At 50.8% G+C, this 61,251-nt stretch overlaps 2 protein-coding genes and 1 non-coding gene across 11 annotated transcripts; 2 read left to right on the forward strand and 1 right to left on the reverse strand.

The window, feature by feature from the left end:
* Positions 1 to 24,790: 24,790 nt before the first annotated feature.
* IKBKG (inhibitor of nuclear factor kappa B kinase regulatory subunit gamma) lies at positions 24,791 to 46,430 on the reverse strand. 7 transcript variants are annotated; one of them, XM_043895513.1, is made up of 10 exons: positions 46,410 to 46,430; positions 38,033 to 38,234; positions 36,054 to 36,265; positions 30,861 to 30,979; positions 28,610 to 28,762; positions 27,711 to 27,807; positions 26,541 to 26,684; positions 26,141 to 26,283; positions 25,905 to 25,966; positions 24,791 to 25,661 (listed from the first exon to the last, which is right to left on the reverse strand). In XM_043895513.1, the coding sequence occupies exons 2-10, from the start codon at positions 38,217 to 38,219 to the stop codon at positions 25,519 to 25,521; spliced, it is 1,260 nt and encodes a 419-aa protein (XP_043751448.1). In that variant the 5' UTR covers positions 38,220 to 38,234; positions 46,410 to 46,430; the 3' UTR covers positions 24,791 to 25,518. The 7 variants fall into 7 exon arrangements, with proteins under 7 accessions (XP_043751448.1, XP_043751446.1, XP_043751444.1 ...); XM_043895511.1 differs by lacking the exon at positions 46,410 to 46,430 and adding an exon at positions 45,634 to 45,721; XM_043895509.1 differs by lacking the exon at positions 46,410 to 46,430 and adding an exon at positions 41,586 to 42,108 and having other exon boundaries at positions 30,861 to 30,976.
* On the forward strand, positions 42,113 to 55,640 carry G6PD (glucose-6-phosphate dehydrogenase). 3 transcript variants are annotated; one of them, XM_043895505.1, is made up of 14 exons: positions 42,235 to 42,448; positions 43,348 to 43,475; positions 49,966 to 50,055; positions 50,643 to 50,680; positions 50,755 to 50,863; positions 51,307 to 51,524; positions 52,755 to 52,913; positions 52,999 to 53,124; positions 53,445 to 53,538; positions 53,889 to 54,075; positions 54,174 to 54,409; positions 54,500 to 54,576; positions 54,757 to 54,849; positions 54,978 to 55,640. In XM_043895505.1, the coding sequence occupies exons 1-14, from the start codon at positions 42,337 to 42,339 to the stop codon at positions 55,066 to 55,068; spliced, it is 1,758 nt and encodes a 585-aa protein (XP_043751440.1). In that variant the 5' UTR covers positions 42,235 to 42,336; the 3' UTR covers positions 55,069 to 55,640. The 3 variants fall into 3 exon arrangements, with proteins under 3 accessions (XP_043751441.1, XP_043751440.1, XP_043751442.1); XM_043895507.1 differs by lacking the exon at positions 42,235 to 42,448 and adding an exon at positions 42,594 to 42,748; XM_043895506.1 differs by lacking the exon at positions 49,966 to 50,055 and having other exon boundaries at positions 42,113 to 42,448.
* On the forward strand, positions 52,159 to 52,230 carry TRNAC-GCA. The gene has a single exon. It is a non-coding gene; the product is annotated as a tRNA-Cys (tRNA).
* Positions 55,641 to 61,251: the final 5,611 nt, after the last annotated feature.

Here is a 61,251-nt window from a genome sequence, read left to right on the forward strand (position 1 = left end):
CATTTTCTCTTTCAAAAATTTCTTCAAAAACATGTACTTGAATGCATATAAGAAGTAGCATAATGTAAGTGTTCAGTCAGTTCAGCTCAGTCGCTCACTCAGTCGTGTCCAATTCTTTGCAAGCCCATGGACTGCAGCATGCCAGGCATCCCTGTCCATCACCAACTCCCGGAGTTTACTCAAACTCATATCCATTGAGTCCATGATGCCATCCAACTATCTCATCTTCTGTCGTCCCCTTCTCCTCCCACCTTCAATCTTTCCCAGCATCAGGGTCTTTTCAAATGAGTCAGTTCTTCTCATCAGGTGGCCAAAATATTGGAGTTTCAGCTTCAACATTAGTCCTTCCAATGAACATTCAGGAATGATCTCCTTTAGGATGGACTGGTTGGATCTCCTTGCAGTCCAATGGACTCTCAAGAGTCTTCTCCAACACCACAGTTCAAAAGCATCAATTCTTCAGCACTCAGCTTTATAGTCCAACTCTCACATCTTTACATGACTAGTGGAAAAACCATAGTCTTGACTATATGGACCTTTGTTGGGAAAGCAATGTCTCTGCTTTTTAATGTGCTGTCTAGGTTGGTCATAACTTTCCTTCCGAGGAGTAAGCGTCTTTTAATTTCATGGCTACAGTCACCATCTGCAGTGATTTGGGGGCCCAAAAAATAAAGTCAGCCACTGTTTCACTGTTTATCCATCTATTTGCCATGAAGTGATGGGACTGGATGCCATGATCTTAGTTTTCTAAATGTTGAGCTTTAAACCAACTTTTTCACTCTCCTTTCACTTTCATCAAGAGACTCTAGTTCTTCTTCACTTTCTGCCATAAGGGTGGTCTCATCTGCATATCTGAGGTTATTGATATTTCTCCCAGCAATCTTGATTCCAGCTTGTGCTTCTTCCAGCCCAGCATTTCTCATGATGTACTCTGCATCAAAGTTATAAAAGCAGGGTGACAATATACAGCCTTGACATACTCCTTTCCCTATTGGAACCAGTCTGTTGTTCCATGCCCAGTTCTAACTGTTGCTTCCTGACATGCATACAGATTTCTCAAGAGGAAGTTCAGGTGGTCTAGTATTCCCATCTCTTGTTAAACATTTAATATGTTTACATTTGTCCCTAATAATGCTTCGGTGGAATTCTTCTGTATAAGTCTTTGCCTGACTGGTTATGTCCTCAAGATAGATTCCAAAGGGTAGAAGTACTGAGTTAAAAATTTACTTTTCTATTGATTTTTTAAGGTTATTTGCCTAGAGTAGGTAGTTGCTACTCAAAAGTGTGCCTCCCCCCCCCCCAGTATTCTAGTTTGCCGACCACCTTTTATCAGTAGGTCTGATTCCTCCCAAAGTAAAAAGCTTAGCTTGCAGATCAAACAACTCAGAAACACTAGAACTCTAAATTTATGGCCTATTGACCTTGTTTCAGATCAATGTAGAAAAGTTTGGGGACAATTAGTTAAGTCTTTAGGGGAGCAGTTAGCTTCCTCCAATGTCTAGTATTTCCTGCAACCTCACCAAATTTGCTGATAGTTTTAGTAGTTCTGTGAATTACACTGCATTTTCTACATGTATGATCAGGTTATCTGCAGATAAGGTGTGCTCAATCACTCAGTTGTGTCTGACTCTTTGCAACCGCATGGATTATAGCCTGCCAGGTTCCTCTGTCCATGGAATTTTCCAGGTAAGAACACTCGAGTGGGTTGTCATCCTCCAGGGGATCTTCCTGACCTAGGAATCGAGCCCACATCTGCATTGGCAGGCAGATTCTTTACCACTGTGCCATCTGGGAAGTGGCACAGTGTTAAAACAGAAAGAAAGTAAATGCGCATCTTCACTGAATAAAGATTCAGTAAATCAGAATAAGCCCATCCCTTGGTGGCTCAGTGGTAAAGAACCCACCTTCCAATGCAAGAGACTAAGATTCCATCCCTGATTCAGGAAGATCCCCTGGAGTAGGAAAGGACAACTGATCCAGTATTCTTCCCTGGGAAATCCCATGGACAGAGGATTCTGGTGGGCTGCAATCCATAGGGTTGTGGAATAGAATACAATTGAGCAACTAAACAACAAAACAATAAAGAAATCAGAAGAAGGTGAGAATCTGTGTGAGGAGATGATACGTTCCTGTTTTAAGAGTATGCTCCCACTATGTGACTGGGTATTACTTTTGACCTTTTTTTAATTTGTGTGGGTCTCAGTTGCAGCATGCAGGATCTTCAATGCATCATGTGGGCTCTTATTTAATAGTTGCAGCATGTGGGATCTAGTCAGCTCACAAGGAATTGAACCTGGGCCACCTGCATTGGAATTGTGGAGTCTTAGCCAATGGACCACCAGGGAAGTCCCTGACATAAGTATTTTCTTTATTTCGGATAATAATCATCTGCTCTGTTAGATTAACGGGCTTCCCAGGTGGCACAGTGGTAAAGAATCCGCCTGCTAATGCAGGAGATGCAAAAGATGCAGTTTCAAACCCTGGATGGAGAAGATCCCTTTAGAAGGAAATGGCAACCCAATCCAGTATTCTTGCCTGGAAAATTCCAGGGACAGAGGAGACTGGTGGTCTACAGTCTATGGGGTTGCAAAGAGTTGAACATGACTGAGTGACTGAGCATGCACGCTCTATTAGATTAAGAAATAATCTTTCCCAGTCTTTCCTTTAGAACATTGGAAATTGATTTTGAACTTGATGTAAAGTGTATACCACTGTCAAGGACATGTATGAGTTTTGTAACCCAGCAACCATTTTCCTTCTCTTGGTACTGGTATGCTGTCACCCTGGAAAATTGCCCCTTTCCTTTTCTCTCAGCCATTGTGACTGTGATAGAGTTGACTTCACCTCTGATTCCAGGGGTGGGCATGTGGCCCAGGCCTGCCCAATTGGAGCACTGCTTTCCTCCAGCTGTGGTGATATCATCCAACCAGTGACACTTTGGGTCTCTAGGAGAGACAGGCTGGCAAAAGACAGAGGGGGAGTTGGAGCAAGAAGGCAAATCTCAGGGAACAAAATGCTGGATCCAGCCATGCCTAAAGACAAACTACTTTTGTACCTTGTAATTACACAGACCCAGAAATTCTCCCTTTGGCTTAAAAACCAATGTGGATATTCTTGGTCATTTTTGTTCTACTTGTTTTTCACTTGCAATAGCAAAGTCTTGACTATTAGTGAATTGAAGAATCATAATTTTCTTTCTTACTTAATTAACGTGGTCTGAAGACTTGGTCCTTCATTATTACTTCAAGGGAGAAATAGGTCTATTTTGTTACTAAGGGATTAGTTCCTTGCTAATCAACCCATATCATGGTAGAAAAGGAGCCCAATGAGTCAAAGGAGGGGAGGGACACTGCAAGGGGCAGCTGGATTAAGGGGAGAAGGAGGGTGACCATCCCTTTCCAGACAGGGCACCCAGAATTGACCCAAAATTGGGCCATATAGTAGATACGGCAAAGCCTGTGTCATCCACAGTACTTTAAGAGCTGTATAATATTCCTCAGAATGCATAATCCATAGTTATTTTAACCAATCTCTTGTATATAGGTCTTTAGGCTGTTTGAAATTTGTTAGTATTATAAACAAACCTGAAATGGATATCCCATACATTTGCTTTTGTGTAACATATTATGTGGAGAAGGAAATGGCAACCCACTCCAGTATTCTAGCCTGGGAAATCCCATGGACAGAGGAGCCTGGTGGGCTACAGTCCATGGGTTTTAAGAGTCAGACATGCCTGAGTGACTAAACTACTACCACCAACACATGATGTACAATAATTCTGATTTAAGAAGGATTGTTGTGTCAAAAAGTAATTTCTTTTTAAAATGTTTTATACATGTTACCAAATTGCCCTCCAAAAAGTTTGCATGAATTTGATTACAACCAGTTGGGTATGAAAGTGTCCAGTTTCTGACTTACTACCCTGATGTTGTCAGCTTGTTGTTTAGTCGCTAAGTTGTGCCCACCTCTTTTGCAACCCCATGAACTGTAGCATAGCAGGCTCCTCTGTCTATGTCCATGGGGTTTTCCAGACAAGATAATGGAGTGGGTTGCCATTTCTTTCTTCAGGGGATATTCCCGAACCAGGGATTGAATTCATGTCTCGTGCTTGGCAGGTAGATTCTTTATTTTACCACCAAGCCACCTGGGAAGCCCATTTGTCAGCTTAGCCTGGCATAATAAAATAATAATAAAATACCACAGACCAGCGGTTTAAGGGCTTCCCTGGTAGTTCAGCTGGTAAAGAATCCTCCTGCAATGCAGGAGACCCTGGTTCGATTCCTGGGTTGGGAAGATCCCCTGAAGAAGGGATAGGCCACCCACTTCAGTGTTCTTGGGCTTCCCTGGTGGCTCAGATGGTAAAGAATCTTCCTGCAATTTGGGAGACCTGGGTTCAATCCCTGGGTTGGGAAGATCCCCTGTAGGAGGGCAAGGCAACCCACTCCAGTATTCTTGCCTGGAGAATCCCTGTGGACAGAGGAGCTTGGCAGGCTACAGTCCATGGGGTTGCAAAGAGTTGGACACGACTGAGCGACTAAGCATAGCACATTAGGAACAATGTTTATGAAAAAATTTGCCAATTTAGGGGCGGTCCTATGATGGCAGAGGAATAGGACAGGGAGACCACTTTCTCCCCCACAAATTCATCAAAAGATCATTTGAATGCTGAGCAACTTACACAAAACAACTTCTGAACACTGGCAGAGGACACCAGGCACCCAGAAAGGCAGCCCATTCTCTTCAAAAGGAGGTAGGACAAAATACAAAAGACATAAAGAGAGACAAAAGAGTTAGGGATGGAGACCCATCCTGGGTAAGGAGTCATGAAGGAGGAGAAGTTTCCAAACAGCAGGAAACCCTCTCACAAGCATGTTTGTGGGGAGTTTTGGAATCTCAGAGGGCAACAAAACTGAGATAAAGAAAACAAAAAGAAAACCCACAGAATACGCACCTAACCACCACTCCCAGCAGAGAAGTACCCCAGATGCTTGCGTCCGCAACCAGCAAGTGGCGGCTGGACAGGGAGGCGCGGGTTGCATGCCTAGGGTAAGGCCCAGGCCTGAATGCCCTGAGGACAACCTGAGGGAGCTAACATGAGATAGCAACCCAGCCCCAGAGATGGCACCCTCCACCAAACTGTGAGCAGGCCTCCAGTTGCTAATCACGTCTTCCTGGGATCCTGGACAGTTGACATCTGCCAGGAGTGTCGCAGCCTGACATCAGCTCCCCAGAGGAGATACACCAGGGACGGCGCTCTCATGGTGCACCTGGGACACCGAGCAGCTGGGACTATGGAGGAGACTAAGACGCACGGCCCACCTGGGACAGTGCACTTGCCAAGCACCTGGTCGCATGAGCTGCTTGGACCTGGGAAGGGCAAAAAACGCACGCCCAACCAAGTCCGTGCCCTTGCAGAATGCCTGAGAACCTGAATCTGAGCAGCTCAGACCTGGGAAGTGAACAAAACACAGGGCCCGCATTAGACAGTTCCCATGCAGAGCAACCTGGAGCCTTAGCAGTGTAGACCGGGAAAATACACGCCACCGTGAGCTGGGGCAAACCCCATGTGGTCCATACACTATGAACACTCCCCACACATGCCAGTGATATTTGTTTGCAGTGTTCTTAAAGAGATGGGAATACCAGACCACCTCACTGCCCTCTTGAGAAATCTCCATGCAGGTCAGGAAGCAAGAGTTAGAACTGGACATGGAACAACAGACTGGTTCCAAATAGAAAAGGAGTATAACAAGGCTGTATATTGTCACCCTGCTTATTTAATTTACATGCAGAGTACATCCTGTGAAATGCCAGGCTGGATGAAGTACAAGCTGGAATCAAGACTTCTGAGAAAAATATCAATAACCTCAGATATGCAAATGAAAGTGAAGAGAGAGTGAAAAAGTTGGCTTAAAGCTCAAAATTCAGAAAACTAAGAGCATGGCATCTGGTCCCTTCAATTCATGGCAAATAGATGGGTAAACAGTGGAAACAGTGACAGGCTTTATTTTTGGTGGCTCCAAAATCACTGCAGATAGTGACTTCAGTCATGAAATTAAAACACGCTTACTCCTTGGAAGAAAAGTTATGACCAACCAAGACAGCATATTAAAAATCAGACATTACTTTGCCAACAAAGGTCTGTCTAGTCAAGGCTATGGTTTTTCCACTAGTCATGTATGGATGTGACAGTTGGACTATACAGAAAGCTGAGCACCGAAGAATTGATGCTTTTGAACTGTGGTGTTGGAGAAGACTCTTGAGAGTCCCCTGGACTGCAAAGAGATCCAACCAGTTCATCCCAAAGGAGATCAGTCCTGAATATTCATTGGAAGAACTGATGTTGAAGCTGAAACTCCAATACTTTGGCCACCTGATGTGAAGAGCTGACTCATTTGAAAAGACCCTGATGCTGGGAAAGACTGAAGGCAGGAGAAGGGGATGACAGAGGATGAGATGGTTGGATGGCATCACCGACTCAATGGACATGAGTTTGAGTAAACTCTGGGAGTTGGTGATGGACAGGGAGGCCTGGCATGCTACAGTCCATGGGGTCGCAAAGAGTCGGACATGACTGAGTGACTGAACTGAACTGAACTCCCTCCCCACAACTGAACAAGTGAGCCTAAATAAGTGACCACTTTCGCCCCCTTGTGTCAAGGTGAAAATTAGAAACTAAAGAGACGTGCAAACAGAGAAAGCCAAAATAAACAAAGAAGAGGGAACTGCTCTGGAAGTGACAGGTGCAACAGATTAAAACCCTGTAGTTAAAATTGACTAAGCATTGGAGGGGCCTGAAGACCTTGAGAAGAAGTGTAAGCTGGAACAAGGAACTATCTGAAACTAAACTGACCCCACACTGCCCTCAACAGCTCCAGAGAAATACCTAGATACATTTTTACTATTACCATTTTTTAATCTTTTTTAGTTTTTTTTTAGTTCTTTATTACTCCTTTTTCATTTTTATAACCTACTATTACCTTTCAAAAAAGACCCTACTATTAAAGCAAATTTCATAGATAAAGATAGATAGATTTTATTTTGTGTTTTTAATATTGTATTTTTGAGAATCTAACCTGAAAATAGACACTAGAGTTTCAATCTTTGCTCTTTGGTATTGTTATTCATTTTGTACCTTTTAGAATACAATCTTCAGTGAGTGTTTTTGCTTAGGGGTATGATTACTGGCTAGATTGCTCTCTCCCCTTTTGACTCTTCCTCTTCTCCTCCTGATCACCTCTATCTCCCTCCTCCCTCTTCTCTTCTCCATGTAACTCTGTGAACCTCTTTGGGTGCTGCTCACTGTGGAGAATCTTTTCACCATTAACCTAGATTTTTTATCATCTGTGCTACATGGATGGAGAAGTCTTGAGGCTACTGTAAGAATAAGACTGCATGCCAGAGGTAGGAGGCTTAAATCCAAAACTTGAGAACACCAGAAAACTCCTGACTCCAGGGAACATGAATCGACAAGAGCTCATCCAAAAGCCTCCATACCTACACTGAAACCAAGCTCCACCCAAGAGCCAACAAGTTCCAGAGCAAGACATACTGTGCTGATTCTCCAGCAACACAGGAACACAGCCCTGAGCATTAACTGCCCAAAGTCACGCCAAACTCATAGATACCCCAAAAATCACACTGGAAACTTCACTGCAATCCAGAGAGAAGAGATCCAGCTCCACCCACCAGAACACAGACACAAGTTTCCCTAACCAGGAAATCTTGACAAGCCACTCATCCAACCCACCCACAGGGAGCAACCTCCACAATAAAGAGGAGCCACAAACTTCCAGCCTAGAGAAAGACCACCCCAAACACAGCAATCTAAACAAATGAAAAGGCAGAGAAATAGTCAGCAGGTAAAGGAACATGATAAATGCCCACCAAACCAAACCAAAGATGAGGAGATAGGGAGTCTACCTGAAAAAGAATTCAGAATAATTATAGTAAAGATGATCCAAAATCTTGAAAACAAAATGGAGTTACAAATAAATAGACTAGAGACAAGGACTGAGAAGATGCAAGAAATGTTTAACAAGGACCTAGCAGAAATAGAAAAGAGTCAATCCATAATGAATAATGCAATAACTGAGATCAAAACCACTATGGAGGGAACCAACAGTAGAATAACTGAGGCAAAGGATAGGATAAGTGAGGTGGAAGATGGAATGGTGGAAATAAATGAGGCAGAGAGGAAAAAAGAATTAAAAGAAATGAGGACAGCCTCAGAGACCTCTGGGACAATGTTAAATGACCCAACATTCGAATCATAGGAGTCCCAGAAGAAGAATACAAAAAAAAGGGGGGGCATGAGAAAACACTTGAGGAGATAATAGTTGAAAACTTCCCTAAAATGGGGAAGGAAATAGCCACCCAAGTCCAAGAAACCCAGCAAGGATCTCATTCAAATATGAAGGAGAAATCAAAAGTTTTACAGACTAGCAAAAGCTGAGAGAATTCAGCACCACCAAACCAGCTCTTCAACAAATGCTAAAGGATCTTGTCTAGACAGGAAACACAGAAAAGGTTTATAAACTCGAACCCAAAATAACAAAGTAAATGGCAATGGGATCATGCTGCTGCTAAGTCGCTTCATGCCGGGGTCCAGCCTCGGCAGGATCCAGGGGGTACCCTCAGGATGAACGGCGTAGGCGAGAGAGAGAGAGAAGACACGTGAGACCAGCCTTGATAGGGCCAAGTCTCAGGATGACCAGAGAGAGAGAAAGAGCAGATGGGGGTATTTGCAGGGTCTGGCAATGGTTTATTTTTTACCATAGCTTTTATACCCTTACTCAGAACATTTTCAAGGTACAAGATGCTTACTCATGCTTACACAGGATTAGTATTATATCATTTTGTTTTTTAGGAAAAGCAGGATGTTTTTTGCTTTCTAATTCTATAGTAAATCTTAGCACATGATCTTCTGGCCTTGGGGCTTATTAACATTTTATGCAGGTCAGGTGACTGTAAACCTATTTTCTGTTTCTATGGTGACCTTAACTGAAAGGTAGCAGTCTCATAGGGCAACAGTACAGAGTAGAAGTATAACCTTGTTAATATAAAAATGAATCCTTCTGCAGAAGTTGTCAGTTGCATTTATCTAAGAAGTTTACCCCACACTGACTCTGCAACTTTGGTGAGGCAGCCCCTGCCTAGCACTCTTGACTAATAATTAACAACCATTTCATTGTTACCACACTAGGGCTAAGCTCTTATTTTTCTAGATCTATATTAACAATGGTTTCTATAACACAACCTTAGCACATTAAAAGCAAAAACACAGCAAGCAAAACACAGCAAGCAAACGTCAACCCAATAACCACCTTTAGAATAATTTTTCTTATGGTTTCTAATAGGACTCCTTCACCCCTCAAAAAGGCTCTATGTCTATTAGGGCTTTTATATAATCAGGTTCTTTATGCTATTTTATGATTAGGATATTATAAGCAATCATGCATATTAGTACCAAGGGCATAAACGCATTTGGCAAACAAACTACCAGCAAAGGACTTTAAATTAAAACACTCCTTTCACCCTGGATAATCTCATAAAATACCACCACCTGGGAAACTTATTGATTAAAGTTCTAAATTGATTCTTATTTGGGAAGAGATCAGGGAAGGCCTTCTGCCTGTGCCACAGAAATTAGGGAGTAGTCTATTGAAGCAAGCATCAGAAAGACAGATATTATCTTTAAGGTGAGCACCGGGGGCAACTTTTCAGAATCCCTGAAAACCTGATCTGCCTTGCCTGTCAGGCTTTCTCCTCGTGACCTGTCATGGGTGGGATCTCATGAGCTGGCCTTTTCAAAACCCCTGAAAACCTGATCCGCCTTGCCTGTCAGGTTTTCTCCCTCATGACCTTGTCATGGGTAGGGTCTCATGTGTTGGCTCCCGGCAGCTTGAGTCGTGTCCGACTCTGTGTGACCCCATAGATGGCAGCCCACCAGGCCCCCCTGTCCCTGGGATTCTCCAGGCAAGAACATTGGAGTGGGTTGCCATTTCCTTCTCCAATGCATGAAAGGAAAAGTGAAAGTGAAGTCGCTCAGTCGTGTCCGACTCTTAGCGACCCCATGGACTACAGCCTATCAGGCTCCTCCGTCCACGGAATTGTCCAGGCAAGAGAACTGGAGTGGGTTGCCATTGCCTTCTCTGCAATGGGCTCATACTTATCAATAATTACCTTAAATGTAAATAGGTTGAATACCCCAACCAAAAGACAAAGACTGGCTGAATGGATACAAAACCAAGACCCCTATATATGCTGTCAACAAGAGACCCACCTCAAACCTAGGGACACATACAGACTGAAAGTGAAGGGCTGGAAAAAGATATTCCATGCAAATAGAGACCAAAAGAAAGCAGGAGTAGCAATACTCATATCAGATAAAATAGACTTTGAAATAAAGGCCGTGAAAAGAGACAAAGAAGGACACTAACGTATTGATCAAAGGATCAATCCAAGAAGAAGATATAACAATTATATAAGCACCCAACATAGGAGAAGCACAATATGTAAGGGAAATGGTAACAAGTATGAAAAGGGAAATTAACAGTAACAAAATAATAGTGGGAGACTTTAATACCCCACTCACACCTATGGATAGATCAACCAAACAGAAAATTAGCAAGGAAACACAAACTTTAAATGGACCAGTTAGACCTAATTGATATCTGTGGGACATTTCACCCCAAAACAATGAATTTCACCTTTTTCTCAAGTGTACATGGAACATTCTCCAGGATAGATCACATCCTGGGCCATAAATCTAGCCTTGGTAAATTTTTTAAAAATGTAATCATTTCAAGCATCTTTTCTGATCACAATGCAGTAAGATTAGATGTCAACTACAGGAAAAAAAACTATTAAAAATATAAACATATGGAGGCTAAAGAACATGCTTCAGAATAACCAACAAATCACAGAAGAAATCAAAAAAGAAATCAAAGTATGCATAGAAACAAATGAAAATGAAAACACAACCCAAAACCTATGGGATTCAGTAAAAGCAGTGCTAAAGGGAAGTTTCATAGCAATACAAGCTTACCTCAAGAAACAAGAGAAAAATCAAATGCATAACCTAACTTTACACCTAAAGCAACAAGAAAAAGAATAAATTAAAAACTCCAGGGTTAGTAGAAGGAAAGAAATCATTAAAATTAGGGTAGAAATAAGTGAAAAAGAAACAAAGGAGATTATTGCAAAACTCACCAAAACTAAAAGCTGGTTCTTTCAGAAGATAAATAAAATAGACAAACCAGTAGCCAGACATATCACGAAAAAAAGGGAGATGAATCAAATCAACAAAATTAGAAATGAAAATGGAGAAATCACAATAGACAACACAGAAATACAAAGGATTGTAAGAAACTACTATCAGCAACTATATGCCAATAAAATGGACAACTTGGAAGAAATTGATGAATTCTTAGAAAAGTATAACTTTCCAAAACTGAACCAGGAAGAAATAGAAAATCTTAACAGACCCATCACAAGCACAGAAATTGAAACAGGAATCAAAAATCTTTCAACAAACAAAAGCACAGGACCAGATGGCTTCACAGCTGAATTCCACCAAAAATTTAGAGAAGAGCTAACATCTATCCTACTCAAACTCTTCCAGAAAATTGCAGAGGAAGGTAAACTGCCAAACTCATTCTATGAGGCATCCAACACCCTAATACCAAAACCAGACAAAGATGCCAAAAAAGGAAACTACAGGCCAATATCACTGATGAACACAGGAGCAAAAATCCTCAACAAAATTCTAGCAAACAGAATCCAACAACATATTAAAATGATCATACATCGTGACCAAGTGGGTTTATCACAGGGATGCAAGGATTCTTCAGTATTCACAAATCAATCCATGTGATACACCACATTAACAAATTGAAAGATAAAAACCATATGATTGTCTCAATAGATGCAGAGAAAGCCTTTGACAAAATTCAACACCCATTTATGATAAAAACCCTCCAGAAAGCAGGCATGGAAGGAACATACTTCAACATGATAAAAGCCATATATGATAAACCCACAGCAAACATTATCCTCAATGGTGAAAAACTGACAGCATTTCCCCTAAAGTCAGGGTTCCCAATCTCAGCACTACTATTAACATAGTTTTGGAAATTTTGGCCATAGCAATCAGAGCAGAAAAAGAAATAAAAGGACTCCAGATTGGAAAAGAAGTAAAACTCTCACTGTTTGCAAATGAGATGATCCTCTACATAGAAAACCCTAAAGACTCCACCAGAAAATTACTAGAGGTAATCAACGAATATAGTAAAGTTGCAGGATATAAAATTAACACACAGAAATCCCTTGCATTCCTATAAACTAACAATGAGAAAACAGAAAGAGAAATTAAGGAAACAATTCCATTCACCATTGCGAGGAAAAGAATAAAATACTTAGGAATATATCTACCTAAAGAAACAATGACCTATATAAAAAATTATTAAACACTGATGAAAGAAATCAAAGAGGATACAAATAGATGGGGAAATAGACCATCTTCATGGATCAGAAGAATCAATATAGTGAAAATGAGTACACTTTCTAACACCATACACAAAAATAAACACAAAATGAACTAAAGATCTAAATTTAAGACCAGAAACTATAAAACTCCTAGAGGAAAACATAGGCAAAACACTCTCCGACATAAATCATAGAAGGATCCTCCATGACCCACCTCCCAGAGTAATGGAAATAGAAGCAAAAAGAAACAAATGGGACCTAACTAAACTGAAAAGCTTTTGCACAACGAAGGAAACTATAAGAAAGATGAAAAGACAGCCTTCAGAATGGGAGAAAATAATAGCAAATGAAGCAACTGACAAAGAATTCATCTCAAATATATACAAGCAGCTCATGCACCTCAATTCCAGAAAAATAAATGACCCAATCAAAAAATGGGCCAAAGAACTAAACAGACATTTCTCCAAAGAAGACATACAGATGGCTAACAAACACATGAAAAGATGCTGAACATCACTCATTACCGGAGAAATTCAAATCAAAACCACAATGAGATACCATCTCACACCGGTCAGAATGGCTGCTATCAAAAAGTCTACAAACAATAAATGCTGGAGAGGGTGCAGAGAAAAGAGAACCCTCTTAAACTGTTGGTGGGAATGCAAACTAGTACAGCCACTATGGAGAACAGTGTGGAGATTCCTTAAAAAACTGGGAATAGAACTCCCATATGACGCAGCAATCCCACTGCTGGGCATACGCACTGAGGAAACCAGAACTGAAAGAGACAAGTGTACCCCAGTGTTCATTGCAGCACTGTTTACAATAACTAGGACATGCAAGCAACCTAGATATCCATTGGCAGACAAATGGATAAGAAAGCTGTGGTACATATACACAATGTAATATTACTCAGCTATTAAAAAGAATGCATTTAAATCAGTTCTAATGAGGTGGATGAAACTGGAGCCTATTATACAGAGTGAAGTAAGTCAGAAAGAAAAACACCAATACAGTATATTAGTGCATATATATGGAGTTTAGAAAGATGGTATATGCTATATGACCCAGCAACCCCACGCCTGGGCATACACACCGAGGAAACCAGATCTGAAAGAGACACGTGCACCCCAATGTTCATCGCAGCACTGTTTATAATAGCCAGGACATGGAAGCAACCTAGATGCCCATCAGCAGATGAAAGTATAAGGAAGCTGTGGTACATATACACAATGGAATATTACTCAGCCATTAAAAAGAATTCATTTGAATCAGTTCTAATGAGATGGATGAAACTGGAGCCCATTATACAGAGTGAAGTAAGCCAGAAAGATAAAGACCTACACAGTATACTAACACATATATATGGAATTAATAAGATGGTAATGATAACCCTATATGCAAAACAGAAAAAGAGACACAGACATACAGAACAGACTTTTGGACTCTGTGGGAGAAGGCGAGGGTGGGATGTTCTGAGAGAATAGCATTGAAACAAGTATACCATCAAGGGTGAAACAGATCACCAGCCCAGGTTGGATACATGAGACAAGTGCTCAGGGCTGGTGCAATGGGAAGACCCAGAGGGATGGGATGGGGAGGGAGGTGGGAGGGGGGATCGGGATGGGGAACACATGTAAATCCATGGCTGATTCATGTCAATGTATGGCAAAAACCACTACAATATTGTAAAGTAATTAGCCTCCAACTAATAAAAATAAATGGAGAAAAAAAAAGAAAGATGGTAACCATGACCCTATGTGCGAGACAGCAAAAGAACACAGATGTATAGAACAGACTTTTGGACTCTGTGGGAGAAGGCGAGGGTGGGATGATTTGAGAGGATAGCCTTGAAACATGTATATTACCATATGTGAAATAGATCACCAGTCCAGGTTCAATGCATGAGACAGGGTGCTCAAGGCCAGCAAACTGGGACCACCCTGAGGGGAGGGATAGGGAGGGGGGTGGGAGGGAGGTTCAGGATGGGGGATACATGTACACCCATGGCTGATTCTTGTCAATATATGGCAAAAATCACTACAATGTTGCAAAGTAATTAGCCTCCAATTAAAACAAATAAATTAAAAAAACTAAAAACAGAACTACCACATGACCCAGCCATCCCACTACTGAGCATATACCCAGAAAAAAACATAATTCAAAAATATATATGCACTCCAGTGTTCACAGCAGCACTTTTTATATCCAAGACAGGGAAGCAATCTAAATGTCCATCAATAGACAAATGGATTTAAAAAGATGTGGTATATATATACAGTGAAATATCAGCCATAAAAGAGAAAAGAAAACAACCCATTTGCAGCAATATAGATGGACATAAAGATTGTGATACTGAGTGAAGTCAGTCAGGGAAAGCAATATCATATGATATTGCTTATATGTGAAATCTAAAAAAATGGTAGAAATGAACTTATTTACAAAACAGAAATAGAGTCAGAGATGTAGAAAACAAACTTATGGTAACCAGGGAGACAGCAGGGGGTGGGTGGGAACAAATTGGGAGATTGGGATTGACATATACACTCTACTATATATAAAATAGATAACTAATAAGCACCTACTGTATAGCACAGGGAACACTACTCAGTACTCTGTAACGGCCTATATGGAAAAGAATCTAAAAAAGAGTGGATATATGTATAAGTGAATCATTTTGTTGTACACCTGAAACTAACACAGAATTGTAAATCAACTATTGTTGTTCAGTCGCCTGGTTGTGTTCGACTCTTTGCGACCCCATAGACTTCAGCACCCCAGGTCTCTCTATCCCTCACCATCTCCTGGAGTTTGCCCAAGTTCATTTCTGATGCTGTCCAGCCATCTCATCCTCTGACTCCCTATTCTCCTTCTGCCCTCAATCTTTCCCAGCATCAGGGACTTTTCCAATGAGTCGTCTGTTCACATCAGATGACCAAAATACTGGAGCTTCAGCTTCAGCATCTGTCCTTCCAGTGAATATTCAGGGTTTTCCTTTAGGATTGACTTATTTCATCTCCTTTCTGTCCAAGGCACTTTCAGGAGTCTTCTCTAGCACCACTGCTCGAAGGCATCAATTCTTTGGCACTCAGCTTTCTTAACTGTCTAGCTCTCACAACCATACGTGACCACTGGGAAGACCTTAGCCTTGACTACAGGGACCTTTGTCGGCAGAGTAATGTCTCTGATTTCAACAGCCTGTCTAGGTTTGTCATCCTTTTCTTGCCAATCATCTTCTGATTTCATGGCTGCAGTCACCATCTGTGGTGATTTTGAAGCCCAAGAAGAGGAAATCTACAACTACTTGTACCTTTCCCCCTTCTATTTGCCATGCAGTAATGGGGCTGGATCATGATTTTTTTAAATATTTAGTCTTAAGCCAGATTTTTCATTCTCCTCCTTCACCCTCATCAAGAGGCTCTTTAGTTCCTCTTTGCTTTCTGCCGTTAAGAGTGGTATCATCTGCGTATCTGAGGTTGTTGATGTTTCTCCCGCCTATCTTGATTTTGGCTTGTAACTCATCCAGCTTGGCATTTCATGATGTGCTCACCATATAGATCAAACAGACAGCATTTAGATTAAGCAGACAGCCCTGTAGTTTTCCTTTCTCAATCTTGAACCAATCAGTTGTTCCATATAGGGTTCTAACTGTTGCTTTTTGACCTACATACAGGTTTCTCAGCAGACAGGTAAGATGGTCTGGAATTCCCATCTCTCTAAAAGCTTTCCACAGTTTGTCATGATCCACATAGTCAAAGGCCTTAGCACAGTCAATGAAAGAGAGGTAGATGTTTTTCTGAAACTACCTTGCTTTCTCTATGATCCAGCAAATGTTGAAAATTTGACCTCTAGTTCCTCTTCCTTTTCTAAAATGGACTTCTCTGGTGGCTCAGACGGTAAAGCATCTGCCTACAATGCAGGAGATCCGGGTTTGATCCCTGGGTCAGGAAGATCCTCTGGAGAAGAAAATGGAAACCCACTCCAGTACTCTTGCCTGGAAAATCCCATGGATGGAGGAGTGTGATAGGCTACAGTCCATGGGGTCACAAAGAGTTGGACATGACTGAGAGACTTCACTTTCACTTTCTTTCTTGTGGACATCTGGAAGCTCTTGGTTGGCATAATGCTGAAGCCTAGCATGCAAGATTTTAAGCATGGCCTTACTAGCATGGGACATGATTTGGCCCCTTTCATGCATCATAGCCTTGTTGTGGCAAAGGGGCTTGCATAACTCAATGAAGCTATGAGCCATGACGTACAGAGCCACCCAAGACAGATGGGTCATAGCAGAAGAGTTCTGACAAAACGTGATCCACTGGAGGAGGGAATGGCAAACCACCCCAGTATACTTGCCGTGAGAACCTCATGAACTGTAAAAAAAAAAAAAAAGGCCAAATCAATGATACTGCAATATAAATTAAAAAAAAAACATGTCATTTGCAAATATTTTCTCCCATTCAGTAGGTGACCTTTTTGTTTTTATCAATAGTTTCCTTCACTGTGGAAAATTTCCTGTTTGAATAGGTCCCATTTGTGTATTTCTGCTTGTATTTCTGTTTCCTGGGATGTCCTATGCAACCTGTCCTGTTCAGGGTGCCTTGTGGCATTGAGTGCTTGGTGGTTTAACTGTATACTGTTCACTGTCCTTAAGAAGTTGTTTTGTGGGGATTCTTTGGCACCTCCTTTTGCTAGGCATTTAATGGTACTATTATGGGATGGATTGTGCCTCAGACTGAATGTTTGTGTCCTCTCAAAATTCATGTGTTGAAATCCTGACCTGAAAAATGATGGACTTTGGAGGTGGGCCTTTGGGAGATGATCTGGGTCATGAGAGTAGAGCCCTCATGAATGGGATTAGTGCCCTGACAAAAGAGACCCCAAAGAGCTCGCTCACCCATTCTGCCATGTGAGGACACAAGAAGGTGGTTGTTTATGAAGCACAAGTAGGCCATCTCCAGACACAAGTTCTGTTGGTATCATGACCTTGGACTTCCAGCCTGTCTGTAGTAGACTGTGCTAGTCTGCGATAGCAGCCCAACCTGACTAGCCAGTGTCCCCCAAAAGATGTTTAAGACCTAAGCTCCACTGCCTGTAAATGTGACCATATTTGGAAATGGGGTCTCTTTAGATGTAATCAAGTTAAGATGTAGTCATACATCTTGGGGTGTATTAGGCTTAGGGTGGCCCTAATCCAATGATTGGTGCCCTTATAAGAAAAGAAAATGAGACATAGAGACACACAGGGAGAAGGCCATATAAAAACAAGGCAGAGACTGAAGTGACACGTCTAAGAGTCAAAGAACACCAAGGACCACAGGCCACCAATGTGAGGCTGGGAGCAAGGTGTGGAACAGGATTGCCCTCAGAGTCTGAAGCATGAGGTGCCCCTGCTCCCAACTGGATTTCAGAAAGAGAATAAATCTTTGTTAAGCCGTCCAGTTTGTGGTCATGGGTTACAGCAGCCCTGAGAAAGTCACATGGGTGCCAGCAGCCCAGGAACTCTTGGAACCAAATTTAGGCCTTGAAGTCCCTAAAGCACCCCAGCTATTCAAACCCAGACAGCACAGAGCCAGGCCCACAGCCCCAAATTCATGGTTTGCTCTCCTGTGTCTGTGAGCACCTCATCAACACTCCCTGCAGCCCCAGCACCGGGGTGAGTTGGGTTGACTTTCGGCCTCCCTTGTGTTCAGTTCCAGAACCAACATCCTTGGGGCACAGAAGCCTCAGTGGCCTCCTTCTCAGACTCTCATTTCCTCTCAGCTTTCACTCACTTGTTGGTTCTCAACTGCTTTAACAGATTTGAAGAATACTTCATCTGTCATCTGTAGTTATTTTCAGCAGAAAAATCTGACTACTACTGCCCATGGTTAGAGAAGCCCAGGCTTGTTCTGTCACACTCCTGGATGCTGACAGAATCCTCATTCTGGTACAGCAGACATCTACGTGAGTCTGAGAGATCAATCCCCACCTTGCCCCAGACCCACAACGCTCAGACGCAATGGAACCCGCAGAATTCACAGAACAGCCCCATCCCTGGGTCTCCCCGCTTCCAGACGCCCAGTCCTACCACACGCCCTGTGCTCTGCTCCACCCAGGATGCGGTAGTATCGGCTGTGCCTGCACCCCGCCCCTGACACGCACACCCCTGTCTGTGGGGGGTTCTCCTCTAAGGAAAGGACAGACCGGGGGCACCTGCATTGAGAGACCAAGGCAGACAGTCTCCTGTTCTCTTCTGACTTGCGGTTGAGTGCACACGGGGCTTCTCAGCAAGCTCATTGCCTATCCTCGCGCTGGTCCAGGGGTTCCGCCCTCTAGTGGACAGAGATGTAAAACAAATCAGAAATGATTGGAGACTCCAACAGGGCAATGGATTTAGGATGGAGACTTTAAATGAAGGTGATGTTTCAACTCCAAGCTGAACAACAGAAAGAAACCAGTCACGCAAAGATTTGGGAAAGGGCATTCCCTGCCATACGTAGGGCTGGGGAGGAGGGGGGCAACAGGGGCAAAAGCCTAAAGATACCATCAAGGAAGGGGAAGAGGGTGACATTGACTCTTGGTAGGAACATGCCATTCAACCTCTGGCACTCAGGGATGGCCAAATGTGGCTGACTTCTTGCAGCCTAAGGTCGGGACCCTGGGCTGATCCAGCTCCCTTTTGAGTCCCTGTCTGAGAAAACAGGGCTGGCAAGAGAATGTAGTTTGTTCCAGCTAACATTTGACTGAGCAACCCCCCTTTCTCCGAGTCTTTCCTAAGAAGGCTCCCCACATGTGAACCCCTGCTCTGTCCCTTTGAGATGTCCGTGTACCTCCAACAACCCAGAAGAGGCCTTCTCGGGGACCTGAGAGCCATTCCTTTGAAATGGAATCCTCAGGAAGGACAGGGCCTGAGTCTCCCCATCTCTGAGTAGGATGGAATCATAACATCCAAGAACTGACCCCAGGGACGGATGCTGTTGACCTCACCACATTGACCCTGACCAACCCGCCGTGAGTTTTCACTTGAGACCCTGCTCGCTGACCCCACCTCACTCTCCCTTCAAATCACCGGGACCCCTGTTCCTATCAGAAGGGTGCCTGGCGCTTTCACCTGCTGACAGTGACCAAATAAAACCGGTTCCTACCCCTTTACCTGAAGGCCGGCTGAGCTGCTCCTCGACTGCATATCCTAATGCTGCTGACACGAGACAGACGAGGACTGGGAGGGCAGAGATGTGGAGTTAGTATCTATTGGGGACCAGGTTTCCATTAGGGAAGACGAAAAGGTTCTGGGAATGGATGGTGGGGTGGTTGCCCAACCATGTGAAGGTGCTTCTTGCCACTGAACTGAACTGCACTGAACTGTGCACTTAAAATGGTTAAAATGGTAAATCTTATGTGTATTTTACTACCAAAAAAAAAAAAAACACCTGCACCATGAAGTGTTTGGGGAACACCTTTGAAAATAAACTTTTAACAATCAGCTTTTAAAAACATAATTTGCAGCTTGGAATTACATGCTTTTAGGTTTAAAGAGTGAGTCACATTATCTTTGAAGTTGCAGGAATTAACGAGCAGTTAGTTAGCAGTCAGTGTGTGTGTGTGTGTGTGTGTGTGTGTGTATCTGTGTTTTGTTGTGAGCACCCAATGCAGTCCCTGGGGATGTGCTCAGAGAAGTGCAACTGTTAGGAAGTCAGTGCTCACCAATGACTGGGTTAACACAAGCACAAAAGCCAGGGGTGGCCATCCCTGTGGTTAGCAGAGCAGTTAATGCAACTGAGAACATGGGCACCTCTGCCATAGAGCACTGTTTATGATGCTTGTGGCAGCCCCACACCACCACTAGACTCTTAGGAAATCACTTTTGCTTCTCACTCTATGTTCAGTTGGTTGCACTTAACTGCTCTCAGAGTCAGCAGGGAAGGTCACAGCACAGGTCAGTGTGTGGTCAGCACATTTTCTCATTCCATTTCTGAGTATCCACACAATGGTAACCTCGATGGGGCTAAAGAAGTCTTTGCAAAGAAATGAAGAAATGCAACAAAGGCTCATGATGGTTCGCCACAAGCAAAACAAATGCAGATGGACTGCAACTGAGTCCCATCGGCTGCAGCAGGGCCACCTGGCCCACCCCATGGATGCAGTGGCAATGTGCTCCAAGTTGTACCCACCTGGATTTGGGGGGCCGCCCCCCACACACACACAGTGTAGTGTGCAGTTTGACCCTAGGTTGAGATGTCTGCCTTGGAGTCTTGTGGTTTCTATCTTGACTCCAGTTCTAGCTCTGCCCTGGCCAAGGCTGTTCAAGCGGCCCCCTTGCCATAGCTTCACCACCATGAAGGAAGGAGACACTCGGCTACATCAGGGCAGAGGTGGCAGAAACCATGAAGCAGCCACACTGCACACCACCCGCCTGCAAAACACGGCTGCTGCAGTCCTATTTCCTTTCCTCTGATTCTCCATCCACCCCGGGGGAACAGCATGCAAACAACAGTCTGCTCTCAGCAGCGACTGAAATGGAAGTCAAACCTTGGATGGTCTCATTTTATGGATGAGGAGCCTGAGACTCAGAAAGGTAGTCACCAGTGCAAGCCTCACAACGCAGACGGGCCTAGGGAACACACTGCTGGGCTCCAGCTCCTCTCCAAGGAGCCACTGCTGCTCTCTGCACCTCAGCAAAGCCTGCCGAGGGACGTGTCAGGCCTGGCCCTTCCAATGATGTCCTTTTGCGGCCAAGGAAGCCACTCAGCCCTGACGCCTTTCTGACCCATCAGCGGGTGGGGGACCACGGAAGGCCTCCAATTCACCACAGAGGTGGAGCAGCAGCTGTTTTCTAACAGCAGACTCCTATATGCTGTCACCTAAATGCTCTCTTCGGCCTCCTATCAAATAGAGCTAGGGACTTCTCTGGTGGTCCAGTGGGTAAGAATCCACCTGCCAGTGTGGGGAGCCCTGGGCCAGGAAGACCCCACATGCCAATGAGCAACTACTGAGCCTGCTCACCTAGAGCCCAGGCTCTGCAACAAGAGAAGACACTGTAGGGAGAAGCCGGCGCACAGCAACTAGAAAAAGCCCTCGGAACAACAAAGACCCAGCAGAGCCGAAAAGAAAGAAGTAAGACATTTTTGAAAAAAAGACAGCTAGGCATCCCACATTATGGGTGGAAATGTGTTCCCTCCAAGAAGACACCGGGAAGTCCTCACCTGCTGGCCCTGAGGATGCCACCACATGTGGAGACTAGGTCTTCTCAGGGGTGACTGAGTTAAAGGGAGGTCACGAGGGTGGCCCTAATCCAATGGGACTGTGTCCTTATAAAAGTGGACACTTAGAGACTCAGACACGCATGGAGGGAAGACGACATGAAGACACAGGGCACAGACGGCCTCTCCCATCCCAGGAGAGAGGCCTGGAACACACCCTCCCTCACGGCCATCAGGAGAAACTGACCCTGCCCAGGCCTGGATCGTGGACTTCCGGCCTCCACGACTGGGAGACAATACGTCTCTGTTGTTTGCAGCACAACCCTCCCAAGTGTGCACACACAGCTCGGAAGCAAGGAGTCTGCCCTCGTACCATCTGCTGCCAGCCACTCGCAGGCAAACCCCTTGGCTGCACCCACCCCAGACCAAGTTCACAGGAACATACACTCTCTATCTATCAAAGTAATACATACAAATGAGGGGCATCTGGAAAATACATAAACACGTAAGGCAAACTTAAATCACTGGTAATCCTACCACCACAGCTATCCAAATGGTAGCAGGGCGCACACAACAGCTCTCCCTCTTTTATTGGGGTCACACTTCATACATCGCTGCATCTGCTGGCTTTTTCACACCCACGTGATCGAGTGGGTTCCAGGTGACGAGGTATCCACCACTCCAGAAGTGCTGCCTCCTACTCCACAGCCTTTGGTGCCTACAGATGCTGCTGCAGCCAGCACCCTGACAGTGCCGAAGTCACCGGGTTAAGGAGGCTGGGACACTCCCTATGTGCTTGTCCATCCCGCCCGACCAGCCCCATGGCAATGGGTCCCCACGCCTTGTCAACAGGGCACAGGAAGTCGGCATTTGTTGCCATTTTGACATCACTTTTTGTCTAGTTTGAGTCTGTGTTGTTCTAGTCATTCATGAGGAAGAAATGCTTTTGTATTGTGCTTATTTGATTGCTCTTAACATGCATTTTCTTAACCAGGTAATGGAGCAAGGTGTGTGGAAGCAATGGGCAATGCCAACATGGAGGTCCTATCTGTCCATCTCCACCACCCAAACCCACAGTCGTGAGGGTCCAGGGGCCACAGCTGACCCTGCAGGCAGGCTGCTTCCCTCACGGGAGGAATCCAGCCCCTTGTTTCAGAAGGCTGGTTGAAAACCCTCAGTCTCTCACGTCCCGTCGGCCCCACGGGAGGCAGGAGGCGGGGTGTGAGGGGTGCCCAGCCTGCAGGAAGAGAAGGTTCCAGACAACAGAGGGTCCCAGCCGGTGCCTGGTCCCCAGCCAGCCCCAAAGCAGCTGCTTTGGGGCACAGGTGGAACGTGTGTGAAGCTCCCACTACAGTCGCTGTGCTGCCTAGGTGGGGGCGTCTGCCCGAGCTGTAGCAACACTCCTGGGTTGAGGGCGCAGAGAATGTCCACCTCACACCACTCTGGGGTCTCTCCTTCTTTCAGAGGAGGAGGCTGGTCAGAGAAGCACTCTGGTGCACCTGTCATCATCTTAGAAGCACGAAACCAATCCCTACCCAGCCAGGAGCCACCACCCAGGATGCAAGTGGTCCAACAGAGCCACCCTCTTTCTTTTTCCAAGCTGCGTGCATCAGCCCCAGCAGCGGTGTCCAGCTGGAGATGACAGGGCCTGAAGCTCGACAGTCCCCGAGCCTGCAAGCACCTACCCCACTCTCAACTCTGTTTTTCCTCACCTCAGTGTCACCTGCCTCTGCAGAGCACAGCGGTCACCATCACCCCGGAAAACAAGCCCTCTGACAGAGCTGCCAATCCCAGAGATGCCTGCATTCGAACGCATCTGTCCTTATCTGTAGGCTCCAGAAGATGACCCTGTGCTGGGCTGAACGGTGGCCAACACAGATGCACATGTCCTGACCCCCAGAACGTGTGACTGTGATCTTACTTGGGAAAAGGGTCTTTGTGGATGTGATGAAAGCAAGCATCTGGAGACGAAGTCATCCTGGATGACTCGGGGTGGGGGAGGCTCCAAATCCAGTAAGTGTCCTTGAAAGAGAAGAAAGACATGCAGACAGAAGTGGAGACCACGTAGAGACAGAGGCAGACGCTGGAGAGACACGTCCACCTACCAAGAACACTGAGGAAGACCACTGGGAGATGGAAGAGAGGCCTCTAGAAGGAACAAAGCCTGCCCACACCTGGATTTCAGACTTAGGCCTCCAGAAGTGGGAAAGAATGAATTCTAGATGGTTTAAGCCACCAAGTTTGTAGTCACCTGCTCCAGCAACAACAGGAAACTAATACATTCCCCCAAAATGGCAAGTGCTCTTGTAGAAAAATTGCAGGATACGGTTTGAAAGAGCATCCATGAGCAGAGAACCTATCTGTGCCTTTAACATGTTCCTGAGGACCATTTGCAACTGAACACTTGGGCTTCAGGAAGTAGACCAGTAGACCCTGCAGTAGACCCTGCAGATGACAAGAAAGCCCCCAGCCCAGGCTTATTTTCAGAACAGGATGCTGGCTGGGTCATCATCCATCCAGACTGATATCCCAATCCTAGTTCGCCTTTGGCACTGCCAGATAGCAGGGAGTCCCACACAAAACCCAGGGATGGGAGTCTGTGCCATCCCGCTTCCAACCAGGCAGCCCCCAGGGCACAGAGAGATGCTGAGCGCTGAGAAGGAAACCACAATTATAGGGTTGATGCCCACAGCATTGACATCCTCGGAAATATCCAGATTCTTGCAAAACTATAAGGAAGAGTTCTCTGGTGTTGGTACTCTGCCAGAAATGGTGAAGTGGCTTCTGTTGGCCAGGCTGGGGCATCTGGGACTGGCACAGGGAATAGCATCACAGACTTTGGTGGCAGCGCTTCTGGGGAGGACCAGGGTGAACTGCAGCGTCAGGCAGCACGGGGCAAGTGTACCTGTGGCATGCATACCTCCTCAGACCAAGAGGTGGTGACAACGCTGTGCAGGATAAACGGAACGACAAGAGAACAGGCTCCAGTGCAAACACACCGGTACCAAGTCAGGAGGAAGAGATAACTGCAGGTTACATCACACACGAAAACAGTCGATCCCCCAATGACCAAAGAGCTCTTGTAAGTCAAGGAATAAAAGACTAACAGCCCAACAGAAAAATAGGTAAAAAAAATCCAAGCAGGCAATTTATACCAGAACTGAAAAGGACCCTTCAAGCTCTGAAGAGCTAAGTCAAGCTCACTCTTAACTGAGAGGAGCTCACTCTTGGACACCCATCATTCATGGCAGAGCGGTGGGGAGAGCAGGAAGGCACACCAGGGTAGGGGCCCCAGCGCTGTCTAGCCCCATGGATACTCAATGGTGCTGCTTTGAAGGATCCAACCCAAGGTACGTATGAGAGATGCACAAGGATTTTGTACCACAGCGATAACCCCGATGTCCATTAGTAGCAGACAGTGTCAGTCCCATGTGCTGCAGCTGCCAAGGGAACAGCACCCAGCTTACAAGACCTGCGCCCCGGACACTGGGCCAGGTGGCTGGGAGGAAGGCTCTGCCCACCTCAGCCTGGGAAGCCGGTGTCCAGGAGCTCCAGCTGTGGCTTGTGACCTTCCCAGCAAAGGTGGAAAAAGTGTGAACCCCAGAGCCAAGCAGCTCAGGCAGACAGAACGAATCAAAAGGGCACAGTGGTGAGCCACACTGGGGCTCCGTGTTGCCCTAAGTGAAGTGAACCTGTGGACGAGGGTGTAGAAGCATGGGGCCCTGTTGCTAGGTCTTGGGGCTCAGAGAGGGCGCCCACTCTGTGTCAGCTGCCCCTAGTTCAGGCCCAGGCAGACAGGAGAGGAAAGCAGCAGAGAGCACAGTCCTGGGCTGCCTGGCGGCCTGCAGCCCTACTCGATGCACTCCATGACGTGTATCTGCAGGGTGTCCATGTCAGGAGCCTGATACTGACACTTGGGGCAGCAGAAGTTGGGCGGCTCGTCAGGGGGGCTTCTCCTCTGGCTGGGCAGGGTCAGGTGAAAGGAGTGATGAGCTGGGGAAAGAGATCAGGCACCAGTTGGGGTGGGCTTTGTGTGTGCGTCCCCCTGCACCAACTGTGGGGCAAGGCGAGGACCAACACCTGGGCTATGATCACCTGAGTCACCAAGGCTAGCATCTCCCCTTTCGGCCTGCCCCTGGGGTGCGGGTGTACTGATGGGGAGAAGGGGGCCACGTCCAGTTCCCTCTTCCCCCATAGTATTGGGATCCATCATGCCTCCTCCCACTGCTCGCTCACCTGGGGCAGGGGCTAAGGGGGGCTGGGAGACCTCAACGTGCCGTTTCCTCATGTCTTCAATCCTTTGAGAAAAGAAAAGAAAGCGTCCAATCAACACATCTGGGTCACGTCTCCAGCATGCACAAGGCTGGGGGAAGGATGGGATGCAAGGCGGGGAGGGGGAGGCCAGCCCCCCTTGACCCAACGGGCCCAGGACCCAGCGCCACTGCTTGTGGGGCCTGTACTCCAACACCCACCTGGCTGACTCCTGACAGCTGGTCTTCAGCCTGCTGTATTCCCTCTGCAGCTGCTCCAGCTGTTCTTGTAGGAATTCCTTCTTCTCAGCCAGCTTCTCCCGGGCCTGCCTCTCAGCCTGGAAGTCCGCCTTGTAGATATCCGCCTGGCAAAACCAAGAGAGGGGTGGCGTGTGCTGTCCATCGGCCACTCTGTGCCAGGCCCAGGGAACAGACAGGGGACAACAGAGCCCCTCAGCACAAAGACGGTCCCCACCAGGGCGTTGCGAGTTCAAGGAACGTCTCGAAGGGCTCAGAGGCTTTCTAAGAGGTCACTGCCAAATGACGCCCGAGACGTGCCTAGTCCTAGCCCTCGTGTCCTAGCCTGCGCCCCCGCAGGCCAGCCACAGGGGTAAGCCCTCACCTGGGCTTTTAGCACCGGGACAGTCTCCATCACGATCTTGTGCTGTTCCGCCTCCTCCTTCAGCTTGTCGATCACTTCCTGTTTGGCTACCAGGGCCTCCTCGGCCTGCTGGAGCTGCTGCTTGAGATCTTCCAGCTGCAGTCCCTAGATGTGGGGGACAGGGAGCTGACGGAGCCTCATCCAGCCCGGCCATGGAGGCCGGGCCGTCCCCGGGCCGGCTGCTGCTCCTGGGGAGGAGGACCAAGAGGAACCAAAGACGGGGTGCTGTGCAAGGCATGGGAAAGGCAGAGGAGGCCAGAAAGAACCGCTGGGGTCACCTGACACAACCTCCCCCAGGCTGACATTCCATCCTGAGCTGTACAGTCCTCCTCCAACACTCCAAGGGACAGGGGCCACTCACTCCACACGCACCAGGCTCATGCCCTAGTGCTCCACTACGTGCCTGCTAAGCCGAGTCTCATAGGTCCTCCTGCGACGCCACCTCACAGATGCCCCACAACCCCCTTTCCTGCCCGGGCCTCCGCCCCACCCACAGAGACACACTCACACACACAGATGCACGCACACGCACACACACACACACACACACACACACAAACACCCAGCCTTCCCTCTTGAGGTCAAAGGGCCACGGTTTTGTAACTAATTCTTCATCATGTGACCCAGTTTCAGGCTTTACCCTTATAAGTCTCTTCCAGGTATGTTTCTGTTTTAACTATATCCTTGAAATGTGATCACTAAAAACTACACTCAGGATAGGTCTGATGATGACCAACGAGGCACAGGGCTCCCAGCTACCTTCAATACTGGTACGGAAACATTCCCAAGGGACGCCTGGCAGGCGGAAGCAGCCATGGAGACAAGCATGATCCTGCTCAGAGCAGAGAATCTGGAGCCCCGCCCCCAGTCCACCATGGGCAGCAAACAACACAGTCCAAGCATCTCCACCTCCCCCCAGTCTGGCCTGACCTGTCACTCCAGGGCCCTGACCAAGCTCTAGGATGAATCGAATATCCCTCTCCAAAGCTAGCTCTGTGAGTCTGTTAAGGCAGGGCCTTGACTTCCAATATCCCGGATCTGGGGGGGAGGGGATCAGCTCCCAGACTGCAGGGAGAGGAGACAGGGGCAGGTCAGTCCCCAACACCCAGAGGACACCTCTCCTGTACTCACTCGGTTCCGCTCACTGCTCACCATGCTGCTCTTGATGTGGTTGTCATACTCTTGGAAGAGCTGGTGATAGGCCACCTGTAGCTGGGCCAGCTTCCGCCTGAGGAAAAGAAACCACGTTGTCCTGATCCAGCCACAGCGTTCAATTCCACCCCCTTCCTTCTCCTCAAGGCCAAAGGCCAGAATGAGGCTTTCGGGGTGCCTCCGGGTCTTGCAAGCCGTCAGCTCCGAGGCAAGTTTTGCTACCTAGTTCATATCCTTTTCCTTAAATCACACGTTTTCGAAAAAGTATAGAAAGCAATGTGTATCACAAAGCAGAGCTTTGGTCCAACTACACATCTCTGTCAGGTTGGCTTTTCTTCATGTACTTCAATCAAAACATATCACAACAAAAACTAAATAACTTCAATCAAAACACTATAACAACAAAAAAGAAAAACAATAAAAAACCTGTCACAACAGACTGACCGAAGCAGCAGGAGACAGGAGAGTCCAGCAGTTTTTAGTGAACCAGAGACAATAACGAATGAAATTTATAAAAATGTAATACAACGTCAGTCTCGAAGTATTTATTCTGGAAGACATAGTTCTTTTTCAGAAGAATATGTATTTTTATGTGCAAAAAATAAAACTAAAGACAGCTGTCCTGTCCCCTTCAAAAAAGTCAACTTCATGAAAATCCAGAAAAGCAGGAGGATGGTTTAAGATGAAAGAAGACTCAAAAGACACCCCAACAAAGATAAAGCAGGATCCTCAACAGGACGCTGTGAATATGTGGGCCAGAGGGTGGAATCAGAATGTGGACGGGAGAGTAAAGGATGTCACCCTCTCCAGGACGCTTCTCTGGGGTGTGACGACGGTCAGGGACAGCGTTGGGCTCCCCCCAACAGCAGCCCACTTACTTCTCCTCTGAGGCGGCCTGGCGCTCCATGCGCAGGGCAGCCTCCATGTTCTGGTTCTGCAGGCGCAGCTGGTCCACCTGCACGCTGTGCCGCTGCTGCAGGGCCTCCCGCTCGCTCTCCAGCTGCCGGGCCTGCTCGCTGGCCGCCCGGGCCCTGCGAAGAAGCGGAGGTCACAGGCAGGCCGAGGGCGGGGGGCTACCGGCCAGCCCAGCACCCCCGCCACATGGTGCCGAGACAGACACCAGGGCGGGGGACCAGTCCTGGCACAGAGCGACGAAGGGGGAGGACTCCAGGTGACACTGGGATGGGCGCTAGCCGGGGAGACAGGACGACTGTGGGGCGCCTGGCTCAGGGTGGGTTTGGGCTGGGGACAGCCATCCAGGAAGGCTATTCTGGGGGTGAAGGAGGTGGTCCCAGGGGAGAGGAGCCCCAGGACCTGCCCATGAGGTTACAACAGGCGGGTGCTGGGTGTGCTGGCCAGAGCCGTCTAGTGGACGGGTCAGGAGGGACTGCAAGGAAAGAAGCAGAGACAGCCAGCCTTGATAGAATTTCTAGAAGGTGGAGAGGGAGAAGTAACAAATGGGGGGGAGCAAGAAAGGGGCACTGCTCCAGAAGCCATGCAGGCTCCACACCTGCCCAAAGAGCCTCCGACTTCCTGCCTGCGGGGACACAGCACTGATGGCCCAGCACCCCCCACCGCCCCGGGTCTCCTATGTCCACACAGCACCCTGCACTCTGGGTCCAGGCTTCGGCCAGGCCACCTGCTGGACTGAGGCTGCCTCAGCCCCACTGCAGGGTGATGGCGAGGGGCTGCTGGAGATCGGCTCTGGTCCCAGCATCTCTCCACGCCTGGGCCAGTCTAACAGACGCAGATCCCGTCTGTGAGCTGACAAAACCCAGCCCTGTCACTGCCATCATCGGATGGGACTGCCACCTGCCAGGGGCCCGATGGGAGACGCCTCCTGCCCTGAGCTGTCTAGCTCAGCAGGTACGTGCTCAGCCAAGGGGGTAGGAGTGGAGGTGGAGTGATAGGAAAGCAAGGCACCCAAGAGCCTATAATTGCTGGAATAACGGCCCTCCAGGGTCGTTAGAGGACCAAAAGCAGTTACAAAACTGCACTGACAGCATCCCAACTCCAGCAGCTTCTTTTAGGTGCAAAGAAAAAAAGATAGGCAGAGAAGATACCAGAGTGTCCTAAAAATTACATGTGCCTTTTCGCAACATGGAGTGACAGAGGCATGTCTGGGAAGACGGCAGGATGTAACAATCCCAGAGCCAGCAGGCTCAGCCTTGAGTGGCCTCCCCCCTCACCGTCTCTTTCCTAGAGGGCAGCAAACTCACACGTGCTTACCTCCTGCCTGCTCCCCCAGCCGCCTTCAGGAAGGCATCCCAGACACCACCCGGGGCACCCTGATCACCTCTCGTGCTGTGAGAGCTGGGGCCACCCTGTAGCCCGAACCCATCAGTCTGGGGCATCTGCAGTGGGGCAGCGTGAGAACCACAGAAACATCCGTGCCCTTTGACCCAATAACCTCACTTGCAGGAAACTCCCTCTGCAGAAGAGAGCAACCAGAGGACCTAAGGACGCTAACTACAAAAGGGCTGGTGTGCAAGGCTGGCCTGGGGGTGGTGCCTGAGCAGTAGGCTGGTGTGAGTCCTTGACATCGATGAGACACTTTCCCTACTGATAAGGGTGGTCTCTGTGCCTCAGCTGTTGGCACCACACGGTGGTTTATGGGGCGCACCTGCTTTCCTCTGGGGGTCGGGAAGTTTGGCATGTGAATGACAGCCATCAACCATCAATAATACTCGCGGTGCCGAGTCTCGAGTGGGCTCCCTAGGTCTCCAGGGGGACCTCTGTTGCTGCCGGTGAAGTAACCGTGCTGGGGGCCCCCTCAAGGGAGGGGGACAGGGAACCAAAGGCGTGGGGGTCTTCACCCCTGACCTGTGTCTTCTGCCCTTGGGGGTCCTGGTGTATGCCCATTCCTTGTCATCAACCTCAGCTGGGAGGGCTTCCCTGCAGCCCACAGGCTTGCCCTTCCATGCCACTCCAGAAACACCCACTCAGTAAAGAAGCCAAACTCCAGCAGAAGATCAGAGAGCCCACAGGTGCACTGGGACCCAGATCCTGGACACCCAGTACCCCCAGTCCTGTGTGTCCTGTCACAGAGGACATCTCCAGAGGCTCCCAAAGGGTCCTGTTGTCCCTGGCAGTGGCCTTGGACTGGGATCACCCTCCCTGCCACCTCACCTGCTCTCCAAAGCCTGGCGCTCCTTAGTGGCAGCCTCCAAGCGACTCTGGCTCTCCTGCAGCTCCCCCAGCAAGGATGTCACCTGGGCTTTCACTGAGGCCTTGTCCTCAGCCATCTGCTGCATGAAAAAAAAAAAGAGCCACTATCTGTCAGCAGTGGTTTCTTGCCAGCTGCTTGCCCCTTGCACCCTCAAGTCCCAGGGGAAGCCTGGAAACACAGTGACAGGCCTCCTGAGGGCTGCCCTCAGCAGCCCCCCTCACCTAACCTCCACCTCTGGAAGCATCTCCCCCTCATCCAGGCAACTGAAGCGGTGGAAAGAGATCCCGTCCTGTGAGCCCCCCCTCCCAGGCCTTCCTCATCCCCGCAGATGGGGGGAAAGGAGAGGCAGGGACGTGGGAGCCTTTCCACCTCTGAGATTCAGTGCTAGGGAAGGCAAGACTCAAACAGAGTGACAAAGATACACACTCCACTCCACGGGCCCCAGGCCACTGGAAGGTGATGTGGACAGACACCATTTCCAGAAGACTTGTACAGCAACAAGATGCAAGAGTTGGCCCAACTCCCCTTTGCCCAGCTCCCCTCATCAAGCTGTCCAGACTACAGTCCCCTGAGACCGAGGCCTGCTCAAGCCCTGGGTCAAGCCCCAGTCCTCGGCTTTCCCCGCCCCTCAGTACCAACCACCACACAGACCTCCCAGCCAGGCCTGGGGGCCTGCACATGCGCACTGATGCACTCACACACATGCACCCAGCCCCATCCACCATTCCTTCTCAAGGGCAGTCTCGAGCCCGTGACCCTCTCCATGTACACGCATGTGAGGATGACCTGCTCTGTCTTAAGGCCTTCAGTACCCTCCACAGGCTGAGAGTTTCCAGAGTCCCACCTCCAGGACCGACTTGTCTCTTGCAACCCAACTTAGCTATCTGACTGCCTGTCTAACTTCTCCACCTTGAAGCCCATGGGCAGACCCTATGGATTAACGCCCACACTGCAGCCCACCACTGGGCCCAGCCTGAGAGCCCCTTGCTGGTAGGCTGCAATAAGCTTGCTCAGGCTCCCAGTTCCACCCCTGTGGCTGTAGGAGTTCCCCAGGGCTACCCAAAAAGACCACAAATTTGGCAGGCGGTTAAGATAACAGGAACAGATTGCTTTCTAGAGGCCAGGAGCCCAAGAGCAAGGTGTCAGCAGTGCTGGATCGTTCTGAGGACTTCGGGGAAGGATCAGCTCCAGGCCACTGCCTTGACTTCTGGGGGTGGCCAGCGGTCCTTGGTATTCATCAGCTGTAGCTGCATCACTCCATCTCTGCCTCCATCATCATGTGACCATCTTCCCTGTGAGTCTGTTTCTCTTCTAAGGACACCAGTCATTGGATTTAAACCCATCCTCAGCTACTGTGTCCTCACCTTAACTTGGTTATATCTGCAAAGACCTCATGTTTAACTAAGGTCACATTCTGAGGTACTAGGGTTTAGGATATGGACATTTCTTTGGGGGAAACATAACAATCCATAATATCCCCCACACTCCAGAGGAATCCACATAGCACAGCTCCCTCCCCCGGTTCCTGTCACACTCAGGATCAAAGCCTGAATCCTTCCACTGGCTTACTAATCCCACATGACTTGTCCCCACCATGACTACCTCCTCAGCCCCTCTCCATTCTGCCCCAGCTATGCTTGCCTCTTTAGTCTTCCCTGAACATTACAGGTATGCTCCTGCCTCAGGACCTTTGCACATACTTTCCTCTCCTCTAAAACAGTCTTTCCCCAGATATCCATATGGCTCATGTCCTCACTGTCTTCCAGGCTTACTCGACGGCAACTTAGTGAGGCCTTCCCCACCTAAGAGTGCAAATAGCCCACACCACCTGTCCTGTTAGATGAATATCTCCATTTGGCTATCTAGTCATCCTCTCAAAACTAACCTCGGTAAAACTACACTCCTGATCATCCCCAGAGGCCAGTTCCACTCATGGCCTTCCTTGTTACCAGTAGATGGCTAACCCATGATCTAGTTGGCAGGACAAAACCTTCAAGTCTTTCTTGAGTCCCATCTATCTCTCACAGCTCATGTCGGATACATCAGGAAATCCTGTCAAGATGTATCTTAGAATCTATTTGATGACACTTAGCAGGTCGGAGAAGGCAATGGCACCCCACTCCAGTACTCTTGCCTGGAAAATCCCATGGACAGAGGAGCCTGGTAGGCTGCAGTCCATGAGGTCGCTAAGAGTCGGACACGACTGAGCGACTTCACTTTCACTTTTCACTCTCATGCACTGGAAATGGCAACCCACTCCAGTGTTCTGGCCTGGAGAATCCCAGGGACGGGGTAGCCTGGTGGGCTGCCGTCTATGGGGTCGCACAGAGTTGGACATGACTGAAGTGACTTAGCAGCAGCAGCAGCAGCAGGTAATGGTACTATTTTACGTGTGACAGTGCTGTTGTGGTTATGTTTCTTTCAAAGTCATTTCTTAGAGATCCACATGGAACTTTTTATGGAAGAAATCACACGGTGTCTGGAATCTGGTTCTAAAAAATGGGTAAAATCCTAGGTATCTACCTGAAAGAAATGAAAACTCATGTCGGCACAGGAATGTTCATAGCAGCATTACTCCTAACAGTCAGAATGGAAATGACCTACATGTCCATCAAATGAAGACTGAATAAAAAAATACGTAGTCTCTCTCTATACTGGAATATCATCCAGCCATAAAGTGAAATGAGGTACTTGGACAAACTACAGCATGGATGAACCTCAAAAACATGATGCTGAGTGAAAGTAGCCAGACACAAGAGCCACACATTGCAGGATTCCACTCACAGGAGATGTGCAGGTACCTGGGGCTTGGGGGGATGGGACTGCGGAGTGACCACTCATGGGGACACTGTTTCTTCCTAGGGTTTCTTCTTGTGGTTTTGGAACTACATAAAGGAAAGAGATGGTTGGCCAACTCTAAGACTATACCAAAAACTACTGAATTCTACACTTTCAAGGGGGGAATTTTATGGTATATGAGTTTTATTCTGGTTTCTCCAGGGTTAGCATCTTACCCCCATCACCTGCTGTCCATGTGCAAGAGTTTCTCTTATGTACACACCTGAGGTACAACTGACGAGGTGAGGGTAACCTGAACTTTCAACTTGAAGAAAAAATGCCAGGTGGTTTTTCAAAGCAGTGTCACCAACTGATGCTTCCAGCAGCAACATGAAGCCATGGCCTCTCCAATACCCACTACTGTCAGACTTGTCAGCTACCAATAGGGCTTTGGCAGTGGCTCTGATCGCTACTGTGAAGACAGCATCCCATCCCGTGAGTACAGGGCAGGCAGATGCTCTGCAGGCATTCTGAGAACAGCAGCCTTCTCCTCCTCCCTTCTGCACTGGTTCAGGGTGGTAGTGGCTTTACTGGTGGCCCCAAGGTGGTATGGCCATGGCCTAACCTGCAATTAGGCCTAACTTGAGCGCCGAAGAATTGATGCTTTTGAACTATGATGTTGGAAAAGACTCTTGAGAGTCCCTTGGACTGCTAGGAGATCCAACCAGTCCAGCCTAAAGGAAATCAGTCCTGAATGTTCATTGCAAGGACTGATGCTGAAGCTGAAACTCCAATACTTTGGCCACCTGATGCGAAGAACTGACTCACTGGAAAAGACCCTGATGCTGGGAAAGATTGAAGGCAGAAGGAGAAGGGGACGACAGAGGATGAGATGGTTGGATGGCATCACTGACTCAATGGACATGAGTTTTGAGTAAACTCTGGGAATTGGTGATGGACAGGGAGGCCTGGTGTGCTGCAACTCATGGGGTCGCAAAGAGTCGGAAACAACTGAGTGACTGAACTAAGCTAAACTAACCCGCAGTACGTGTCAATGGCATCTGATCTGGAGACACGGTCACTGCAGATGTGGTGGTGTGAAGATGAGGTCATACTGGAGGAGGGCGGGCCTCTGATCCAGTGACTGCTGAGAACTACAAAAGACTCGGACACTTGAGCAAGTTCTACTGTGATTTCTTGCAGCCTAAGGTCACGACCCTAGGCTGACCCAGCTCCCTTTTCAGTTCCCATCTGAGAAAACAGGGCCGGCAAAAGAATGTACGGTTTGTTCCAACCAACATTTGACTGAGCCCCCTCTCTCTGAGTCTTTCCTAAGAAGGCTCCCCACATGTGAACCCCTACTCTGTCCCTTTGAGATGTCCGTGTACCTCCAACAACCCAGAAGAGGCTTTCTCGGGACCTGAGAGCCATTCCTTTGAAACGGAATCCTCAGGAAGGACAGGGCCTGAGTCTCCCCATCTCTGAGTAGGATGGAATCATAACATCCAAGAACTAACCCCAGGGACGGACATTGCTGACCTCACCACATTGACCCTGACCAACCCACCATGGGTTTTCACTCAAGACCCTGCTCACTGACCCCACCTCACTCTCCCTTCAAACCACCGGCACCCCTGTGCCAATCAGAAGGGTGCCTGGCGCTTTTGCCTGCTGACAGTGGTTACCAAACAAAACCGGTTCCTACCCCTTTACCTAAAGGCCAGGTGAGCTGCTCTTTGACACTTGTGTCTTCATAAGAAGATGAGGAAAGATGCCCAGACACCCGGGGTGAAGGCCACGTGACAGTGTGTTTGCAAACCATGGAACACTGAGTCCTCCCAGCCAGTACCTGAGGCTAGGAGACAGGCGTGGACCAGATCCTGCCCTCAGAAGGAACCGTACCTGTCCATGCCTGGATCATGGACTTCCGGCCTCCACAACTGGCAGACTACACGTTTCTGTGGCTTCTGACTACCCTGTTTGTGGTACTCCGTTACAGTAGCCCCAGGAACCTGAGACACTTCCCAAGGGCCCCGCTGGGCTGTCTACGCCGCCAGCAGCATGATTTCTGGCCGGACCCTGGGCCACACATACCAGCTTGATCTCCAGGGCCCAAAGATCAAGTACCTAAGGTGAGCCATGCAGGCGCCCCAAGCCTCCAGGAGTGACCCCCCCGCCACAAGTCCCCAGAGGGCACACTGTCATGCATGGCCCCGTCTCTCCTGGACTTGCCCTACGTTCCTTTAGCTTTGCTGATTTCAACCCGTATCCCAGCCAGCGGCTCACCCTAATGCCATAACTGGGAGGACAACAGCTTTCCCCAACTCCAGGAGCCCCCTACCCCGGCACCCCCAGGCAGGCGGCCAGGTCCCTACCTGCTGGCATGTCTTCAGGCACTCCACCTCCTTCAGGGCCTGCTCCCTCTGCTGGCGCAGTTCACGCTTCTCCAGGCTCAGCCTCACCACCAAGTCCCGGGCCTCCTGGAACTTCTGCATGAGGAAGGCCTTCTCCTCCCTCTGGCTGCCCTGGAAACGTTGCAGCTCCTCACAGCGCTCGCGCAGCATCTGGTTGCTCTGGCGGATGGCGTCTGCAAAGATGGCTGGGGCCAGGTGAGCCCAGGGCCTGCGGCCCCCCACCACCCCAAGGACTCCCCCACTGGGATGACTCCCCAATGCTCCCTTGTTTTGCCAGTCACTTTCAAGGTCAGCTGCACAAATGACATGCCCCCAGTGTCCATGAGACCTTCACTTAAAAGCACGTGTCAAGGAGTCCCTAGTGGCCTCATGGTTGGGATCCAGTGCTTTTACTGCCCTGGCCCGGGTTCAATTCCTGGTCAGGGAACTGAGGTCCGACAAGCCGCACAGTGTGGCAAAAAAAAAAAAAAGTCAAATGTCAGTTTCTCTGTTCTTTGTAAGTGACTCTGAAACTCATCTGCCTTCTGTGTGGGTCAGAGCAGGCCCCTGGGTCACTGCCTTCGGGATCAGACTGGGGGCAAACTTCCCTGAGCTCTGCTGGCCCCAGACTGAGGGAGGTCTTGGGGGGGGCAGGGCCAGAAGTCTGGGAGCAAGTGAGTTCTCTGAGCCTCACCATCCTCATGTATACATTCAATGGGGACAAGCATCCCCATCTCACAGAGACAGGACAGATAACATGGAAAAGCAGCCAAAGTGCCTGGTGCATGAGACAGCTTCAAGAACCACTTTGTCCTCCTCTTCCCGGGCAGTCAGCAAGGGCTGAGGAAAGGAGGGCCACCCACCCGGGGACAGCCCCAGGCAGCAGCCCACCATGGGTACTGACAAAATGGATCCATGGCTTGTGAAGGTGCTAGCCACCACAGAACTGGATTAGAGGGGGCCCCCTCTCTGGTCAGAACCCGACGAGCTAAATAGGCCTACTGATGGAACATTCTTTAGCTAGAACTGCAATGGCTCCTGAGCCTGGCTCCAGAGCCATCTTCTACGCACCACTGTCCCTGTGAGACTCCAGCCCTGCAAGGGAGCAAATGATCTGAGACAGGACTTCCTGCCTCAGGCCCACAGTACCCCCACCGGCCCCCACTGTCCTGGGGATGAGCTCAGACCACACATGTAGCTGTGGAGAGTGAGCTGTCTCCCTGCCCCAAACCTGGCTGCCAGCTCAATGTGGCCCCAACACAGAAACATATTTAACGACATCTGAGGGATATTGTTGGTTGTCTTAACTGCGGGGGAGGGGGGGGCGATTGAGAGGCTCATGCTCCACCCACAGTGACCCGGACGTCCCTTCCCCAAAGCACCCAAGGGCCCTTCCTAGGAAGCCCCTGCCTAGCCCAGAGCAGACCACGCCCCTTCCAGATAGCCGCACCCTTCCTCAGATAGCCACACCCCTTTCCAGGATACTGTTTGATGCTTCTGTTCACGGGGTCACAGAGAGTCAGACACATGACTGAGCGACCGAATAACAACAATGGCTGATCAGTACGGAAGCACAGGGGCCTGGCGGTCTTGGCCCGACAGGGACAACCCAGAAAGGTCACCTCAGCTCCAGAGCTCCTTGGAGAGGGGGCAGCCCAGCTTCTCCCTCTGCCCGTCCCTGGTTCTGCACTGCCCTGCCCTTCCCATCACATCCCCTCCCCTCCTCAGTGTTGGTCCTGACTCTAAACATTCTGGATGGCACTCTGTAGCTAAGAGCCACTTCCAGAGAACCCCAAGGGAAACGAAGGAGGAGGCTGGCTAAGCCAGAGCCACGAACTGGCTCTCAGGCGCCTGCCCAACCCAGTCCCAGAAAATGCAGAGGCACTGGGTGAGTAGGGTCAATCCTCCAGCAGGACCTGCTCCCCAGACATTTGACTCTGCCCACCTGCTGTCGCCCTCACCTCGGAGCTCTTGATTCTCCTCCAGACAGCGCTGGAAGGTCTCAGGGGTGCCCTGCTCTGAAGGCACGTGGAGCATGGTTGGCTTCCCCAGAGAAGACTCTTCACCCAGCATGTCCTGGTCCCCTGCTGGGCCACCACTCGGCTGCACCATCTCACACAGTGGACTCTTCCAGGGGGGCCTGCTCATCCAACACGTCAGGGCCTGAAAGAGAGTTAGCAGGGGGAGGATATGAAGAGACCTATGCAGAATTCTCCTACCCTGCAGGATGAGGAGTCCTGGCGTCACACTTCAAGCAGAATATGAGCATGCTGGCAAGTGGAAAGAGATGCTAACATGGGCTTTCTGGTCTAAGAGGTAGCACATAATCCCATTCCAAAGGGAGGTGCAGGCTCTTCTGTGGGGCTTGGAAAGGTAATGGTTCAGCACTGCTTGTAAACTGTAAGCTGAAGTTAAGAACATCACCAGAGAGGAGAAATCACAGAGAAAATTGGTTTTGGAGGGATATGTCGGTGTGCTGGAAATCCTACCCCCCCATACACACACTTCCAAGCATGAGTGGAGGTGAGTGGCCCCTCACCTAGTATAGTGAGTTGAATGATGACCCCCAATAAAGTATGTCCATGTCCTGACACCCAGAACCTGTGACTGTGAACTGCAGAAAAGGGTCTTTGCAGATGCGATAAAATTAAGGATCTGGAGATAAGATAATCCTGGATGAGAAAGGCCCTAAATCCAACAAATGTCCTTATGAGACACAGAAGAGGAGAGACACAGACACAGAGGAGACGCCACATGAAAATAGAGGCAGAGACAGGAGGGATGTGGCCACAAGCCCAGGGACCCCTGGAGCCCCCAGAGGCTGGACAAAGCCCAAAGGACCCTGCCCTGGAGCCTCCGAAGGAAGCATGGCCTTACCAACACCTTGACCTCAGGCTCTTGGTTTCCAGAGCCAGGAAAGGATAAACTTCTGTTGTTTTAAGCCCCTGCCCCCGCTCGTGGCCATCTCTTACAGCAACCCTAGGAAATCCATAGACAAGTAAGAGGGTCTTCACAGAGATCACTTGGAGCCTGGTGAGTGTTCTTTGGAACAGAGGGGCTGAAGTGGATCATCCCGTATTTGATGTGTACTGAGACATCTGAAAGCAGGGCCTGGACTCACAGATGAAGGCAGGGAGGCAGAGAAAGCCTGAGCCATTTGTGTTCTCTTGTGACCTGGAGTACAGAGAGGGAGTCTACACCAGACAGCATCAACCTGGAGCCCTTTTAAGTCCTGCCCAAGAAGACTGGCTACATGAAGAGGAAGCTAATCCCAAGAGAAGTTTCCAGGAGTAGGGCCTGAGCTGCAGCCAGAGACTAGAACACCAAACGAACTTGGACATTTCACTATTACACTGATGCTTCACTAAACACCTTACTAACCCACTGGCAGTATCTGATGGATCACTGATCCCTGATTGCAGAACAGCCCACTCTCCTGGTTTCCCGCCTACCTCACTGGCTGCTCCCTCTCAGGCTCTTTCACTGGCCCATCCTCATCAACCCAGCCCTTCATGTGGTTGTGCCCCAGGGCTCTGTCCTGGGACCTTTTCTCTAACTTCAGTCACTCCAATACTAATTCCATCCAGACTCAAAACTGTAGCCCTCATCTTAACGCTGATGATGCCCCAAATCAGAACTCTTTCCTGAACTCCCAACTCACACATCAAATTCCAGATCTCCACTTGGATATCTAGTCATCCTTTCAAAACTAACCTCGGTAAAACTACACTCCTGATCATCCCCAGAGGCCAGTTCCATTCATGGCCTTCTTTGTTACCAGTAGATGGCTAACCCATGCTCTAGTCAGCAGAACAAAACCTTCAAGTCCTTCTTGAGTCCCATCTATCTCTCACAACTCATGTCGGATCCATCAGGAAATCCTGTGAAAATGTATCTTAGAATCTATTTGATGACACTTAGCAGGTAATGGTACTCTTTTACATGTGATAGTGCTGGGGTGGTTATGTTTCTTTCAAAGTCATTTATTAGAGATGCACACGGAAATGTTTATGAAAGAAATCACATGGTGTCTGGGTTTGGTTCTAAATAATGGGTGAACTCCTACGTATCTACCTAAAAGAAATGAAAACTCATGTCCGCACAGGAATGTTTGTAGCAGCATTACTCCTAACAGCCAGAGTGGAAATGACCCAGATGTTTATCAACTGATAAACAGACAAAATCTAGCACACTCCCACGCTGCAACATTATGCTAATAAAAAGAAACAACTCATAAAAGACCACATATTATGATTCCACTTACGTGAAATGTCCAGAATAGGTAAATACATAGAGACAGAAAGACTAGTGGATGCTTAGAGCAGGGGTAGATGGTGTGGTGAGAGTGATGGCTGAAGTTTATGGGGTTTCTTTTTGGAGTGATGAAAATGTTCTGGAATTAATGGTGATAGTTGTGTAAGTCTGTGAATGCACTGAAAAACCAGTGAAGTGTATACTTTAAATGGATGATTTGCGAGGATGATATTTGGATGATATTGGATGATATTTGGATGACAATGTGAATTATATTTCAACAAAGCTGTTTTTGAGGAGTATGAATTAAAAATAGCCACGAGTTGGTAACTGTTGAAGCTGGGAAGTGAGTACATTGAATTTACTAGACCATTCTACTTTTCTACGCCTTTGAAATTTTACACAATAAAATGATAAAAGTAATATCAACGTTCACGTAATTACTGTAATAACCTCCTAAAAGTCACCTGGCTCCTACACGTGCCACCCCCATAGTCAGTTCTCCCCACTGTGCCAGACCAGTCAGCCTAAAAGGTGATTCTGATCACATCCCTCCTCTGCTGGGATCCCTATCATAGATCCTCATTGCCAACAGCTTAAAACCCAAAGTCCCTACCACTACCTACAAGGCCATGCACTATCTGTTCTCCCATTAAAGTGAAAGTCGCTCAGTTGTGTCCGACTCTTTGCGACCCCATGGACTGTACAGTTCATGGAATTCTCCAGGCCAGAATACTTGACTGGGTAGCCTTTCCCTTCTCCAGGGGATCTTCCCAACCCAGGATCGAACCCAGGTCTCCCACATTGCAGGCGGATTCTTTACCAACTGAGACACCAGGGAAGCCCAAGAATACTGGAATGGGTAGCCTATCCCTTCTCGAGAGGACCTTCCCGACCCAGGAATCAAACCGGCTTCCACTCTTAAGTATTCTCCTCGCTCACTCTACTCCAGGTATAGCGGCCTCGTTACTGAGTTACTGAACATGTCAGGATGGCTCATTCATCCCCAAGTCACAGAAGATACGAGATCCAGGAGACACTCATCGTTTTGCAAAGGAGCAAAATGATGCACATGAGGTAAAATACTTAGTCGGCAAGTCATATTTGACGCCTTTTTAAAGAACTTTAACCTGAAATGCACAGACGATGAACAGAAAATGTCTCCGACCTATAAGAGTCATTCACAAACTAGGGGTGTGGACAAGACGCGCTGGCGGAGGAAGAAAAGGCGGAAACAAACCCGCTCGCCGCCAAAGTAACCTGAGTCCTCAATCGGCCTGCCTCCACCGGTGTTCTGGAAGTGCGCAGCAGAACCCGGCCGGACCGAACAAGAGGGAGAAGCCTGGTCATCCGGGGGGGGCGGGGGCGGTATCGGAGGCGGCAGAACGCCCACCGATGATACCCTGTCTTCGGAAGAGGGCCACACCTGTCAGCTGAGTCGGTCCGACGTGAGAAGGGCGGCAACAGCGGGCCCCGAGCGTTCCTCGGACCCCCGGCCTCCGAGAAAATCCGGGTTCCGCTGTAGCCCTTCCCTTCTCCCGCTGCCAATTTCTCACTTCCGGCTTCCGGTGTCTAAGCTGTGGGATCCGGAAGTAAAAGGCTCAGGTCCCGCCCCTGCCCGACCGGCCAACGGAAGGTACAAAGGAGGCTGCCCAAGACAGAAACCTGAACCTGACAGCGTTGGTTGGCCTGTGGGACATTCCCCAGTAATTAGCGTCGCGACCTGCATTCCTCCTTGTCTGTCCAGCAGGGGCGGCACCCAGCCACCAGACGTTTGGCCGTTCCCCCCCGCCCCCCGCTAGGGTTGGAACCACGACGAGGCTATTATCTAAGAGGGCCGGTTTGACCTGCTCCGGCGACCTGTCCGGCGAAGGGACGGAGCTGCAGAAGACCCCACCCACCAAAGGGTCAAGGGGCGGGGTCAAGCAGCTGGCGGAAGTGGAGACCTGCGCAGGACCTCCCCGGGGCCCCGCGCCGAAAGCCGGACTCTAGGGGCGGGGTCGGGCCAGGGATGGGGACGCGGGCGAGCTGCGGGGAGCTGCAGGCGGACTCGCGAGGTAGCGGGGACACGGCGCAGCCGCAGCTGAGACAGCAGGCGGCCCGCGGCTCAGCGGCCGGCGCAGGTGCTCGAGGGGCAGGGCGGGCCAGGGCTGGGGCCTCCACGCGGAGCGGGGGGAGGGCCCGAGGTGGGGGGAGGGCCCCGGCCTGGCCGGGATGCGCGCGCACCTGCCCGCGCCCTCGACCCTCCCCGCCCCACGAGGGAGGGGCCTGCGGAGGCCACACCCCCGTATCTCGCCTGAGGCCGGTCAGCTCAGCCCGGGTTCCCGCCCCCGCCGGTTAAATGGGCTGGCGGGGCACAGCCCGGGGAAACGGCCGGGGACTCGGGGTCTGCGGGCGTGTCGGGTGAGAGCGGCGAAGCACAGGTAACCGAGTGGGCGGTCGCGGTGCTGCGAGGCACTTTGATTGCCCAGACTTGGGAACGGGGCAAAATCCAGAGGGTGTAACCGAACTCCTGGTACCCTGCGTTGCCCTCATGGGACCCCCGAGGAGACAGAGACCCCGAGAGGGCCAGGGACTTGCTGGGGGGTCTGCCCAGCGTGGCAGGAGGAGGGCTGGAGCAACACTCCCATCAGCTGCACTACCTCGCACGCCTCGCATGCTCCAGCTCATTGTGGAGTTTCTGCCTGCATTCTGGGCGACATGGTCTTAGGCAGATCGTATGCTGCTCCAGCGGCGTTTTACTCAGTCGCCCCAGAGCTGAGGCCCTAGTAAGAATCCAGTAATGCTTTGGGTCATTTTGTAATATACACCACGGAAGAAGGTTGCCCAGAGAGGATGGCCGGAGCCCAGGGCCAGCAGTTTCTAATCTCCTGAACATCCTGCTCCCCGGGTATTCACAGTCAGTGGTTTCAGTAATGAAACATCTGCTGGAGGAGAGCCCAAAGGACCCCTCCAGAAAGGGACCAGCTTCTCAGTGCTCTTCTCAGCTCCTGCCTTGTCAACTGAGTTTTTCCTTCACTAGAGAGCGCCATGGCAGAGCAGGTGGCTCTGAGCCGGACCCAGGTGTGCGGGATCCTGCGAGAAGAGCTGTACCAGGGTGATGACTTCCATCAGGCCGATACCCACATCTTTATCATCATGGGTGCATCGGTGAGTCTCCCCTACCAAGCCCCACAGCTTAAAAGCAGCAGAAGGGACCTCACGGTGCCTGTGGTTTCCCAACTGCTTGCCACTGGGCCCCTCGGGCTCTTGCTCCTGCTCAGGGGCCGCTGTCAACCGGTTACCACCCAGTGTACACACACCATGAGGCATTTCTGAAGTGCGTGTGTATCCATTGAGTGTAGACCTCTGTCCTGGAGCTGGGAGGCCCTTCAAGACTATCTGGTTGGACTTCCTTCTCCACAGGGAAGACAGGTAAACAGGGGAAGCAGTCCATTCCAGAAGGATGTTTTCCAAACATGTTTCTGACTTGACAGATGTCACACAGTCAGTGCCAAAGGTAGGATCCAGGGCCCAATCTCTACCTTGTCTGTCTACCCTCAAGCTCCCTGAGGACACACACTTGACCCTTCTTGAAACCCCATCTCTTTGCCCTGACTTCCAAGGCCTCCCGAGGAGCTGAGACCAGCCCCATTGTCCAGCTAGTGGAACTGCCACTTTGCTGTGATCAGAAAGGCCAGAGACTAGAAGCAAAGGCAGAAACAGAGCATGCTGACCATACATGTCGGGGGTGACGGAACATGAGAGGGTGGGTGGGTCCTCGGAGAGCCATGACTGGCCCTCCTCCCCGACTAAAAGCACTCCCTCTGTGTGCCACGTGGAAATAAGATCAACTCGGTGGCAAGACATGAGAAAGGGCTGGAACACTGTCAACATTTCATCTCGAAGGGAAACTTTGCACCCTGGACGGGACTGAGAATCTGCTCCCTGGGATTACGAGCATCTCTGCTGGTGACTTACTGTATAAACCTGAAGCGAGAGCTCCACCAAGCTAGTGAGCTCTTTCTTCACAGGGCAGGCATGGCCTCTCTGTCCCTTCCACACCCTGTCCCCTCAGCTCTGGAGGAATTTGGCTCTTCATTCATGTATCGTAACAGGCCAACACCCTTTGCAGAACATGCTTCCTGCCAGTTGTGTGATTTTGGTCAGAACTTGGAAAAAGAGCCAGAATGCAGAGCAGGGGGCTTTGTGGAGTGAGGAGGGCTGTGCTGGTGGAAGGGAAGGCTGCCTGAAACTCTCCCCTGACCGTCTTATCACCCCAAGACTGTAGGGTGCCCAGGAGGGGCACACAAGGGGCAGCTTAGCCCCCACCCTGGCCCCAGCCTCGTCCCTTAGAGGAGCCAGAAACCTTAACACCTGGGACTTGGTCCAAGAAATAGGTTGACAAAGAAAGTTACTTGGGATTATTTTTCCTCCTTCCCCCAGCCCCATCCCAGCCTGTCCCAAGACACTCCAGCAGAGGGTCCCCGGCCTCAGTAAATGGCCTATGACCCCAGACCTTCAACTCCGATTAAACACCTCACTGAGAGCATCCAAGTGTGTTCTGTGGCCTGGGCCAAGTGTCTCCTCCTCTCTCAACCCCGCGGTCTCCACTTGGCAATAGAAGTCTTTGGAGCACCAAGGGCCCCTGGGGCTCTGCTGAGCCGATTCAGTGACTCCTCCCTGCCTTCATATGTGGCAGCCTTGACGTTGGGCAACACTGTTTCTTTGCAATACAAGCAGTTCCCCTTTGCTCTTCTCTGCTCCAAGAGCAATCAGCAGAGGCTTCTAGGGCAGAAAGGGGAAGTGCCGGCTGCAGCCAGGCAGGGCGGGGCCGGGGGAGGACCAGGGCTTAGGAAGAAGAACCTTTTTTTGTTGTTGTTTTATTTCTCCCCTTCCTGCTGGGATGTGTGGGAGGCAGGCTGGCAGAACAAACCTGCTTCTCTGGGAGACCAGGGAGTTCTCCGCAGCACAGCAGGCACCTGCCCTGAGGCCCCCCCCCCCCACAACGTGGGAGCCGTGCCTGGGGGCTGGGCCCCAAGGTGAGCGCGTGTGACAGCAAACACTGCCAGGCCTTCACGCCCCTGGCCTTGAGAGGCGCCAAGACCCGCAGAGCCAGGGCCTTGGAGCAGAGCCTGCGATTCCAAAAAGGATGAGCTGTCCTCCACTGCTCTCCTCCCTGCCGGCCTTGCCCAACCCGCATCCAGCACGCGCCCAGGTTCCTCCCCGTCCGAAGGCTGGCCAGACCCGATGGCCTTGCAGCTGCAGCCGCTCCCTGCTCCCTCCTCTGGACTCCCACCCTCAGTAGGAGGGCAGTGGAGAAACTTACTGGACCTGGTCTGGAGTCTTCTGGAACCCGAGAACCCATTTCTCCTTCCAGACTGGTGTTGAGAGAGGAACCCTGGGCCTGCCGGACTGGAGCCACTCTAACCCCCAGCGGAAACAGAGAAAGCGACTGGGATGAGAGAAAGAACAGGCTGAGGAGCCCCCCTCAGGCAGAAGTGGCTCACTGCAGGGTCCGCAGGGCAGCCTTCGCCTCTGGGCCTCAGTTTCCCCATCTGGGCCATGGGCTTGATGAGTGCTCCAGGGCCCATCCTGGAGATGGGGTCCTGCCAGGGCTGAGCTGGAGGACCCGGGCCCTCTCTCCTCTGGGGGTGCTTCTGGGCCGCCTCTCCTCCGGGGGCAATAAGATTCCTGCTGTGTCATGATGACTCTGACGCTCCCCCAAAGGGCTGATGAGTCATGAGCCCCGCGGCCCAGAAGGGAGGCTGAGCAGATCCTTGACCCGAGGGTGATAGAGCCCACCCCTGCCCAGCCTCCCCAGTTCTACTTCCGTGTGCTCCACCCTAAAACCCTGTGAGACCGAGGGCTCCTTAAGCTGGAGACATGAGATAAGATCGGGGTGCTGGCAGGCCAGATGTAAGTGGCTGGAAATCTGCAGCAGGCCCTGCTCCTGCTAAGTCACCACATGGCCCCAGATTCCTCCAGACCCCGCGAGTGCTGTGCTCTCGGCCCACGTTACTTCTGGCAGATCAATCAGGCCCAGGCTCCTGGGTAGGGGGGGCCCCCTAGGCCTCTGCGCCCCCCCACCAGTCCAGTTCCTACCTCACTTCTCCCTCGGGTGAGTGACTCAGAGCCCCAGGCTGCTGGTGGCAGGGCTGAGCTGAACAAGGCAAGCAGGTTCCACCCCTTGCTAATCCCGAAGGGACCAGTGAGGGCAGACTGGTGTGGGGCGCCGTGACTCAGCAGACGGGACACTGGCCTACTGGAATTTGATCGGAAGCAAACATTCCTCTGGGCCAGGCAGGCCGGGAGGTGACCACTGATGGGGGACTGATGGCTTCTCCTGCTGGAGCCCCACGACAGGAGGGGGGTGGCAGAAAGCGGGCACTGCTGGGCACTGGGAGGAGAGGGGCCATAGGGTTGCAGCTGGGCTCCAGGGAGACCCCAGCCGGGGGTCAGAGACCAACCTTGAGGTGCTGCTGTCTCCGGGCTTCCCAGGGAAGGTGGCCAGCAGGAGGGGGCCCTGCTCCAGAGCCCTTGGCAATCAGTTTTGAGCGGCTGGCAGACAGGGGGCAGGGGCTGCGACACAGGGCACCCTGGTTTGGGAGCCACCCACTGGAGCACTCCAGGTTCCGCTGGAGTCCAGAGGTGGTGGAGAGATACTGGCCCATGTGGGCTGGACACTAGCCAAGACCTGGACTGGAACAAACATGTAGACTCGTTCACATGCAGGTGCCGGCTTGGCCCAGGAGACAGAGGGTGAAGCCACAAACGGGGACTGAGCATGCAAACCTCAAAAGTGGCCCGTCCTCGCCCCCAGCCAGAGGGGGACTCGCCTACCTGGTAGCTCCCCGAGTACTTTCCTCACGGCCCATCTAGGGGTACAGGTTGCAATCGGTTCTGGTCCTGGAGCTCCTCTCTGCAACAGTCCACAGATGTTACCACGTCCAGTGCTGACGTGACTCCTAAAGGGTCATTTTGCCCTGAAGCCTCAGGTCCTCACCCCTGGAGATGGTTTTCCTACCTGGGGTGAATCTAACAGCTCTGCCCAGCAGCCCTCACTGATGTCAGGGCAGGGGGCATGAAAGGGTGTCTGCTCTGCACCCAGGCCATGCTCAGGCTCACCACCTCTTCCACCCAGAGTGGAGAATTCCTTTGTCAGGTCACCAAAAGCAAACATGTGGCTGCAGCTATGGCAGCTAAACCGGCCTGGAGAGAGGGACTGGGTGACTTCGTGGGATGACCACATTGTTGCTCACAGTTGCTGTGTCTTCACACACTTGCCGTTATCTTGGAAAGTTTCACACAGTCAACAGCAAGCGTGATACGCAGCCAGGGCCGCCATCTGCTCAGTTCTTCTTTTCAGTCTTTTTATGTGTAGGCAACATTCACATACATCAAAAGACATCTTTTCTGTCCAATCAGTTCCGACCTTTATAACCAGAGACAACGTTTCCATCTCCCCAGCCAGTCCACCTCCTGCTCTGGACTCACTTCTGTCACTGTGGCTCTGTTTTGCCTTTTCTAAAGCTTCCCTTAAATGGACTCAGGGTGTTGAGTCTTGTGTGTCCAGCATTCTGGTTCTGAGAATCGCTTGTGCTGAGTAGGTCACTGGCTCATCCCTTTTTTCTTGGTTTGTAATCTTTGTTCTTGTCTCCTGCGCAGCTTGCAGGATCTTAGTTCCCCGACCAGGGATCGAACCCGAAACCCCATGTGGTGGAGTCCTAACCACTGGACCACCAGGGTATCCCCCTGGCTCATCCCTTGGTATTGCTGAGTTGGTGTCCCACTGTGTGGATATCCAGCTTGTCCATTCCCTGTTGATGGCCTTTCACTGTGTCCCAGCTCAGGGCTATTGGGAATTATGGCTGCTGTGAACCTTGGTGCAAGTGTTTGCTCCACACCACCTCCAACACCAGATGGGGTTAGTTTTTTTCAGATTACAACCTTCCAGGTGAGGGTCAAGCTGAATCTCACTGTGGTTTAATTTGTATTTTTGTGACAACTGGTCATCTTGAACACTTTCTTGTGTGTTTAGTAACCATCGATTCATCTTGTGAAGTATGTGGTCAAGCCTTTACCGATCTTGAATTCTTTTTCTGTTTTGTTGTAGAGTGGGTTTTTTTCTTTTTAATTGACCTTTTTAACCACGTTCAAGTGTACTAACCAGTGGCATTTAACACATTTCATGATATTGAGGGGAGTGGGTTATATATTCTAGATACTACATGTGGTGAATGTTTTCTCCCAGTCTGTGGCTTGTCTATTCATCTTGTGTTTTGTTTTGTTTTGTTTCCCAATTCATCTTCTTAATAGTGTCTTATGATGACCAAGAGTTTCTAATTTTGCTCAAGCCTTCATTCATCCACTTTTCCAGTTACTGCACTCTGTGTCCTAGCTAAGAAATCTGTTTCTACTGCCATCTACTAACTTTTTCAAACCTAAAATCTCATTAATTGTAATAATTGGCATAAAGCTTAGTTTCAAGTGGTTTTCTTTCTTTAAATGGACAGGTGGTCAGCTAGAGACCAGGCCTGCATGACACTTCCTTCCCACCTTGTCATGTGTCTTGTTCTCTGCCTGCCGCTGGTGGGGCTTCTGTTGGGGTGTTGAGTAAAGAGCCAAAGACAGGCCCTCTTTTCTTGCTCCTGGTTGTTGAAAGAGGATTATTTCAACCTTTCCCTACAGTATATGATGTTTGTGGAGTTTTTAACAGGGGCTGCTTAGCAAGGTGAGAAAGTTCCCTTTTATGCCTAGTCTGGGAAAAGGTCCTATCATGCTAGGTGTTTAAATTTCTGGAACATTTAATATCCGTCTGGTGAGTTTTAACAAGGTTCCTAGATTAAAGACTCTAAAGGAGTAGACATATGACTTAGAGCTTTTTTTCCTCTAATCTGTTCATGTAGTGAATGTTAATGATTTTTTTTTTTTTTTTTTTTTTTTGCTTTTCAGTATCAAACCAAGCTTTCACTTGCAGGATGATCCCAACTTAGTTCGGACATACTCCATGTTTGACATTGCAGGGTTGGGTTTTCTGGTATCTCCTGCAGAACTGTTTGCACCTGTATCTGTGTTCTTGATGAGATAGGCTAGGGACCACCTGTGCGCATTTCTCAGCCTCTCTGGCCGCAGGGTCCCAGGGCCACCACGCAGCTTGGCTCCCCAGTCAGGCTTTGCCTCCGACTGGTGGTCTCTGTCCGTGGCATTTTGTGAGACCTATTGGCAGAGCTGTCTCTGTCAGGGGTGGTTGTCAGGGGCCGAGCTGGGCTTGCTGGGAAGGGTGTGAACATCATCCTGTCTCCATAATGACCATTACCTCCCCAAGTCACTCGCTCCATTGTGGTATATTGGAATTTTCCAGAAAAGTGTCCATTTCATATAACTTGTGAGATGTGGGATAAGGTTGTTCACAAAACCCTCTGCGGTCTTTCCTGTCAGTAGTTTTGTCCCACTGCCCCCATGATTCTTAGTAACTTTTTAAAAAGCAATCTTGCCCAGGGGTCTGTTTGAATTAATTTAATTAGTCTTTTTCAAAAACCAAAATGGGGCTTTGTTGAGCTGTTCTTTTGGCTTGTTTTCCATTTTATTCATTTTTACTTTGCAGTGTTTCCTGCCTTGTAATTTGTTTGGCTTTTAAATTTTGCTGTCTATTTTCTAGGGCTTCCCTGGTGGCTCAGTAGTAAAGAATCTGCCTGCAATGCAGGAGACTTGGGTTCAATCCCTGAGCCAGGAAGATCTCCTGGAGGAGGTAACGGCTACCCACTCCAGTATCCTTGCCTGGCGCATTCCATGGACAGCAGAGCCTGACGGGCTGCAGTCCATGGGGTCGCAAAGAGTCGGACATGACCGAGCGACAATGGATGGTCTTTTCGAACTTTCTCAGTTAAATGCTGAGTTCATCAGCTTTGAGCCATTCTTTTTTTTTTTTTTTTTGCTAACATAAGCATTTAAAGTCATACCTCAGTTTTGTCACGTGCTACTTCCAATGCCATTCAGTTCCAGTGAGTCTAGTATTTTCTTTAGCCCATGAGCTCTTTAGAAGCAGGCTTCTTGTGTTGGTTTTGGTTTTGCCCATTCAACCACAAGACGAGTCTCTGGATCACGGGACCAGCAGGTTAATGGGTTATCTCCTGGCCAGCATGAGGTCTCTTTCCCTTAAGGTGCCCCCCAGCAATGTGCAGGTACTCCAGGCCAGGGTCAAGGGCTAGACTGGGCCCCAGTTCAAGCAGCTCAGGCTGCACACAGCGGGCAGGACAAGAGTGCACAGGTCTCCCCCCATGGGGGTGATCTGGGGCATGTCCTCAGCTCCTAACCACACCTGTTTCTCTGCCTCAGGGGGACCTGGCCAAGAAGAAGATCTACCCCACCATCTGGTAAGCCTGTGTCCCCACCGCCCCCTGAGGCCCCGTGCCCCCTCGCCCTTGCCACAGCCGTGCTCTGCCCTCAGGTGGCTGTTCCGGGATGGCCTTTTGCCCGAAGACACCTACATCGTGGGCTATGCCCGCTCCCGCCTCACAGTGGCTGACATCCGCAAGCAGAGCGAGCCCTTCTTCAAAGTGAGTGGCTTCTGGAGTCTCGGCAGATGGCACACCCCCTCTCCCTGTCCCATCACAGAGGCCCTTTGTCCCACCCCTCCTGTGCCAGGCCACCACTTCCCTGGCACCTCCCAGCCCCCTATGACCTGGGCTCACCACTTCCTTCCCACTGTACCCTGTGACCTCTCAAACATGGAGATGCCTACCTTCTCTCAACACACAGTACTTGGGTGGCATGACTTTGGAGAGAGGGCTTTCTCCCAGGTCCCAATTTGCTGGACTCTGGCTTCTGTCTTAGGGCAATGAGGCCCCCACCCACCACCCCCATGGGCATGCAGAGCTGGAGCTGTAAGTGACCCCAGTGCGAGGCTAGGATGGCTGACCTCTCAGGGAGCCCACTCTGCCTGTGGGCTCACAGGAGAGGAAGGGCAGGGGGCCAAGATCCTTGTGTCCGTGTTGCCCAGGCTACCCCGGAGGAGAAGTCCAAGCTGGAGGAGTTCTTTGCCCGCAACTCCTACGTGGCCGGCCAGTATGATGACGCCGCCTCCTACGAGCGCCTCAACAGCCACATAAATGCCCTTCATCAGGGCACACAGACCAACCGCCTCTTCTACCTGGCCTTGCCCCCAACTGTCTACGAGGCTGTCACCAAAAACATCCACGAGACCTGCATGAGCCATACGTAAGGCTGGTCTTTCTCCCTCCCTTCCTGCCTCCAGGGTGTGCCCTACCCTGGTGCGACCTGCCCCAGCAAGCTAAGCAAAGCCCACGGGGCCAACCGGCCTAGGGAGTCTGAAAAAGATAGATGTCCCTGGTTTACTTCCATGAGTTCAGTCTGCAGAGAATGGGCATTTTCCGTTTTCTGGAAGTTCCCCAAAAATGCTCACACCCTTATCTACCATCCAGATCCCTATATAGACCCTCAGGGTCAGCTCGCAGAAATCCCACTGTCCCTGGCAGCAGTCCCGACTAACACCACAAGGTGGTAGTGTTGCTCCACGAAACTTTTTCACTGCTGCCGGCTTATTCTCAGGCTCTCGGCATTTCCCACGGTCCCCTCAACCACCACGAGGTGGTAGCATTGCTCCGCGAAACTTTCGCGGCTGATGGCTCACTCTCAGGCTTTTGGCACTTCCCACGGTCTCCTCGACCACCACCAGGGGGCGGTGTTGCTCCATGGGAACCCTGCTGCCTGTGACACAGTAGCACCTGTGTGCTTGCTTATGTCTCTCAAGCCAGGGCCGTGTCTGTTTCACTTTGTCCCAGGTTTGGATGTGGAATGGCCGCATTAACTCTCCGTTAGGATAAAGGGGGCTTCCCTTGTAGCTCAGTCGGTAAAGCATCTGCCTGCAGTGCAGGAGACCCAGGTTCGATCCCTGGGTGGGGAAGATCCCCTAGGGAAGGACATGGCGACCCACTCTAGTATCTTTCTCTGGAAAATCTCATGGACAGAGGAGCCTGGTGGCCTGCAGTCCATGGGGTCACAAAGAGTTGGGCACGACTGAGCAACTAACACTTACTTCCCCAGGTTCAAACTCTCAGGGGGAGCTTTGCCTTTGGTATCCCCTCCCCCTATTTCCCCACTAGCTCAGGGCACCCCCAGACCCCACAGGACCCCTGCATTGCCAGGAGGGAGCAGAGAGGGCAGGAGGCGCTCCTCCTACTCGCCTGCTGGTCAGGCTAGAAGGCTTCCAAGGAAGCTTTGAGCCGAGGACTGGGAATTAGAAGGGGTGTCCTCTGGGCAGAGCCTGGAGGAGACCCATCCCTGCAGAACTTGGCTGGCCCAGCTGACTGCTGAGAGGAGGCGGGGAGTCTCTGCCTTCACTCCCTAGGGAATGGAGGGTGGACAGGGATTGGATGCTGAGCCCTGCCCCCCACCCAGGGAGGGTGATGCAGTTTTGGGCTCTCACAGAGGTTGGAACCGCATCATCGTGGAGAAGCCCTTCGGGAGGGACCTGCAGAGCTCCGACCGACTGTCCAACCACATCTCTTCCCTGTTCCGTGAGGACCAAATCTACCGCATCGACCACTACCTGGGCAAAGAGATGGTCCAGAACCTCATGGTGCTGAGGTGCGCTGGGGCCGGGGCTGGGGCCTAGGGGTCCTGGGCAGCCCCTTTCTGATGCACAGTCAGCCTCTATGTGCCCCTACCCCAGGTTTGCCAACAGGATCTTCGGGCCCATTTGGAACCGGGACAACATCGCCTGCGTCATCCTCACCTTCAAAGAGCCCTTTGGCACTGAGGGTCGTGGGGGCTACTTTGATGAATTTGGGATCATCCGGTGAGAGCCCAGCTCCCTTATCTGGGGAGCTGGGCACAGGCACCATCCCACTCCCCTGCAGGTCCCCCCGCCCCACTCTGGGTTCCTGGCCCCCCAAGGTTCAAGTTGGGCAGCATGAGGGTCTGAGCAGTCAGTGGGGACTGTAAAGGGTGGGGTCACTGTCTTCTACCTTTACTTAAGGGGACCTGGCAGACATTGGGGATCAGGAAGGAAGCTCACTGCTGGTTGCTGGAAGGCCAAGTTTGAGGCCCTGAGTGCCCGGAAGGTGGCCGACAGGGAGGGGCTAAGGGAGCTCACACCTCACTCCTTCCTGCCCCCAGGGACGTGATGCAGAACCACCTCCTGCAGATGCTGTGTCTGGTGGCCATGGAGAAGCCTGCCTCCACCGACTCGGATGACGTGCGTGATGAGAAGGTAGGTGGGGCCGCCCCCTCCCTGCCCAGCCCCCTTTCCCTAGTCACCCATCCTGAGCACCAGATGCCCTGGGCCAGGAGGTGGGCAGCCTGTCAGAGAACTGGCAGGGCCATGTGACCAGGCTTCTCCTGGAGAAGAAGCAAGGGTGGGGTGAGGTGGTCCCAGAGAGCCCTCGTGGGACAGAGCCTGAAGCCTGGCTTTGGCAGCAGGAGCAAAGCTGCACACAGGACACCTCCTGACTATCGGGGCCACTCACCCATCCAGGAAGGCCACTCCTGGGCGTTAACATGGCTCCCTGGCACCCAGTGTCCTCTTTACCCAAGGGCTTTGTCTTCCCGGCTCTCGTGTAGGTCAAGGTGTTGAAATGTATCTCAGAGGTGCAGGCGAGCAACGTGGTCCTGGGCCAGTATGTGGGGAACCCCGACGGAGAGGGGGAGGCCACCAAAGGGTACCTGGATGACCCCACGGTGCCCCGTGGGTCTACCACGGCCACCTTTGCGGCCGCCGTCCTCTACGTGGAGAACGAGCGCTGGGACGGTAGGTGGTGCTGCCGCCCCGCGGGGATGGGAGCCGGCCCCTGCAGCCAGCCAAGCGCTCCCCAAAGCCGGCTGTGTCCATCCCCCGTCTCCTCACAGGGGTGCCCTTCATCCTGCGCTGCGGCAAAGCCCTGAACGAGCGCAAGGCCGAGGTGCGCCTACAGTTCCGTGACGTGGCCGGGGACATCTTCCGGCAGCAGTGCAAGCGCAACGAGCTGGTGATCCGCGTGCAGCCCAATGAGGCTGTGTACACCAAGATGATGACCAAGAAGCCCGGCATGTTCTTCAACCCCGAGGAGTCGGAGCTTGACCTGACCTATGGCAACCGATACAAGGTGGGCGCCTGCCTGCCCCCTGGGCAGGGGCGGCGGCCCAGGGCTCCGCAGGGCTCAGCACCTTGGTGACACCCTGTGGCCTGCCCACAGAATGTGAAGCTCCCTGACGCCTACGAGCGCCTCATCCTGGACGTCTTTTGCGGGAGCCAGATGCACTTCGTACGCAGGTGAGGAAAGGCTCCCTCCTCTCTCCTCCCCCTCCCTCCTCTCCAGTACCCTCTCCATCCCCTTGACCCACCATCCCCCTCTTCATCCCCCTCCCTCCCCCCTACACCCTCCCTCTCCCTCCTCCATCCCTCTCCCTCCGTGGTCCCACTGGCCTCCCATCCCCACCCCTGTCCCTTCAGTGATGAACTGCGGGAGGCCTGGCGAATCTTCACTCCACTGCTGCACCACATCGAACGTGAGAAGGCCCAGCCCATCCCTTACGTGTATGGCAGGTATGTCTAGCAGGAGTTGAGGGGGACAAGACAGGGTGTGGATGGGGGGTGACGGGGGCAGGGGGGTAAGGGGGCACCTTGGGGCTCAGGACTCCCTCACCGCTCCCCACCACCTATCCCCCTGCCAGCCGGGGCCCTGTGGAGGCAGACGAGCTGATGAAGCGTGTGGGCTTCCAGTACGAGGGCACCTACAAGTGGGTGAACCCCCACAAGCTCTGAGCCGGCTCCCCCTCCCATGTGCCTTGGCCCCGCCCACCTCTCTCCCTCCACATACCCCCCACCAGACCCAGCTCCAGAGGACTCGGGACCACCGCCCCCAGCCCCACATTCCTGCCCCGGGCTGGGGCCACCCCCCCACCCGCCCCTCAGCCCAATCACATTCCTCGGCCAGCCAGCACTGTGAACCCACCCGCACCCTGCCCCAGCCAGCCTGTGTCCCCGGAACTGAGCCCCCCCGCCACCCGGAGCAAGCAAGAGGAGGACTATAGTTGGGGAAGACGGGGGCAAGGTCCTCAGAAGGCCGGGGATGCAGCCCCCGCACCCCTAATCTCGGCGCCACTCCACATTCCTGGTCCCCCCGTGAAAGGGACCTCCATGCCGCCCAGCACCCTCCCTGCGCTGGGCCCTCCGAACATCTGTGTGCCCCCCTAGCCCCCCCACCACCATAACTCAGCACTCCACAGCCGCCACGTCTCACCCCCACAAACCCGCCCCCCCCCCCCGCCCCAAGGTGGCACCCTCGCCACCGGAAAAGCGAAAGCAGCAAAGTGCCATTAAATCAGCAAACTTAAGCCACCCGGCTCTGGGTCCTTTCTTGCCTCCTGCGACTGTGGAGGGGCGACCCTGCGGCTGCCTGCCCACCTGCCCTGTCCCCAGCATCAGCTCACCCCAACGCCCACTTCCCTTGCCGCCGGGTTGGGTGGGCACGTGGGTGACCTCCGCCCCTGACCACACATCCTGCCCCAACCGAGCTATGGGATCTTGTCAGAAGACCACTTGCGGCATAAGAACAGGTCATGTTCCTTTACCCCCCCTCCACTCCTGCCATGACAAAGTATTTAGGAAGGAGTAGCTAAGGGACTTGGGGGCAGAAACCAAGGAGGACAGGCGAGTCCAGGGCACACAACAGCCTGACACCACAGAGAGGCACACAGCTGGCCTTCGCGCCTGAGACCAAGGGCAGGCCCCCTCCAGGGGCTCTGCTGGCTTCCTTGAGCCTGGCCGCCTCTGGCTCCGTCTTCACATAAGCTTCTCCCTTGAATAGGACACCAGTCATCCTGGACTGGAGGCCCGATCTCCCCCAGGATAACCTTAATCTCAACTAGCCGGATTATCTCTGCACACGCCTCATTGCTGAACAAGGGCACGTCCCAAGGGGCCAGGTGAGCCTGCCCACCAAAGGCAGCGCCGCCCCACCCCCCGGGTGTCTGTCCGGCCCGTCCCCTTGACAAAGCACCAGGAAGGGGGCTGCAGCCGCTCCTGTGGTCCCTGCCCTGAGCCTGAGTTCTGGGACGTGTGGCTGACCTGAAGCACACAGATAGGATGCTCCTTGTTTGCCGGGATGTTTCATGGAAGCACCAAGCCAGCCGCCCAACATGTGACCTGGGCAGGCAAGGTCCACTGCCCGAGTCCCCATGGCTATCAGGGGTCACGGGGCCAGGAAGGCCTGTGACCGTGGGGCCAGGCCCGCAGGCTGTTTGTTGGCAAGAGCTTGGCCACCGTGGCTCCTCACTTGAGCTGTGTAGGGAGACCGCCAGGTTCAGGTGGACCTAGACAGAGCAGAAGGACTTGCTGAGCCGGGGACAGCTGGAATCCAGACCCCATGGTGCCTTCAGGTCCTCACAGAGCAGCTGAGAAGGCCCCATGTGGACAGGCCGAGAGGCCACACTTCATTTGGGGTGGGGACGCTGGCCTTGGTTCTCTTCCCTGTGCCGGCCTGAGGAAGGGGCAGTGAGTAGTCAAGAGTCACAGAGGGTGTCCTAGAGATCCCTTTGCTCCTCTCTAATGCTCTGGCTCCTGCATAGCTACAGAGAGTCCTGTCCTGTCCTGGACGCTATGGGGCAGCTGTGTGCCCACAGAGGCCAGACGCTGTGCTTAGTAGCTCAGTCATGTCTGATTCTTCACGACCCTGTGGACTGTAGCCCACCAGGCTCCTCTGTCCATGGAATTCTCCAGGCCAGAACACTGGAGTGGGTTGCCATTCCCTTCTTCCAGGGGCTCTTCCCCACCCAGGGATCGAACCATGGTCTCTGGCATTGCAGGTGGATTCTTTACCATCTGAGCCACCAGGGAAGCCCTCAGGGGAAAAAGCAAAGAAACGAAGGAGCTTTTCTTGACCCTGCTGGGGTCTTTGTGCTCAGGGCCCCCTCACACAGCTCCACAGACACCTACAGACTTTGGGGGACCCAGTAGAGTTGAGTGCTGGGGAGAGTCGTCCCAAGCCCCTTGGGAAGCCTTCCAGGATGGCATCACTGAGGACACTTAACAGCGCGGAGGATCCATGTAGGGGCAGGAACTGGAAGTGGAGGAGAGACTAAGCTCCTCCTGGGCCCCCAACATGTGATGACCACGTGGGATCAGGGAGGGTGGGGTGGGGACCCCCGATCTGATCCTCTCTGAGTGTCCCCACCATGACAGAGGGCCCAGGCCATGGCAGTTAGTGGATAGCTCAGATCTGGGCTCTACCCTGTGGCAGAGATGAGAGGGCCCTGGTAAGGATGCTCAACTCTCACCGGATGCCCGGTGCCAATGAAGGACCTGAGAGGGACAGTAGCTGTAATCTCGGCTCTAGGAGCTTGCAATGCAGAAGAAGCATGAGATTCTGGTTGTTGTTCATTCACTCAGGCGTGTCTGGCTCCTTGAGAACACATGGACTGCAGCACACCAGGCTTCCCTGTCCTTCACCATCTCCCAGAGTTTGCTCAAACTCTTGTCCATTGAGTCGGTGATGCCATCCAACCATCTCATCCTCTGTCGTCCCCTTCTCCTCCTGTCCTCAGTCTTTCCCAACATCAGGGTCTTTTCCAATGAGAAAAGGCTCTTTGCATCAGGTGGCCAAAGTATTGGAGCTTCAGCTTCAGCATCACTCCTTCCAATGAGTATTCAGGGTTGATTTCCTTTAGGATGGACTGGTTTGATCTCCTTGCTGTCCAAGGGACTCTCAAGAGTGTTCTCCAGCACCACAGTTTGAAAGCATCAATTCTTTGGCACTCAGCCTTTGTTATTGTCCACGTCTCACATCTGTACATGATTACTGCAAAAACCATAGCTTTGACTAGATGGAACTTTGTCAGCAAAATGATGTCTCTGCTTTTTAATACGCTGTCTGGTTTTGTCATAGTTTTTCTTCCAAGGAGCAAGCGTCTTTTAACTTCATGGCTGAAGGCACCATCTGTAGTGATTGTGGAGCCCAAGAAAATAGTTTGTCACTGTTTCCATTGTTTCCCCATCCATTTGCCATGAAGTGATGGAACCAGATGCCACGATCTTAGTTTTTTGAATGTTGAGTTTGAAGCCAGCTTTTTTCACTCTTCTCTTTCAACCTCATCAAGAGGCTCTTTAGTTCCTCTTTGCTTCCTGCCATAAGGGTGGTATCATCTGCATATCTGAGGTTATTGATATTTCTCCCATCAGTCTTGATTCCAGCTTGTGATCCATCCAGCGTGGCATTTCTCATGATGTACTATACAAATAAGTTAAATAATCAGGGTGACAATATACTGCCTTGACGTACTCCTTTTCCTATTTGGAACCAGTCTGTTGTTCCATGTCCAGTTCTAACTGTTGCTTCCTGACCTGCATACAGGTTTCTTAAGAGGCAGGTCAGGTGGTCTGGTATTCCCATCTCTTTAAGAATTTTCCAGTTTGTTGTGATCCACACAGTCAGAGACTTTAGTGTAGTCAATGAAGCAGAAGTAGATGTTTTTCTGAAATTGGCTTTTTCTATGATCCAACAGATGTTGGCAATTTGATCTCTGGTTCTTCTGCCTTTTCTAAATCCAGCTTGTACATCTGGAAGTTCTAAGTTCACATACTATTGAAGCCTAGCTTGAAGGATTTTGAACATTACTTTGCTAGCATGTGAAATGAGTGCAATTGTAGGGTAGTTTGAACATTCTTTGGCACATTGCCTTTCTTTGTGATTGGAATGAAAACTGACCTTTTGCAGTCCTGTGGCCACTGCTGAGTTTTCCAAATTTACTGGCACATTGAGTGCAGCACTTTCCCAGCATCATCTTTTAGGATTTGAAACAGCTCAACTGGAATTCCAACACCTCCACTCGCTTTGTTCATCATGATGCTTCCTAAGGCCCACTTGACTTCACACTCAAGGATGTCTGGCTCTAGGTGAGTGATCACACCATTGTGGCTATCTGGGTCATTAAGACCTTTTTGTATAGTTCTATGTATTCTTGCTACCTCTTAATATCTTCTGCTTCTGTTAGGTCCATACCGCGTCTGTCCTTTATTGTGCCCATCTTTGCATGAAATGTTCCCTTGGTGTCTCTAATTTTTTTAAGAGGTCTCTAGTCTTTCCCATTCTATTGTTTTCCACTTTCTTTTGCATTGTTCACTTAAGAAGCCTTTCTTACCTCTCCTTGCTATTCTTTGGAACTCTGTGTTCAATTGAGTATATCTTTCCCTTTCTCCATTACTGGTTCTGGTTAAGAGCATTCAACTGTCACCTCCATTCCAGGTGCCTACAAGGGGCACAAGCTTGAAGCGGGGGAGGACCCTGTGAGGACAGTCACTGGTCCCCTCATCCCTGAATAGTCCTTAGGGCCTCACTGAGGCACACCTTGGTACCTACTCTGGCAGTGGCAGAGGTGTCCTTCCTTGGGTGAGGGCATTCAACTGTCACTGGCGACCCGGTTGCCTAATCTAAGGTCCAGGCAAGAGGTCCCGTTTGCGGACAGTCACCTGTTACCTCAGCTGCGGGTGCCTACTTGGGAGTAGAGGCAGGAGATGCCAGCACAAGGGCATGAGCACACAGGCCCCCGTGAGCCCTGTCACTTGACAACTCCGCATGCGACATCTGCACAGAGAGGGCAACGAGGGATTGGCTGAGGGTGCAGGTTCTGGGTGCCCACAGTTGGCACAAGGAGCCAAGCAAACCAGGAACTAGCACTGCGGCTATGGGAGCTGCCCTGGGGACAAGCAGGAGGGCCCAGAGGGGACATTCTGCACTGGGGCGTGTGGGTTGTGAGGGTCTCATCCTCTCTAAGTCCCCGTAGAAAAATATTCCCAGAGAAACAAAGCCACCCCCTGAAGCACAGAAGACTGGGGAGGAGTCCTGGGCCTCTGGCCCTGCACCAGTGTGGTATCCCTGGGGTTGATGAATGTGTCGTTGGGCCCTCAGGGGGACTTATTAAACCAGCCTTTCCAAAATGTCTGCTCTGAGCAAGACGTAAACAGAGTCCTCTAAGCACTAGCAGTCTCCCCGCTGCCTGGTGCCTGGCTGGCAGCTCCAGAGTGGGGACCAGCCTCCAGCTTTGGCTATTGGGCACCACAACACCCAGCATTGCAGGAAAGACCAGCGAGGATGGCATGGTGCCCAGGGCTTGGTACTCACAGACAGGTGGTGTTGTCCAGTCAGTCATGTCTGACTCTTTGTGACCCCATGGACTTCAGCATCCCAGGCTTCCCTGTCCTTCACCATCTCCCGGAAGTTGCTCAAACTCATGTACATTGAGTTGGTGATGCCATCCAACCATCTCATCCTCTGTTGTCCCCTTTTCCTCCTGCATTCAATCTCCCAACATCAGGGTCTTTTCCAATGAGTCAGTTCTTCGCATCAAGTGGCCAAAGTACTGGAGCTTCAGCTTCAGCATCAGTCCTTCCAATAAATATTTAGGACTGATGTCCTTTAGGATTTTCTGGTTTGATCTCCCTGCAGTCCAAGGGACTCTCAAGAGTCTTCAGCACCACAGTTTAAAAGCATCAATTCTTCAGTGCTCAGCTTTCTTTATAGTCCAACTCTCACATCCATACATGACTACTGGAAAAACCATAGCTTTGAGTAGATGGACCTTTGTTGGCAAAGTGCTTTCTCTGCTTTTTAATACTCGTCTAGGTTTGTGATACCTTTTCTTCCAAGGAGCCAGCATATTTGAATTTCATAGCTGCAGTCAACATTTGCAGTGATTTTGGAGCCCAGGAAAATAAAGTCTATCACCATTTCCATTGTTTCCCCATCTATTTGTCAAGAAGTGATGGGATCGGATGCCATGATTTCACAGATAGGTGAGAGCTTGGCAAATGATCAGTACTACATGATCCCAAATACTAATCGCTGACAGCTGCAGCAGGGGACTGAAACATCACCTTGATCTTGTATGGAGAATGGGTGGGGTGGGGTGGAGTGTTGTGGATGCCAGTGTAGAAGTTCCTGTATGCTAACCA

This window comes from Cervus elaphus, chromosome X (assembly GCF_910594005.1).
Source record: "Cervus elaphus chromosome X, mCerEla1.1, whole genome shotgun sequence".
In the NCBI taxonomy this organism is placed as follows: Eukaryota; Metazoa; Chordata; class Mammalia; order Artiodactyla; family Cervidae; genus Cervus; species Cervus elaphus.

What these genes read in the sequence shown, in the direction of transcription:
- IKBKG (XM_043895508.1), bottom strand. Translation starts at nt 41,675, where the DNA reads ATGACCAGGCTTCTCCCTCTTGTTCGGTCCGGCCGGGTTCTGCTGCGC. An exon ending in GGAGAATCAAGAGCTCCGAG is followed by an intron (nt 36,266 to 38,032) that starts GTGAGGGCGACA and finishes CCATCTTTGCAG; the next exon opens with ACGCCATCCGCCAGAGCAAC. An exon ending in CGCCAGGCTTTGGAGAGCAG is followed by an intron (nt 28,763 to 30,860) that starts GTGAGGTGGCAG and finishes GCTTCTTCGCAG; the next exon opens with GGCCCGGGCGGCCAGCGAGC.
- G6PD (XM_043895505.1), top strand. Translation starts at nt 42,337, where the DNA reads ATGGGGACGCGGGCGAGCTGCGGGGAGCTGCAGGCGGACTCGCGAGGT. An exon ending in CCTATGGCAACCGATACAAG is followed by an intron (nt 54,410 to 54,499) that starts GTGGGCGCCTGC and finishes GCCTGCCCACAG; the next exon opens with AATGTGAAGCTCCCTGACGC. An exon ending in CAGATGCACTTCGTACGCAG is followed by an intron (nt 54,577 to 54,756) that starts GTGAGGAAAGGC and finishes CTGTCCCTTCAG; the next exon opens with TGATGAACTGCGGGAGGCCT.